This window comes from Amblyraja radiata, chromosome 6, assembly GCF_010909765.2.
Source record: "Amblyraja radiata isolate CabotCenter1 chromosome 6, sAmbRad1.1.pri, whole genome shotgun sequence".
In the NCBI taxonomy this organism is placed as follows: Eukaryota; Metazoa; Chordata; class Chondrichthyes; order Rajiformes; family Rajidae; genus Amblyraja; species Amblyraja radiata.
The window spans coordinates 37379709-37451797 of NC_045961.1; positions in this window are offsets into that span (position 1 = coordinate 37379709).

A 72089-nucleotide genomic window follows, 5' to 3' on the forward strand; every position below is an offset into this window, starting at 1 on the left:
GTAGAGGAGGCCACATCGAGGCAATGCACAAGATTGCAGGAGACGCGGGTGAATCTGTGTCACCTGGAAGAGCTGCTTCAGTTGCTGGATGGAGATGAGGGATGAAGTGTAGGGACAGGTGTTACATCACTACAGTTGCAGAGACAAGGACCCAAGAAGGGGACTATAGGTGGGGCTGTTGAGCAAACCAGGGAGTCACGGAGAGCCAGGTCTTTGCAGTAAAGGGTGAGGATGGCAAGACGTGATTCATAGTGGAATTACATTGTAGTTACATTGCCACTTTTCCTGAGAACATTTCTGATGCCCAAGAATGGAAAGCCTCATTTTGAGTATAGATGGCAGTAGAGAGAGAAACTGAGAGAATGTGAGGGTGTTCTTGCAAGAAACAAGGTGGAAAAGGTGTCTTGATAGCTTGGGAGTCGGTGGGTTTGGAGTAAATGTTATTGGACAATTTGTCTCCTGCAGTGGATCGTTCCATGGAGAGCCAACAAAGATGCAAGCATGGCTACCTATGCCAGCCTCTGCGTTAGCTACATGGATCAGTCTATCTTCCAAGTCTACTGCAGTCACTGGTGGTGTAACATCTGACCCAATACACAGTTTAGTTTAGTTTAGCTTAGTTTATTGTCATATCTGCTGAGCTTTTGCTGCATACTAAGCAGTCAAAAGAAAGGCAATACATGATTACAATCCAGCCATCCACAGTGTACAGATACTGGATAAAGGATATAACATTTAGTGCAAGATAAAGTCCAATTAAAGATAGTCCAATGGTCTCCAGTGAGGTAGATAGTAGCTCAGGACCATTCCCTAGTTGTTAATAGGATGGTTCAGTTGCTTGATAACAGCTGGGAAGAAAATGTCCTTGAATCTGGATGTGTGCATTTTCACACTTCTGTACCTCTTGCCTGATGGGAGAGAGGAGGAGGGGGAATAGTAGAGGAGACGCAGGGGGCCACATGGCCCTGTCCTATTTTCATTTTTACTGATCTTGTGGTGAACCATACTTTGCTCTACATCTGGCATCCAATATTTAATGTTCAAATGAACCATGGAAGTGGACTCTGGACAATGGAAGTGTTTGGACCCTGATTTCTGGCTTGCTCTGCTCTCAGTTTTTTGAAATTGTGAAAGACGTGACACAAGTAAACTAAAGGTAACAAGTGTTAATTTTCATTATTTAAAATGCATGAGACTGGCTGGGAAGAACTTATGGGCCTGGGAAGTGGAAGTACTGATTCAATCTGATTCTCTACCACCTTGTCAGGCTTAATTTTCTGGCCGTAGTCATGAATTTACTGGGAAACGTTGACAGTTTCCCCCATAACGGCTGACATTCCTCTGCATAATTTATTTAACTAGTTTGATTCTTTGTTTTATACTTCCAAGAAGTTCTCAAATGTTTCTGAATTCAAAGCTGTTGACAGCTTTGGCTGACATTCTTATTTGTTGCAGCTTTACAGGTACATTACGCACAATAGCAATGATAAATATACCATAATTTATCACAATAATGATCATGATAGACCATGATAGTGTAAATACAAAAGTAAGTAGAGCAAGCATATTTGTAGTGGTTGGGTGCTGTGGTGGGGTTGTGACTAGGATTGTGCAAAGTAGTTCAAGATAGTTGATGGGAAAAGCTGTTCTTGAAACTGGAAGTCGTGGTTCTTGGGGTCCTGTACCATTGTCTTGATGGTAACAACGATAAGGGAACATGGCCAGGGTCCCTGTAGATCTATTTGAAGGTTAGGGGTCCGTACCTGTGATGGACCAGGCAATGCCCACCACTTTCTGCAGTCTCCTTCATTCTTCAACGTTCAAATAATCGAGCCAGGCCATGCCAAATCTCTTCACACTTCTCAGGCAGTAGAGTTTTGGTGCGATTTCTTTATGATCGTTATGGTCTTGCCACTATGGAGCTCCCGTCACTCTATATATTCCCAACAGAGAAATTGAATAATGTTCAGTTTTTCTCATGTCAATGGCATGGCTTGCTTCTGACTAAGTTCATGGCCAATATTTTCTTGACAGCCAAAGTGACCTTGTTGATCAGACATGAAAAGTTTATCATTTATTTAGCTGTAATCCTTTGGGCTATATTATTTACACATTAAATTTAGAAACTTTCTGTACTAAAGAGGGGAACTTATATGAGGCATAACATTGCAGGTCTCGCTACCTTAAAAGGTATTGTGAACCTTCATCAGAGTTTAGCCATAAAGTTAACCTCAATTACTCAAAGCCAGATTTTGGGGTGTGAGCTTTTCAACCTGCAGTCCAGAATGGCCATGGAAACTGGGGAAGAACAAATATGATATAGACCAGGAATCTCTGAGATGAGGTAAGTAGTCCATTGGCACATCAAAAGGTGCCTGGTTCAATTTGATGCAGCCCTGCAGAACAGCCCAACACACAAATCAGTTTGTTTGCCTTGAAAAGAAAGTGTCTGAGACCTGACTCTGACCATACTCTGCCATTATCTGGCTAGAATAAAATTGGCAAAAGGAAAATTAATTTCAAATATATAATTTCTAATTTGTCCATGTTGCTTGTTGTGCTCAATTCTCCTTTCCTGATCTTGCGTAATCATATGTTTTGTTTCGTTATTTTTCTCATTAAATTCTTAAACTGGGTTGCTCTGTTTTTGAACTCGTATAGTATTTAATTATCCATCCTGTTTTGCAGAGCACTTTGGTTCATGTGATTTATTTGGGGCGACCTCATTGAGCCACATTTTGTGCTGCACCGATGTGGAGTGAAGGGAAGTAATAAAATAATTGTTGCATGAACACCTCTTCGAAGCAAAGGTTAACAAAAGTTCAGCCATCTATTTTTGGTTCAGTTCATCAAATTCATTTTGGCACTTTCTTGAGTTATTCATGAGCTAGAATTCTGATGGAATCTGAACACCTTTTATCAAGAGGAAATACATTTTTCATTGGAATAGCTGGAGTGAATGTGTGAACTTCTGAAACAACTTGACAGGTAAATAGACTGATCCTTGTCACACGGGACCCTGCAAGACCTTGTATTATATCTTGCTCACTCATCTCTCTTAAATATACATAATTAAAATCTGCAGTGACCCTGTGTGCCATTCAGATTTAATAAATAATTCTGAACAAGGTTGGGAAAAAAATATTTATGTTGAAAGCTAAGTTTTCATCTTGCATGTAGGTTGTAAAGTAAGTTTCCAATGCCAAAGAAACTCTGGTCTTTTAGAGGCAGAAAACTTTGAGAACAATCTGGGTGGAGATTTTGCAGAGTACAGTTTGAAGATGACGAAGATATTTGCTCGTACTGCACTTGGTGTCAGGCAAATACAATGGATTATCCAGGTCATGTTTCTGATGTGATAAGATGACCAATAAATACCACTTGTAACATTCCAGTGCTTTGTAAGTAATGAGCTATTCCTTTGAATCTTTCCTATGTGTGGCACACAATATTTCACGACCATGACCTGCATAACCTCGATCTATGAATATTAGCAGTCTGCAAATTTTTGCTTCTGATATATTTTAAATATAACATTTTCTACAGAGATCATAATCTGTAAGTATTAGGGAATCAATTCAAGTTAAGTCGTATTTTAGTTTGGCTATTTATTGCCTTTAATTTAGTTGGAACTTCTCCTCACATCTTCACTACTTAGTCTAGTTCAGAGATGCAGCACGGAAACGGGCCCTTTAACTCACACACTAACACTATCCTACATACACAGAACAATTTACAATTTTACCAAGGCAATTAGCCTACAAACCTGTAGGTCTTTGGAGTGTGGGAGGAAACCACAGCCCCCGGAAAAAACCCCATGCAGGTCATGGGGAGAACGTACAAACTCTGTACAGACAGCATCTGTGGTCTGCACAGACAGAGCTGTAAGGCAGTAACTACTGCTGCGCCCCCGTGTCGTTCTTATCCGTAAGGCGAATCCACATCTGACTACTGAAATATTTGGAGCTGAAGTTGTGTGGCACCACACCTATGGCAGTCACTCGTTAAATGGAGCCATGAGCTTGAAGAGAGAGCTAGGACATCACAGCTGGCACGATTACAGAGTTAGGAGTCCTGCCTTTGCAGGTTTGGTGCAATATATCCTGGATTTATTTTTCTGGTAACATTGATACTAAATTTCCTGGCCCATGGAAGTACAAATTTCCAAGCAATCACAATTATTCTTGGGTATGGATTAAGGGATAAAACTTAGATCTGTAGCACCAGTCACTTGAGTGTATAATAACCATGTGTACAACGGTAGTGGTACAGCTGTAGAGTAGTGGGTACATCTGACCCTGAATTACTCCGCACTTTGTGTCTATCTTCGGTATAAACCAGCATCTGGAATTCCTTTCTACATATGACAGGAAATGAGTAGTTGAGTGTGCATATGTGTGTTGGTGCATATGTGTGTGTGTTGGTGTGTGTGCGTATATTGTGTGTGTATATTGTGTATATGTGTGTGAGTGTAGTATGTGAGTATAGTGTGTGTGTGTGTGTATTGTATTGTGTGTGTATATGTGTGTGTGTGCGTGTGTGTGTATACATGTTTGGAATTTTCTCTGTCAAATGATAATTGGTACATGGTTGTTTGTTAATTTTAGATCTGCGATATAAAGAAGTTGGGTTACTGAGCAGCCATTCTGTCATTGAATAGAGATATAAATTTAAGGGATTAAATAGTTTATTTGTATTCCAACTTTCTGAATAATAATGGCTACAATGATCTATGTGATGGATTTATTACTGATTTAGATGAGGTGGTTGGGGTTAATTTCTCTTGTTGCTGATGAAGCAAAGCAAAACGAGCAAGTAATCAGTGAGGAGGCTGCAATTAAAAAAGTTACTGCTTCAGTAATTAGCTAAAAGGATTTGGGTGGAATTCAATAAGGAGAAGTACAATATTATTCAGTCTGATTGGGTAAAACACGTTAAAACCGTGGATAGACACGAAGTGCTGGAGTAACTCCGTAGGTCAGGCAACATCTCTGGACAAAGCTAGGCACAGGGAAGAGGGAGAAGGGGAGAAGTTTGGGTTAAAGTTGGAGACTCAAGATTGGAGAATTCAGGCTACCCAAGCGGAATATGAGGTGTTGTTTCTCCAGCTTGCGTCTGGCCTGATACTGGCAATGGAGGTTGCCCGGGACAGAAAGCTCAGTATAGGAATGGGAAGTAGGGTTAAAATGTTAGCAATCGGGAGTTTGCGTGTGTCCTCCTCTATTGCCCCTCCTCTCTTCCATTTCTTGCCCCCTCCACCTCCCAACCACAATCAGTGTGAAGAAGGGTCCCAGCTCAAAATGTCACTTATCCATGTTCTTTAATGCTGCCTGACTTGTTGAGGTACTCCAGCACTTTGTATTTTTTTGTAAACCAACATCAGGGAGGTACGGTGATGTGGTGGTAAAGTTGCTACCTTACAGCACAAGAAATCTGCGTTTGATCCTGATTAAGGTGGCTGTATGTACCATGTGTATGTTCTCCCCATGACCATGTGGGTTTTCCTGGGTGGTCCAGTTTCATCCCAGACTCAAAAGATGTACAAGTTTGTACGTTAATTTGGCTTTTGCAAAAATTGTAAATTGTCCCTGGTCTGCAGTGAAGTGCTAGTGTAATGGGGAAAGCTGGTCGGCGTGGACTCGGTGAGCCGAAGAGCCTGTTTCTGTGTTGTATCTCTAAACCAAATCTGCAGTTATTTGCTTCTATTTATGCTTACCTTGAATGGGTGTAAAAACATTGGGTAATTAATTGTATCTGAGTATTTTGATCTGCCATGCCAACCTGTACTTTAAAATAAGAAACATGAAAAGAACCGAAATGGCATCCATCCCTGTTCTTCAGAGATGCTGCCTGACCTGCTGAGTTACTCCAGCACTTTGTGTCCTTTTTTTGATAAGCAACATCTGCAGTTCCTTGTCTCCATAAACTGCAGTCTTGTTGATCGCCGAGGTCGGATTGTGAATATAGATGACTGTTTTATTATGCAGTGAAAAAATTTGCTGTTTTAAACAGTCCATCAATGAAAGACAAAGTAAAACAATGGCAATCTCTTTTAAACCTACCTGCTAATCCCATGTGAAGTTTGCAGATTTATGTCCTCAACCAACAAATGTCTCTTTTTCATTTTATGTCAGTTACTTTTGTGCCCTTGATAAATGAATGTGCCCTGTTTATTCATCCGCTGTGTTACACAATCCTATTCACAGTGTGATGCTCAGATCTCATTATTCATTAATGACCAACAGAAAGCTTGATGTACTTTTTTGATGTGTGCGGTTTCATGATGAGTTTGGACTTGCATAAATATATATATTTTTTAAAAGCTGTATTATCGCCCTGTCGGTGATCCAAGACACATACTACGATGATTAATGTAGCCTTGAAAACTAATACCGGAAATGTAGTAGGACTGTGATGGAGACATGCCCTTTTTGGAAGATTTAGATTCTAGGTATGTTGACAAAACATAGAAACATAGAAAATAGGTGCAGGAGTAGGCCATGTGGCCCTTCGAGCCAGCACCGCCATTCAATATGATCATGGCTGACCATCCAAAATCAGTACCCCGTGTCTGCTCTCTCCCCATATTCCTTTGTTCTGTTAGCCCGAAGAGCTCTATCTAACTCTCTCTTGAAAACATCCAGTAAATTGGCCTACACTGCCTTCTGTGGCAGAGAATTCCACTGATTCACAACTCCCTGGGTGAAAAAGTTTTTCCTCATCTCAGTCCTAAATGGCTTTATTCTTAAACTGTAACCCCTGGTTCTGGACTCTACCAACATAGGGAATATTTTCCTACATGTAGCCTGTCCAATCCCTTAAGAATGTTATATGTTTCCATAAGCTCCCATCTCATTCTTCTAAATTCCAGTGAATACAAGCCCAGTCGATCCATTCTTTCATCAAATGACAGTCCCGCCATCCCAGGAATTAACCTGGTGAAACTACGCTGCACTCCCTCAATAGCAAGAATGTCCTTCCTCAAATTAGGAGACTAAAATTGCACACAATACTCCAGGTGTGGTCTCACCAGGGTCCTGTACAACTACAGTATGACCTCCTGGCTCCTATACTCAAATCCTCTTGCTATGAAGGCCAACATGCCATTTGCTTTCTTCACTGCCTGCTGTATCTGCATGCTTACTTTCAGTAACTGATGTACAAGGACAGTCTCGTTGCACCTCCCCTTTTCCTAATCTGACACCATTCAACTATCCACCCAGAAGTTAACATGATTTCATGACATATGAAGACATTTCAAAGATGAAATTGTTTTGTCTAAATGCATGATAGCTCTTCAAAGTTTATCCATTGGATGTAATGGTCTAAAAATGCTGTAGTATCGTGCAATGCTTTGAGTCCTATGCAACAGAATTCTTCTCGACCCTGATTTCTGCAATGATTCAATAACTAATTCCATTAGTTGTATCCTAGGTTCCCCATATGTAACACACATATATGAGGAGACTGATGAATTGTGATACGAGTCAGTCAGATTATTGCCACGTGCAATTTAAAAAAAAAATTATAATTATACATATAGTTATTAACAGATCAAAACCAGTTATGGGGCTTCTTACCTGCTTCACTTCTGGCAAGTCGGGTGGCAGTGAAGATTCTCTGAGGATGGGATAATCTTTCATCAGTTAATTATCTTCATCGATCACTTTCAACCAAACCCCTAGACCACCTCTGTGACTGGGCATCCATCTTCAAATTGAGGTTGAGGATGACTTGCTTTTTTCCCCATTTCTGTGGGTGCTGAGGTGGTTGATGAGGCCTATGTGGGACCTTCCACACTCTGCTACAAGTGGGTTAGATAGTGCTTAATATTCAGTGCTTCTTTGTGCTCAAATTGGTTCAACGTTTTCACAAATGATCCATCCCCATTTGAAGTGGTTGCGGACCAGGTTTTCCTGGGAGTCACTGAGGTTATTGCATAAATTGAGGAAGGGTTTGAGGCATTTTTGAAGCTTTCCCTCTGATCAGCTGGAAATCTTGGAATGTGGTGTCACTTTTTGGAGATAGGCATCTGAACAATGTGACCTGCCCAACAGAGTTGCCCAATGTAATTAGCGGCGAATATCTGCGCATGCTGACATTGGTTCACTTCTCCTTATACATTTGGAACGTATTGCAAAGTGGATGCTTTTCTTATTCTCTGGTATCTTGAGATACTTGTTATAGGTTGTCCATGACTCTGAAGCACAATACAGGAAAGGGATCAACGTTTAATTTAATTTAGAGATACAGTGTGGAAACAGGCCCTAGTTCTATCCCACACATTAGAGGCAATTTTTACAGAAGCTGATTAACCTACAAACCCGCATGTCTTTGGAGTGTGGGAGGAAACCGGAGCACCCGGAGAAAACCCATGTGGGGAGAACATATGAACTCTGCACAGCCAGCACCCCTAGTCGGTATGGAACCCGGGTCTCCGGTGCTGTAAGGCAGCAACTCTTACCATTGTGTCGCCCCACCAGTAAACTAAACCACAAACTGTGCACACCTCTTTCTCTGCCTCCCCTAAGTCCGGCTTTCTCACCAGAACCTAAACCTCCACCTGATTTACATTGCATTCAGAAAGTATTCAGGTCCCTTCACTTTTTCCACATTTTTGTTCCGTTACAGCCTTCTAAAATTGATTAAATTTTTTTTTTTTATCATCAATCTACACATAATATCCCATAATAAAAAAGTGTAAACGGGTGTTTAGAAATGTTTGCAAAGTAATTAAAAAGAAATAACTGAAATATCACATTTACAGAAGTATTCAGACCCTTTACTCAGTACTTTGTTGAGGCACCTTTGGCAGCGATTACACTCAAGTCTTCTTGGGTATGACGCTACAAGCTTGGCACACCTGTATTTGGATAATTTCCCCCATTCTTCTCTGCAGATCTCTCAAGCTCTGTCAGGTTGGATGGGGAGCGTCGATGCACAGCTATTTTCACGTCCCTCCGGAGATGTTCTATTGGGTTTAAGTCCGGGCTTTGGCTGGGCCACTCAAGGACATTCACAGACTTGTCATGAAGCCACTCCTGCGTTGTCTTGGCTGTATGCTTAGGGTTGTTGTCCTGTTGGAAGGTGAACCTCTGCCCCAGTCTGAGGTCCTGAACGCTCTGGAGCAGGTTTTCATCAAGGATCTCTCTGTACTTTGCTCTGTTCATCTTTCCCTCGATCCTGACTGGTCTCCCAGTTCCTGCCGCTGAAAAACATCCCCACAGCATGACGCTGCCACCACCATGCTTCACCGTCAGTATGGTATTGGCCAGGTGATGAGCGGTGCCTGGTTTCCTCCAGACGTGACGCTTGGCATTCAGGCCAAAGAGTTCAATCTTGGTTTCATCAGACCAGAGAATCTTTTTCTCATGGTCTGAGAGTCCTTTAGGTGCCTTTTGACATACTCCAAGCCGGCAGTTATGTGCCTTTTACTGAAGAGTGGCTTCTGTCTGGCCACTCTACCATAAAGGCCTGATTGGTGGAGTGCTGCAGATATAGATGGTCTTCTGGAAGGTTCTCCCCGTGTGTGGATGGAACGTCGAAGGACGAGAAGCCGAAGCCAATAAGTGGAAGACAAGATAGTGAACTGATACCACGCCGAAAGGATACAAAACCAAATGGACACCACGCCGAAAGGACAAGCCGGACATGACGTCTCCGGCGACGGGACGGGTCAGTCTAATGGATTCAGTGCTGGCACAATTCAAGACCTCGGATTAAATTAAGTATATGCACAAAGTAACCTGGAATTACTTGATATAACTTTGTACTCTGCACAAGACTCCCCCACCTAGTAGTTTACATCATTCTTCAATGGCACAAATGGATCAAACACAAAAACAGGTGCATTATTTATAATTTGGTTTGGTTTAATTTAGAGATAGAACATGACAACAGGCCCTTCGGTCCACGGTGACTCCTACACTAGATATGTCTTTCAAACCAAGGGTAATTTATAGAAGCCAATTAGCCTACAAATCTGCACGGCTCTGGAAAGTGGGAGGAAACCGGTGCACCACGAGAAAACCCACGCGGTCACAGCGAGAATATGCAAACACTTTACAGTAAGTATCCGTAGTCGGGATCGAACCCAGATCTCTGGCGGATAACTCTACAGCTTTGTAATTATACTGCTCCATGTGCCACTTTCCTCTGAATGTATTATTTGAAGCAGAATCCTGTCAAATCATATCTTTATTCAGAAAGTGGAAAGCTCCCTTAAAATTGTTTTCTTAACAAGAAAATAATTTTGAATAAATGCCTACTCAATGATTTGCATGCTCAAAATTAAGCATAGTTGTCATCATTTATAAAAGTGTCCAAAACATTTTTAATGATGGATATGATATTTAGTAATAAAAGGGGATGAATTGTTTTTGCTTTTGCTTGAGACAAATAATTTTTTCTTTCCAGATGATAAATATTGAAATCCACACACATTGGAGCCTTAAGCCTCTGTCCAATTTAGGAGACCTAAACAGCAACCTCTGGTGACCTTGCTCGCCACCCAAGGTTTCCATGAGGTCACCGGAGGTATTGGTCACTCTCCCTATTGGCCGAAAGTGGTTTCCGCGTGGTCGAGGCTTCATCTAGGATGCTATTTTTTCATCATGATTAAAACCGGCCTCGACTAAAAATAGGTTGCGTTTTAAAAATCGATAATTTTTTTTAGTCGCAGGTCTAGTCGAAGCCGGTTTTCTTCATAGTCGAGGAAGGTTTTCAACATGTGCGTGGGAGGTGGTACGAGGTTGCAGGTCACCTCAACCTTGATTTGTTTTTTTTGGGTGCCGGGCAAGGTCACCAGAGGTTGCTGTTTAGGACTCCTAAGTGGGACAGGGGCTTACTCAGCGAGTCAGGCATCATTCAAAACCCCATTTAACAAAATGTATATTGGTAATGGCGGGATGCAATATTGCCCTCACCTTAACCGCACGGTGGCGCAGCGGTGGAGTTGCTGCCTTACAATCTCTAGTTCAGTCTGGATTTTAATCATAATTAGTGAAGTAGGTGTATTCTGCAGAATTTATCAGATCAGCTTTGTGATGGGCGACATCTTTGTAGCAGATTTCACTTTCATCGCAAGTGGAACATACAGATTGGGCTAATTCATTTGTTTCTGAGCAACGTCTGTTGCAACCATGGAAGTAGTGCAGGAGATTTGAGAAAATTCATGGCCCATGAATTAGATTTTTTTAATTATACAAAGACATTTTGAAAATTACAAATTTTCACATTTCCTTTTTTTCACAAATACAATTTTTATAATTTCTTTGTATAATTAAAAACTAATTAATATTATCTAATCTATTATTTAAGATCACACACACACACACACACACACACGCACGTGTATATATAATTATTCAACCCAACATCATACACATATCTATTATTATCTTCTGGAAGTTTTAGTCTCTTAACAACTCCACTTTTACATTTTGTAACATTTTAATTTGTGTAATATTTTTTAAACCTGGAGGATAAACTTGTTTACATTACTTAAATGTCATTCTCTGTAGGGGTGTCTCCAGCTCTCAATTGCAGTGAAGCATGATAATTAGAATCAGTTGGACTGCAATTGAAGAATGCTCTCCACATTCAGTATATAATGGTGAACTTGTATTGTGCACAAATCTTTACTTTCCTGTTAACAATTTTATCTGAAAAGGACAGAACTTTTTTTTTTTCCCCCAATGACAATCAAAAACAAAAGTAGAATAGGATAAATTGCTCATGGAATAGACCTGTTTTTTGCAGATGTCTCTGCAGTCAACTGAATACAGCCAACACAAAATGTAATTTTCTTGTGGAGGTCACAAGATATTCTGGAATCGATGATTCAACCCAACATTTATTTGTTTAAGAGTAGTGGTTCTATTCTTGACATAATTATAACAGATTGTGTAAAAGTGGCAGTCATCATCACTCAAATGTACCAGATTTTGTTCTTGATTTCTGTCTGAATGAAGAAGCTCCAATTTGCAATAACAAAAATATCATCACAAATAGCTACAAAATAGACCAAAAATTAATGCTGAGCATACATCAACAAATTTGTCTTCACTTGTTTTTAAAGTATGTTCTGCTTGTAAGCTAGCAGATCCAAAGAGAATTGCCAGCGTTCAAATACTTAACTGGATGGAAGTTCAGTTTAGGAATCTAGAGCACAAACTGAAAATACAGCCTTCTGTTCAGCCCCAGCACATCTATCAATAATCTTTTCATTGAACCAGCACAGACTTGCATGGATTTAGAGCTCATGGGGTGGAAAAACTGCCCGTTGAATCTAATGCGATCTTAACCCAATGAACGTTCGGCAGGGGTGTTGATATATAGATTATACTAGACTATGTGGGACCCGTTGGGTCCCATGTTCACACAGGAGGGCTGGTCCCCCGACACAATATTCCACCTCTCCACCAATACCAATATTGGTGGCCAGTGGGGGGGCTTTCTGGAGTGCTGGTATGGGTTCTTGGGGTGGTAGCTCAGTCCCTCAAGCCTGATCAGCAGGCAGTTGACTCATGACTATTCCTTGAAATTCCATTTCAAGCAGGGTGCAAGGCCACCAAATTCAAATCTATGTTCCTACCATTTCAAGCAGGGTGCAAGGCCACCAAATTCAAGTGCAGTTTCTTACCACTTGGAGCAGGGTGCAAGGCCACCAAATTCAAATGTAGTTTCCTACCACTTCAAGCAGGGTGCAAGGCCATCGAATTCAAGTGCAGTTTCATACCACTTCAAGCTGGATCCAAGGCCACCAAATTCAAGTGCAGTTTCATACCACTTTCAGCAGGGTGCAAGGCCACCAAATTCAAGTGCAGTTTCATTCCATTTCAAGCAGGGTGCAAGGCCACCAAATTCAAATGCAGCTTCATACCATTTCATGCAGGGTGAAACCACCATAAAACCACACAAAACACCGAACTCAGTTCAGTAGACATTCAATGTGTTCAGTTGATTCACAGCTGAGACAGTCATGACCTCTCCCTCCCTCATCATGCAGAGGCTGAGCCACACCCACACTTCCGGGGTATTATAACCCCTCCCCCTCCCACCGGAAAAGGTGTGGCTTTCATGGTGTGATTGACAGGAGAGAGATTCTCAAAATGTTTTAAACACTAATAACACTTTTATTTTTCATTGATGGGAAGAATTCTCTGCACCTGCTCAGCGGAGGGGGACTGAGTAAGATGGCCAAAAATCACAGCCGTAGCACTGTATATTATCTAAAATCAATATACAGTGCAAACAGGAAGTAAGTGTATTTGCAGTAGTGATTTTAACTTCAAGCCAAAGCACCCAAGCCGCCATTTGCAGTAAGTAGTGCCTTTCAACTTCAAACCAAAGCACCCTAGCCACATTTTGGAGTAAGCAGTGCTTTTCAACTTCAAGCCAAAGCACCCAAGCCACCATTTGCAGTAAGTAATGCCTTTCAACCTCATGCCACCATTTGCAGTAAGTAGTGCCTTTCAACTTCGAGCCGAAGCACCCAAGCCACCATTTGCAGTAAGAAGTGCCTTTCAACTTCGAGCCAAATCACCCAAACCACCATTTGCAGTAAGTAGTGCCTTTCAACTTCAAGCCAAAGCACCCAAGCCACCATTTGCAGTAAGTAGTGCCTTTCAACTTCATGCCAAAGCACCCAAACAACCATTTGCAGGCAGTACCGTTTTACTTCAAACAAACCATATTTTCATTTTCAAACCACATTAAGGGGACTCACAGTTGAGTAGACATTTGTTCAGTGTTATTCAGAGCTCAGAGACGTGACCCTTTGGCTCCATGCATCTTGCAGACTGAGTGAGGCACACCACTTCCTGGTTTTATAGCCCTCCCCCTCCCTCCAGCAGGGGCAGCAGAGAGAATGGTGAATATTTTCAAAACATTAATATCTCTCTGATTTGTCATCGATGGGAAAAATCCTCTGCACCCATAAGGCGGAGGGGGGCTCTGAGCGAGGTGGGGAAAAAATGGCGGCCGTAGCTGGCGGCATTCTGTCGGTAATCGCAGCACAGTGGGCCAAAAGCGGCCAAGATCAGAGTTTTAGTAAAATAGATATGTTTCTATAAGAAGCCTCCTCATCCTTCTAAACTCCAGTGAATACAAGCCTAGTCTTTTCAATATTTCCTCATATGACAGTCTCGCCATCCCAGGGATCAATCTCGTGAACCTACGCTGCACTGCCTCAATCTCAAGGATGTCCTTCAAATTTGGAGGCCAAAACTGGACACAATACTCCAGATGTGGTCTCACCAGAGCCCTATACAACTGCAGAAGAACCTATTTACTCCTATACTGAAATCCTATTGTTATGAAGGCCAACATTCCATTAGCTTTCTTCACTGCCTGCTGTACCTGTAAGCCAACTTTCAGTGACTGGTTTACAAGGTCTCGCTGCACCTCCCCCTTGCCTAACCTAACCCCATTGAGATAATAATCTGCCCCCTTGCTTTTGCCGCCAAAGTGGATAACCTCACATTTATCTATATTATCCTGCATCTGCATCTGCATCTGCCCACTCACTCAACCTGTCCAGGTTACCCTGCAACCTCCGAACATCCTTTTCACAGTTCACACTGCCACCTAGCTTTGTGTCATTTGCAAACTTGCTAGTGTTGTTCCTAATTCCCTCTTCCAAATCATTAATATATATGGTAAACAGTTGCGGCCCCAACACGAGCCTTGCGGCACTCCACTCGCCACTGCCTGCCATTCTGAAAAGGACCCGTTCACTCCTTCTCTTTGCATCCTGTCTGCCAACCAATTTTCCATCCATGTCAACACCTTACCCCCAATACCATGTGCTCTAATTTTAGTCACCAGTCTCCCGTGCGGGACCTTATCAAGCTTTCTGAAAGTCTAGATACACTACATCCACTGGCACCCCTTTATCCATTTTACTTGTCACATCCTCAAAAAATTCCAGAAGATTAGTCAAGCATGATTTCCCTTTCATAAATCCATGTTGACTTGGACTAATCCTTTTACTGCTATCCAAATGCCCCATTATTACCTCTTTAATAATTGACTCCAGCATCTTTCCCACCACCGAAGTAGGGCTAACTGGTCTGTAATTCCCCGTTTTCTCTCTCCTTTCTTGAAAAGTGGGATAACGTTAGCTGTCCTCCAATCCATAAGAACTGATCCTGAATCGATCGAACGTTGGAAAATAATCAACAATGCGTCCACTGTTTCTAGAGCCACCTCCTTGAGGACCATGGGATGCAGACCATCAGGCCCAGGGCTTCGTTCTTTGTCTAGGGGTTCTTGCTGGTATTAGTTCTTAACTACTGAATAATCCCTTAGTCCGGTCTCTTAAAGGGAGGTCCTGCTGCTCATAGTTCCTCTTTCGACCATTTCCAATTCCAACTCCAATTTCAATTCCCATTTTAATTTTCAATTTTAGTTTTAATCCCAATTCTAATTCCAATGCTCATATTCCCAAAGTAATTCCATGTTCCATGTTCCATCCGTCTTGATCTCCTTTGAACAATCCTTCCCATCTTTGTCTGCCTTTTTGAGGATTTTGAGGATGAAATAACAACAATGTCAGTTAATAACCAAACTCCAATTTTTCCTAAATCATCCCAGTGCATGTAGAAGATGTATCTTTCACACTATTCCAAAGCTCAACATTTTTTTTAAAGTCCCTCCAATTCATCACCATAGACTGAATCCAAAATTTATGAATGTATTTCTAAAACCCATAATTTAGACTTAATTCGGGTATTTTACTCCCAACCACAGAGGAATTTTTGTTTATTTGAAGTCCGCCCTTTAAAGTGAGGCTTGTCCCAGAAGTCATTTGGGACGACAGATGGCACAATGGGCTAAGTGTTCGGCTGGCGATCGGAAGGTAGCCGGTTCGAATCCCGCTTGGAGTGCACACTGTCGTTGTGTCCTTGGGCAAGACACTTCACCCACCTTTGCCTGTGTGAATGTGTGTGAATGTGTGTGAGTGATTGGTGGTGGTCGGAGGGGCCGTAGGCGCAGATTGGCAGCCACGCTTCCGTCAGTCTGCCCCAGGGCAGCTGTGGCTACAGAAGTAGCTCACCACCACCGAGTATGACTGAGGAGTGAATGAATAATGCGATGTAAAGCGCCTTGAGTATTAGAAAGGCGCTATATAAATCCCATCCATTATTATTATTATTATAGGTCGTCGATGTTGTTTCTATCAAAGATGATTAAAGTGTCCTTGACTCTCCTTCCTTTTCTTTCTCCAATAGCTAGGTGATATTAAACGTGGGCACTAGGGTAGGTCCTTCTCTTCGTCCTTTCTGATGGTAGTTTCAGTTACTAGGGAGTGGAGATACTGAGGAGCATATTGCTCTGCCTGCTGGCCTTCCCAAATGTCTTAAAAGGGCAGGACAGTATCAGTTCTTCCTGCTGGTCACCAGTTTCTGGGGAGCTACATTACCTTTGCTGTCTTCTTCCCGTTCTTAAGGGTCTGTGCATTATTTTACCTCACTCCCAAGATAGTCTCTCGTTGATATACTGTCCTGCAGGCACAAACTCAGCAATACATTAATTCAATATCTTCTTTCCCCACTCCCATTCCTCCTGCACGGCAAGTTTGTTTCTTCTCTCCCTAGTGCCATTTCCATTCCTTAGTTGCCATCCCTTTTCACGCCAGCTACCATGTTTCCCTGTCGTACTTCCTTTTAGTAAGGGTTTCTTTGAGAGTCGGATTCTATGTATCTTCTATTTGGAAGGGGTGGTGTTCTATTTAATCTATAGTGCTGGTTCTCAGGCCATGTGAGGATGCCTTTAATTTTAATAGATGGTATTGCTGTTAACTGGCAGGTCAGGGCTGCTGAAATGGGTGGATTGTTGGAATGTCCCTTCCCCCTGATTTCCCTGCCATTGTCCTCGTTCCAAGAGTCTTGGAATCCATCGGTTTCTGTGACTCCCGTGGCCTCCTTCTCTGCCCCCTTCCTTCCTGATAATATTCTCTCATGGGACACGACTGACTCTAGTGTCCAAATCCCCCACAACTGAAACACTGATCGGGCCGGATTGCTCTATAACCTCACCAGCCAAATTGAGGAAAGGTCGGTTCTTTGAATGGGAGGTCTATCCAGGCCTTGAGGTCTTCTTCCTCCTTATCCTCAGCTGTTCTTAATTCTTTTATTCGAACCTCTAATTTCTGGGCTGCCGGTGAACCAGGCTGCCTTGATGTCTGACTCTCTGAGGGACATTTATACCTATTGCAGGCTTCTCCCTACAAACACGTTGTCTACAGGGAGTCCTTACTAAATCCCCTACCATGGTGAATTATTCTGGCATAATAATATTATTCATGTCTGGATCAATCCATCCATACTCTCCCCTTATCTCACCCCCTGAAAGGATATTTGTTTTATCCTGGTACTTCAAGAAGGATTCTTTCATCCTGTCGCTACTGGAATCCCTAATTAGTTTCGACACCCATGGTGATGAAGTCTTCTTTCTAGCTCATTAATGTTCCCCTACTGTCTTCCACCTGTGGGGCAATCATAGGAGATAGAAGATCTCTCCCCGATATCTCTATTTCAGATTTAAATTTAGGGGGAGGAGCTGAAAATAACGCTGACTCCTCCCATGTGCCCTGCTCCCAGACTGCACACTGTTTCACCGAATTGGGAACATGAGAGTTCTGTGACGACTGCTGTGGCTCTAGCTCCACACCGAAGAATTCAGCATACCCTGGCATATAATAAATATCTCTCCCTTCAAGATGTGCAGACCCTGTTTCACTCTTACTAAATTTACCCGATTTAGTTTTCGCCGGCACCTCCCCATTAAGAGCCATCTCGGTAGTCTCGCTTCCAAAAGATGACACTCTGTCCTGCTCCTGCTGTTGGCTTCCTAGTTCTCCCTGTCCCTGCTCAGGAATGTCCTGAGAAGGATCAGTTCTAGCGTTTTCTCCTATTCCCAATTTACAAGCCGCCATTCTTAGGGTGGAGAGCAAAACAATTTATTTATTTATTTTTTCCTTTAGTGAAGAATATCCTCAACATCCCAATTAACTTGTTTCCTTCCTCATTATTCCCATATTTCTTAACAATTGTCTCTCTATAGTTTATCCCTAGTAAAGACTTTCAGAATCAGAATCAGAATACTTTATTGTCATTGCATGTGTCACATACAACGAGATTACTGCGTCTCTCCATTTAAAAGAACTTCAAACATTCACATACTCATACTTTTTACACTCCCTCCCTCCCCAAACCCACCCATGGATTCACATTTACATAAATTAACACTGTCTCCCACCCCCCCTCCTTCCCCATAACCCGCTCCCGAGACAAAGTTCAGTTCCAAGATTGCTGATGGGTAAAAGCTGTTCTTGAGTCTGGCAGTGCGTGACTTTAGCGACCTGTACCTTTTTCCTGAGGGCAGCAGTGTGAAAAGGTGGTGACAAGGATGTGTAATGTCTTTCACGATATTACAGGTCCTGCTGCGGCATCTGGAGTGGTAAATGTCCTCCAGAGGGGGCAGGGGGAGTCCAATGATACACTGGGCAGTTTTTATCACTCTCTGGAGAGCTGCTCTGTCAGCTGCTGAACAGTTCCCAAACCAGGCAGTTATGCAATAAGTCAGTACGCTTTCTACCGAACAGCGGTAGAAAGACTCCAGCAGTTTAGCAGACAGATGGGCCTTCCTCAGTGTTCTGAGGAAGTAAAGTCTCTGTTGCGCCTTTTTTACAACTACAGCAGAGTTCACAGACCATTTAAGATTCTCACTGATGTTGATCCCCAGAAATTTAAAACTAGGCACCCTCTCCACCTCCTCGCCCCCTATCTCCAGTGGCCTGAGCTCCGCTCTATGTCGCCTGAAATCAGTGATGATCTCCTTTGTCTTTTTAGTGTTCAGAGAGAGATTGTTGTGAGCACACCACTCAGAAAGTCTGTGCACCTCCTCTCTATAGGCGACCTCGTTCCCATTTGAGATGAGCCCCACCACGGTTGTATCATCCTATTTGCGGGGTGATGGGGCAAGCAGTCATGTGTGTATAGGGCATAGAGGAGCGGACTGAGCACACAGCCCTGCGGTGCTCCTGTGCTGAGGATCAGGGATGTCGAGGTGTAGGGTCCAAGTCTCACCGTCTGTGGGCGTTCACTGAGAAAGTCCAATATCCACCGACACAGTTGACTGCTGAGGCCAAGGTCTAGTATTTTTGTGATCAGCTTGCTGGGTATGATTGTATTAAAAGCTGAGCTGTAATCAACAAAAGGCATCCTGATATATGACCCCTTCTCCTCTAGGTGTTGTAGTGCAGCATGGAGGACAGTGTTTATGGCATCCTCTGTAGATCTATTAGCTCTTTATGCATACTGGTGTGGGTCGAGTGAGCGGGGGAGAGATAATTTAAGGTGACCTAGGACCAGCCTTTCAAAGCACTTGGAGACTACAGATGTAAGAGCAACGGGCCTGTAGTCATTGAGGGAGTTGATGTTTTTCTGCTTGGGCACCGGGATGATAGTGGTGGTTTTCAGGCACGCTGGCACGGAGGAGTGTGCTAGGGAAAGGTTTAAAATGTCTGTGAATACCCCAGCGAGCTGGTGAGCACAGTCCCGGAGCACCCTGCCTGGGATCTCATCTGGGCCAGCAGCCTTACTAGCATTAACAGTTCTCAGGGCCCGCTTTACCTCCTCTAACTGGAGGGTAAGTGGCTGGTCAGCAGGGTCCAGTTGGAGAGAGGTTCTTTTATTCGGACCTCTCTCAAAACGGGCAAAAACGTGGTTGAGCTCCTCTGCCAGCGATGTATTTGCAGCTGTCGGTCGGTCCCTGCTGCCCCTGAGGTTTGTTAGGTGATGTATTCCCTGCCACATGCGTGCTGTATCCCTGGAGGTGAAATGGTCCTCGATCTTCTCCTTGTAGGACATTTTAGCTGATTTAATGCCCCGCTTAAGGTTGTGTCTGGCAGCGCTGTACAGTTCTTTGTTGCCAGATTTGTGGGCCAAGTCCCGCTCCTTCAGAAGATGCTGGACCTCCGTAGTCATCCATGGTTTCCTGTTCGGAAAGACACGGATGCACTTGTTGATGGTGACACATTCCACACAACATCTGATGTAGAAGTACTGCTGCAGCGTACTCTTCTAGGTCCTGGTTATAAAATAGACTCCAGTCTGTGCTCTGAAAGCAGTCCTGCAGTTGTAAGGTTGCATCCTCTGGCCAAGTTTTAATGATCCTGGTAGTGGGTTTCTGCTTTCTACTGATGGGGATGTAGGCTGGGATTAACAACAATGACTGGTGGTCTGACTGTCCAAGGGGGGGGGAGGGGTAAGGCTCTGTAACCTTTAGGAATGTTAGAATAAACACAGTCTAGTGTGTTTTCCCCTCGAGTTGGGCATTTAACATGTTGCACAAACCGTGGCAGTACTTTCTTTAAGTTGGTGTGATTAAAGTCACCAGCCACGATAAAAACCCCATCGGGATGTGAGTTCTGTTGTTTGTTGATCGCATTTAGCAGGTAGCCCAGTGTTACATTAGCTTTAGCCTCTGGAGCTAAGTACACGGCTGTAATAAAAACCACAGAAAACTCTCTTGGGAGATGGTAGGGTCTGCATTTAAATACCATCATTTCTAGGTCTGGTGAGCAATGTCTCTCAGTAACAGTAGCATCCATAGTCCAGTTATTGTTTGTAAAAACAACCCGCCCCCCCCCCCCCCCCCCCGCGCATTGTTTACCTGAGGCTTCGGTTCTGTCGCTGCGGTGAGTAGCCCGGCCAGCTAGCTCGATAGCAGCATCAGGTATTCCAGGACGGAGCCAGGTCTCACTGATTATCAGAACACAACTATCCTGGATAGCTGATTGTGATGATAAACAGAGTCTTAGTTCGTCCATCTTGTTGTTGAGAGACCTGGCGTTGGAGACAAAGAGGCTGGGGAGTGGTGGTCTATGCGGATTCCTCTTTAGCCGAGTTAGCACGCCGGCTCTACGCCCTCGCTTCCGTTTGCGGTCTCTCCGTCTCCTGCGGTGACTGTTGGGGGAGGTTATCCATGGGGACCCCGGTGCTCTGCTGATCTCTGCTGGAATCTCGTGTGCATGTTGGAAAGTACACGAAACCCCCAGTTGTTGCGTCGTTCCAATAAAAGTTAGCGATTCTCGGGTGAAGTGAATCGTGTTTGGTCTACCCTGGCACAATTCCCACCAAACAAACAGACATAAGACAAAAAAACTGTTCAATCTAGGAGAGCTCACAGCCGCAGCGTCCTGGCCCGCAGCCATCGCCATCATGAGCGATGAACTTTATTCCTCCCAACGGCCGAAGTTGTCTTTCAAAATTGCATTTAATTTCCCCGATAATCCTCTCAGTCTATCCGCTTCATTTGGAAGCTCCCTGCAAATTATCCTTATCGGGCTTTTCGATTTGTTTGATTGATCATTCTCAGAGACATTCCCCATTCTCGAAGCAATGGTCACAAATTACAAAATAAAGTTTCCAGACACTAACGCCTCTTTCAATCATTCCTCCTCTCAGACTTCAAAGGCAATGGAATCTCTCCCACACTTTCGGTCTTTCCGATTCACACTTACCCTAGCAATCGCTTCCTTTCAACTGTCTCCCAGTCACTCCTATTCAATTATTCAAACCACTTGCTCCTATTCAGTCTCTCTCCCAACCCTCTTATCAGTTAAATCATAATAACTGCATTCAATTCCAAACTTTCAAACAAAGGATCTCAATCCAAGTCTAACTCCCACTCCCAGTCTCCCACGCAGCAACCTCTCTCTCTCACTCGATTAAGTTTAAGTTTGCACAAACAGACAAACCCAAACCACGCCAAAAAATCTATAATTAAGAATGAAAATATTCCACCGATTATCATTAACCCAAAACACACCCCAATATAGACTATAAGCATGCAGTAAACCCCACATAATTAATCTTCCTCATGGCGCAATCAATCAGCGAGATGACTCCTCCCCCGAATGATCTCGATTAGACCCTTTCCCAAGCCTGCGCATGATCGATCCGCTCCGATTAACGAAGTGCCGAAAATCAATTCGAAAACTGCACCGTGGACCCGATTTCTGCACTCACAATCGAAACAGCTCAACACCTTTGATCGCAAACTTGTGTTTTGAGATCCCGGACGAGCCCAGAATGAGAATTCCTCATTTCTTAGCTTCCCCCCAGTCTAGTTTCAATAAATACACTGAATCAAGCACTTGAAACAACTAAATTTTATTTTAACAAAAGTGCATTACAGTTCAACTACTGTACCTATCCCACCGCGGGTTCGATCCTCGTATTTACCTGTTCAAGCCCTCTAGGCCTCGTTCAGATAGAGACACTCCATAAGTTCACGCAGTCCCAAGCGCTCTCCCAGAAGATCGACGCTGAACCTTGTGGTAGCGGACTTTAATATGTCCCGGGACCTCGAGGTGCCGAACCACATGGGGTGGTCTCTTAATAACCCAATTACAGATATCGATTAACCTCATACATAACAGAAATTCCCCTAACCCAATAATACAACAGCTCAATACATTGTATTCAAACCGGACTTCGTATGGAAGCCAACTTAGAAACATTTACCCTGATCTGCAGGAAACCCAGACAATGCTCAATACCTCATCCAATCAATATTCGGCAAAGTCGAACTCTGCAACATTATTTATAATTATTTACAAGGTGTATGTCTGGTTTGCAGCCATCCAATCCATTTTGCACCTAATTGATGGGGTTTGCAGATGTTCTCATTCTTTGCTTGCAATTTATATCTAAGCTCCAGACACACTGGCACCTCTTCGCAGCTTGTCCCAGCTCTGCAGAGAGCAACTCCAAATGGACCAAATTTCCCAGCAACCTTGAAGCTTTTATCCCATTTTGAAGACCTAGCCTGTCCAATTTAGCTAGGATTAACAGAAGCACCTGTAAAATCATAATCTTGCTTGGTAATGTGGAGCGTGTCATATAGAACTTCTATCTTAGTATAGCCGGATATTTTCAACAGCTTCATTAGTTTATATCTAATTTCACCCTGGGTCCACTTTCTCCTCTCTATTGTCTGCTTTTATGATTATAAAATGTTACCTTCATACGTAGTTTCAACTACATGTAGTTACTTATGACTCTGCCACAGTATGGCTCTAAATTATCATTGCAACCTGACCCTCAGAGGTCAACTGACACCATTTTGCTTTTATTCATAATGCAGCAGATCTGCAGCTATGTTCAATGGAATATTTAATGATGTTTTGTTTGGTAACTTCAGTGTTGGCAGAGGATAAAGCTCTTAATGTGAACAGGGATCTGTGTATCTCTAGGGGGAATATCTGTTACTGGTGTTGACCTCTTTGTGAACTGCGGCAAAATGGAAGGAGGTTGTGACTAGATTGGTTGCCAGACGTTGCTGTATTTCACAGACACCAGTCGAAGGCCAGCAGATGCAATATCATGGCAGTCTAACAGGGTTCGCTGTGCTTAAGATTTAGCAACTGATTTTCAGTTTCTCTCGTGCTATTTATGCTTTATGTCACTGTTTCTGTTGATGCTCTGACTTTGCCATTTTCTAAGACCGCTTTTCCACAAAACAGAATGAGAGACTACATTAGCATCCTCAAACGAGGTATTATAAACGTATTTAGAAACTGCTGATTGAACGTAGCAAAATTATATCTGAATTGACCTGAAAAAGTAAAATGATTTTTATTTTGTAAAACTCTTTATATAGGATCAGTATCATTGCAATTAACCACAATTATGGAGCTTTTAGCTTTTTCATTCAGATTGTTAGTCACTGATGAAGATAATTTTGATGAATTACATTTTAAATAACCTAAAAAATAATACATTTCTAGTCATTTGAAATATTGGAAAAATGGGAAGAGGAGGTAGGCTTGAGAATACAGAAGATGAAAAGGTTGAGAAGTATTCAAAAGTTCGTAAATTCTAGGAGCAGAATTAGGTCATTCGTCCCATCAAGTCTATCCCTATCTTTCCCCCTCAACCGCATTCTCCTGCCTTCTCCCCATAACCTCTGACACTCTTACTAATCAAGATTCTGTCAATCTCCCACTTAAAAATATCCATTAACTCGACCTCCACAGCAGTCATTGACAATGAATTCCACAGATTCACCAAACTCTGAATAAAGAAATTCCTCCTCGTCTCCTTTCTAAAGGTACGTCCTTTTATTCTGAGGCTATGGGCTCTGGTCATAGATTCTCCTACTGTTGGAAATGTCCTGCCCACATTCACTCTATCCAGGCCTTTCACTATTCAGTAAGTTTCTATGAGGTTCCCCCTCATCCTAAACTCCACGGAGTACATGCCCAGTGCAGTCAAACGTGCATCATATGTTAATCCAATCATTTCTGGGATAATTCTCATAAACCTCCACTGGACCCTCTCAATTGCCAGTATTCTTCTAACTGGTCAAGATCTGTGAGGTTGTTCATGATGACAGATCAAGTGTTGTTTATGTAGGAAGAGTAATTATTCTGCAAGTGGGTTTTGGTGCTGTAAGAGAAGAGAATACTTGGGACAGATTCATCGAACATTAAGGCATGCATCACATGTTCATAGAACTATTCGTAAACAAAACAAGTCATAGACTTCAACCATAATCTCAAGATACAGAATACAAGAGCAAAATCAGTAATGAGTTTTTCAAAAAGCTTTCAGTGAACTGTTTCCAATATTAATTTTTCATACAATAGTAAAGTACTAAGGGTACCACCTAGATTCTGCCATGAGTACAGTGGGAGAATATGTATGCTGTGGACGGACACAAAATGCTTGAGTAACTCAGTGGGACAAGCGGCATCTCTGAAGAGAAGGAATGAGTGACGTTTAGGTCGAGACCCTTCTCATCCCTTTTGTTTAACTCCTGTCTTATGTTCCATGCTCTTTTCTTTTCTTCCCACCCTCTAAAGCCACTACTGCCTCTTCCAAGACAGTCCCTTTTGTTTCCTCATTCCCTTTCATGAATATCTGACATGGGTCCTATGCCTAGTGGGCCCCGGTCTATCAATCTGACTACATGTAGACTTGGACGCCTCGAAAAAGAACCTTGCATTTCAATCTGCTGGATATTCCCGAAGCCTCTAAAACTTCCTGACCACTCGGCAGTCTGTCATCAACTTCCCCTTCTGTCCTTCAGCTGCTTTTTAAAATTACTTCTGTTGATGCACTGATTTCACCGTTCTCCACTTTCTCACAAAACAACGAGATATCGCTTAACTGTCCTCAGAATACAGATACCATAAATGCTTAAAAACTGCTGCAAAACAGTAATAAAGTTGAATACTTGAGGAACATTTGGTTAAAATGAGTGATTTGCTTGGATAGCGCACAAAATAAAGCTATTAACTGTAACTCAGTATACATGACAATAAACTTGAACCTAAATTATATCTGAAATAACCATATGAAACCGTAAAATAATTAATTGACAAATCTCTTGTATCTCTCCATATCAAAGTTTGTATTCCAGCAACTTGTTGAATTATAGGCATCATTGGCGTTATCTTAGGTAGACAAAAGTGCTGGAGAAACTCAGCGACTGCAGCAACATTTATGGAGCGAAGGAAATAGGCAACGTTTCGGGTCGAAACCCTTCTTCAGATTGACAGATTGGCGTTATCTTTATTGTTTGAACGACTGATCATGGAAAACTGCCTATAGAAAGTATACTTCCATTCATTGTCTCTTCCTTCCATTCATTCATTCACTCACTGAATTAAAACAAATCTAAGTTTCTTCATTTCCTAAAATCATCCTTCTCAATTTCAGATTTCAGATCAATTGAAATTGCACACATTTGTTTTGAGTTTCTTGTCATTTGGTGAGGTACCGATACGATAGAAATCTTGCTTGTAGCAGCATCACAGGCACAAGCACTCAGACCACACAGAAATGTGCACTGTATGTATGTTGATGTAGTATATTAATAACATAAGAGAACAAGATGAGAAAAATACCACAAAAAACAAATACTAGTGCAAAAATATGCAATTAGGAAACACGTCCATAGCTGGAAAGGAGTGGTCTATGATGTTCCATTACTGAGGAAGGAGTTAAAGTTGTGGTGTGGAACTTGATAGTTGTTTGAAAATAACCGTTCCTCAAAGTAGCAGTGTGGAACTTCACATGCTCTGTGCCTCCTGACTGACGGTAGTAATGAGTCAAGAGAGTTTTGTCAGATTTCAAGCTTAGTACTCTGTAAAACCTATAATAAAAAACTAAATAAAGTTCTATATATTCTTTTTTTAAAACAACCAAAGAGGGCATGGCCTGGATGATGAGAACCCTTGATGATAGATGCCACTTTCTTGAGGCAGAGCCTTGTGTAGATGGTGTTAATAATGGGGAGGGATATTCCCGTGAGAGATCAGACTGAGTCCACCACCCTCTGTGGCCTCTTGCATTGCTGACTCCTGGCATGAATGGAGGGTGGAGAGTCTACTTATGGAGAGAGATCAGGCAGTCCCATACCATGCTCTCTATAATTTGAATGATGCAAAGTAGTCTAATCTATCTTCTCTATCTATATTACTAAAAGTCTGTTCTTGACCGGTTTTGGCCATCCGTGCTGCGATTTCCGAGAGAACGCCGCCACCTACGGTCGTCATTTTTGGCCACCTTGCTCAGAGCCCCCCTCCGCCGCAGGTGTGCCAAGGATTTTTCCCTTCGATTAAAAATGACAGAGATATTAATGTTTTTACAAAATTCCCAATTCTCTCTGCTGCCCCCGCTGGCGGCAGGGGGGAGGGACTATAAAACCAGGAAGTGGTGTGCCTCACTCACTCTTCAAGATGGAGGAAGGCAGAGGGTCACGTTTCTCTGAGCTGTGAATAACACTGAACACATGTCTACTCAAATGTAAGTGCTCTTAGTGGTTCTAAAATGCTTGCAGAAAGTGTCTATTGGTTCTAAATCTTTAAAAAAATGTCTATTGGTTCTAAAGCTTGCAAAAAAAATGTCTATTGGATCTAAAGTTTGCAAAAAGTGTCTCTATTGGTTCTAAAGCTTGCAAAAAAAGTCTATTGGTTCTAAAGCTTGCAACAAGTGTCCCTATTGGTTCTAAGCCTTGCAAAAAAATGTCTATTGGTTCTAAAGCTTGCAAAAAGTGTCTATTGGTTCTAAAGCTTTCAAAAAGTGTCTCTATCGGTTCTAAAGCTTGCAAAAAAAGTGCCTCTATTGGTTATAAAGCTTGCAAAAAAATGTCTATTGGTTTAAAGCTTGCAAAAAAAATGTCTATTGGTTCTAAAGCTTGCAAAAAATGTCTATTGGTTCTAAAGCATGCAAAATGTGTCTCTATTGGTTCTAAAGCTTACAAAAAAATGTCTATTGGTTCTAAAGCTTGCAAAAAGTGTCTCTAATGGTTCTAAAGCTGACAAAAATATGTCTCTATTGGTTCTAAGCTTTCAAAAATATGTCTCTATTGGTTCTAAAGCTGGCAAAAAATGTCTATTGGTTCAAAAGCTGGCAAAAAAAAAGTCTATTGGTTCTAAAATGGCAAAAAAATGTCTATTGGTTCTAAAGCTTGCAAAAAAATGACTATTGGTTCTAAAGCTTGCAAAAAAATGTCTATTGGTTCTAAAATGGTTCATACTAGCGCTCCAGAAAGCCCCCCCTCCCCCACCCCTCCCCTCCCCTCCCCTCCCCCCTGGTTGGCTTGGCTTGGGTGTGTCTTGAAATTGAAAGGCACTACTTACTGCAAATGGTGGCATGAAGTTGAAAGGCACTACTTACTGCAAATGGTGGCTTGGGAGCTTGGGCTTGAAGTTGAAAGGCACTACTTACTGCAAATGGTGGCTTGGGAGCTTTGGCTTGAAGTTGAAAGGCACTATTACTGCAAATGGTGGCTTGGTTGCTTTGGCTTGAAGTTGAAAGGCACTACTTACTGCAAATGGTGGCTTGGGTGTGGCTTGAAGTTGAAAAACACTACTTACTGCAAATGGTGGCTTGGGAGCTTTGAAGTTGAAAGGCACCACTTACTGCAAATGATGGTTTGGGTGTGGCTTGAAGTTGAAAGACACCACTTACTGCAAATAATGGCTTGGGTGTGGCTTGAATTTGAAAGACACCATTTACTGCAAATGGTGGCTTGGGAGCTTTGAAGTTGAAAGGCACCACTTACTGCAAATGATGGCTTGGGTGTGGCTTGGGTGTGGCTTGAAGTTGAAAGACACCACTTACTGCAAATGATGGCTTGGGTGTGGCTTGAAGTTGAAAGACACCACTTACTGCAAATGGTGGCTTGGTTGCTTTGGCTTGAAGTTGAAAGGCACTATTACTGCAAATGGTGGCTTGGGTGTGGCTTGAAGTTGAAAGGCACTACTTACTGCAGATGGTGGCTTGGGTGCAATGGCTTGAAGTTAAAATGCATTACTTACTGCAAATGGGGGTGTGGGTGCATTGGCTTGAAGTTGAAAGGCACTTCTAACTGCAAATTGTGGCTTGAGGTTGAAAGGCACTACTTACTGCAAATGGTGGCTTGGGTGCTTTGGCTTTAAGTTGAAAGGCACTGCAAATGGTGGCATGAAGTTGAAAGGCACTACTTACTGCAAGTGGTGGCTTGGGAGCTTTGGTTTGAAGTTGAAACACTACTTACTGCAAATGATGGCTTGGGTGCTTTGGCTTGAAGTTGAAAGGCACTACTGTAAATACACTTACTTCCTGTTTGCACTGTATATTGATTTTAGATAAAACGCTACCACTTACGGCTGTGATTTTTGGCCATCTTACTCAGTCCCCCTCCGCTGAGCAGGTGCAGAGAATTCTTCCCATCAATGAAAAATAAAAGTGTTATTAGGTTTTTTTTAAATGTTGAGAATCTCTCTCCTGTCAATCACTCCATGAAAGCCACACCTTTTCCGGTGGGGGGGGGAAGGGTTATAAAACCCGGAAATGTGGGTGTGGCTCAGTCTCTGCAAGATGGAGGAGGGAGAGGTCACGACTCGCTGTCTTTAGTGGCTTTGCACCCTACTTCAAATGGTATGAAACTGCACTTGAATTTGGTGGCCTTGCACCCTGCTAGAAGTGGTAAGAAACTGCACTTGAATTTGGTGGCCTTATACCCTGCTTGAAATAGAATTTCAAGGATTATCCGTGAGTCAACTACCAGCCCACCAGCCGTGAGTGAGTGAGTTGCCAGCACAACAGGCTTGATTGACTGAGATGCCAGCCCAAGAATCCATTTGGCGCACAATTTGCTTACTAGCCCTCTGGAAGCCAGTCCCTTCAGCCCACAACACCCATACTAGCGCTCCAGAAAGCCTCCCCCCCCCCCCCAACTGGCCACCAATATTAGAATTGGTGGAGGGATGGAATATTGCGTTGGATGACCAGCCCTCCTGTGTGATGCTGGGACCCAACGGGTCCCACTTAGTCTAGTTTAATCATAAAATTCTGACACGACTCACGGTAGATGCAGAGATGACGTTTCCGCTGGGGGAGTATCTATTGGATCACAATCTCAATATAAGAAGTATGCTGTTTCTTAAAAGAAATTGGATTATATTGGATCACAATCTCAATATAAGAAGTTGTTTGTTTCAGGTCGAAATGAGAAGAAATGTTTTCATCCACTTCGCTCCATAAGAGAAGTGCTGAGATTCCACTAAATATATTCAGAATGGAAATTCATTCAGATTTTTGTATATTCATGGAGCCAAGGGATAGGGAATTCATGGACTATTTTCTTGGCCATTGGCATTGAAGGGAAATGGCACAAGATTGTTTTGAATGGTGGAACTGTTGGGAGTGTTCAAATGACTTACTCTTGCTACAATTTATATTCTCATCTCATTAGTGGATTTAGTGCTTAATAGCAAGAAAGGAAGTATTACAATAGTTTTATATCCTCACATTCTTCTAGCTATTTTTATCTCTTATATTCTATTTTGCTAGCAATTGAGAATGTTCGTTATCTTTTAATTATCAGAGTGATTGTGGTAATGAAGGACTTCTTTCATTACTATCAAATCAGCATGAAGTTAAGAATTAATTTCCTAATTTCTCACCAGCATTTCTAATGAAGCAGCATCTTAGTCAGAAGTGCTATTGAGCTTAGGAAGATCATTTAGCTTTGAACAATGAACTGACACTTTCATTTGTCCCTGGAGCTGAAAGTGCACAAAGAGACACTCCATTGATAGTTGGAGAACATGTATGCTGCCGATGATAACAAAATGCTGGAGTAACTCAGCGGGACAGGCAGCATCTCTGGAGAGAAGGAATGGGTGACGTTTCGGGTCGAGACCCTTCTTCAGACCCAAAATGTCATCCATTTCTCTCCAGGGATGCTGCCTGTCCTGCAAAGTTACTCCAGCTTTTTGTGTCTATCTTCAGTGTAAAAACCAGCAACTGCAGTTATGCAGTGGAATGGCATCTAAGAGATCAGAATACGTGATTGAACTCATGTATTTTAAGTTGCTTATTTCAGTTGGTATTAATGTATGAATGGCAGGGTGATGCCTGCCTGCCTTCATTCCACTGTAGTTTCCCCCCCTCACCTGCCCCCCCATCCGACACCCCATTCTGTTCCTCGCTCTGAAGATCTCTCCTCCATTTACCTTTTTATCCACTGAATAGATTCTACAAATCATTTCAATTATTGAGCAAAACAAAGTACAGGAATAATTCAATAGGTCAGGCAACATCTCCGGAGGACATGGATAGGTGACCATTCGGGTCGGGACCCTATCAAAAGGAGAGTATGACTCAAAGCATCACCTATCCATGTCATCACGATGTTGCCCGACCCACTGAGTTACTCAAGTCACTGAGTTTTGCTCAACATTCCCGCATCTGCCATTCCTTATTTCTTCATTTCACAGTTATTACTCCTTTTCGTAAATCATACTAACCGAGTCAAATGTAATCTTCCTTTACTTTCTGCGCAACTATTACAAGAGGGTGAGCTCTGAAGTTCAATCCATGGACCTTCCATTCCCATTAAATTCTGACTTTTGGGACAAACCTGTCCCCAGGTATACAGCAAACCTCTAATCCTCCAGGTGTCTTTCAGAGTGGCAGCCTCATCAACGGTCTGTCTGTTCTTTTATCTTTTTTGTCATTTTTAGTGTGTTTTTAAAAGTATGTGTTAATGTTCTCTGGTTTGTTTTATGTGGGGTTGGGGGAGGCGGTTGGGGGAAACTTTTTTCAATCTCTTACCTTGCCGGAGATGCGATTGTTTTCCGGATAGTATCTCCGGTCGCTCTGCGACCTAACATCATGGAGCTGGTGGCCGTGCTCAAGACTGACTTTGAGCCCAACCGCGGAGCCGTGGACTTGCCATCGGAGCCTGCGATCCTTTGCCTGGGATCGACATTCCAACTGCGACCTGCAGATTTCACCATCGAGGAGTTCGCAGTCTCAGGTTGAGACTGAAGTCGGGAAGCTCCAAAGTCGCAGGAGGTTCGACTAGCCCCGACCTGGTGTCCAATCGCCTGGTGCGGGGAGCTGAGAAGAAGATTGAACTTTTTTTCGCCTTCCAACACAGTGAGGAATGTGGAGGGGCCAATGTGGTGGATGTTTATGTTAAAATGTATTTTGGGTGTTTTGTTGCTTTTTAATGGTATGACTGAATGGAAAATCAAATTCCTCGTATGTTGCAAAACATACTTGGCTAATAAAGTATGATTATGAGTGCAGTTGGATACATTTTGCATTTTGTTGTCCAACTATGCCAATGGCTAGGAATGTATAAAAATTATCTTCCAAGTAATTGTTTATTTAGTGTCTCAGCCCTGCATTTGCTTTGTTTTTTCAATGTTTATACATTATACACGCCAACAGCTTTGAGAGGTTTTATTTAAATAGAGCATTTCACTTTTATCCTCTATATTGCTGATTATGCTAAACGATAAGTGTTTTGTAATGCCATATTGCAATGCAGTCCATTCAATTTACATAACTTCCAATCAAACGTCAAGTGATTGAAAAAGAAGAATGTGAAAAAGCACATTACCAATTGGGTATCACTGGCTGAATGCTGAAACAGTTATATTTATGATCCTATTTTAACAAACTTAAATTGATAATTATTTACAATGGGAAATAAATCTTTGAATTGAATCTTGATCTTGGTATGCAGAAAGTTTATTTAAATCCACTTTTGTAAGGATTTCAAACACAACATGACACAGGAGCAGAATTAGATCATTCAGCCCATCGAGTCCACTCCACCGTTCAATCGTGAATGATCTATTTTTCCCCTCAGACTCTCATGTCCCGCCTTCCTCTATCACCATTGACCACCCTTACTAATCAAGAATTTATCAATCTCTGCTTTGAAAGTACCCAATGACGGCCTCCACAGCCATCTGTGGCAATGAATTCCACATATTCACCACCCTCTGGTTAAAGAAAATCCCCCTCATCTGCACTTTGAAGGTATGTCCTTTTATTCTGAAGCTGTGCCCCTTGGTTCTATACTATTGCAATATTGGAAACAAGCTCCACATGTATTAATACAATCATCCCTAGGATTATTCCCATAAACCTCCTCTGGACCCTCTCCAAAGCCAGCACATCCTTCCTCGGATCAGTCCCCCACTAAAGCTTTAATGAATGTTGAATTGAAGACTCAAGTGTAGTTGTCCATTTAAAGTACCGGACAGAAGTTCCAAATGGAATTGCACCATACACCCACAATGTAGATAAATGCACAAAAATAATGTCCTGAGGTCAGGGCATTGTGCATCTTGCAGCTCATTTCTTTCCTGAAATGGATACCAGGGCCAATAATGTTAATAAGCAGAGAAACTCAGTAAAGAGGATATGGGTGACAAAGTACTAGAGAAGCTTTGATTAGGGTTTAGAGATGACATTCATAATTTAATGCCTGTGTAAAGATGGAGATGAACAATATACTACAGAGATTAATATAAGGTACTGCATAGGAGGTTCTCATTAGGCCGAGCAGATGGCTGCACTTAATGACGTTGCTTGAAGATCTTTGAGAAACTCAATTATTGAGATTAAGTACTGTATTGGAAAAACCAGAGCATTTGGTTTCCATTCATCAGATAATGGGAACTAATTCTCATGCACGCACTCATAATTTTAGAACTACTGTGCTCAAAATCCAATGTTGAATCCCTCTGCTGACTATTCCACTTTCCCAAAATATTAGAAATTGCTCATTACAATCCAGTTTAAAATAGCAATGATTAAGTCATGAGGTCATACTTTTTTTTTAAATGTAGTACATTTCCTTTTAACCTTTGGAATAGTATGTAAATTTCACATGCACCAGCACATTTTCAGTTGCGATGAACAGAATGAAAACTTTTTTTGCCATGGCATTTTAAAATAAGTCATTAATATTACTGCACATGCCTGAGCAATTGCTCTCGCTGTCTGTTCATATCACATAGCCATTGCCTTCTATTGCTGCGTCGTGATGGAATTAAAATGTTAAAAATATAAATGGTGTTAAAAATGAGACACCTAAGTGAATTAATGTAAAGCACTTATCGCATGTGTGAGCTGGGTAAGAGTAATATTAACAAACTGGCCTATTATAAATTTAAGCCCCGCAATGTGTCAGTTATTTCTGCACTGCCCAGATTAAGAGACGTTAACTGGAACTTATTACAAATCTATTTCTCACTCGGCTCAGCAGGGGCATTTACTTTAAAATGAAAATGCCACATGGTATCTCATGTATATCTCCCCATTCACTGGCTCTTGCAACAAGCCAGGTTTAATCTGACAAAGGAAGTCAGGTGTGACAGTGAGAACAGATCTCACGATGGAAACATTAATCAGCCTTCCATTTCCATATTTTTGACTGCTGCCTGACCCGCAAATATCATTAGCTTTTATTATAACTAAATATGTACTCGTATTTCCTGCTGAAAAAATAATTTATCTCCATCAAGTGATAATGGCGTAGAAATGGCTTCACATTGTGCAATATTCTTATCTGTTACATGAAATAATTATATTAGACAAGTGCATATGCTGTACATGCATAATACCCTCTGGCAGTTTATAGTGGGCCTTTCATGCTTTTGGCACATATGACAAGTATCCTGGGTAAAGCTGCAGCAACTGAGCTGCTACCATACCTTGCAACATAAACCAGATCTGTGCACTCCTTTAGTCTCCTTGGAAGGTGACTACATTGACAATTTGATCAAAATGATAATGAATATATTTGTGATTGGAATACCTGTAGTTCTATCAGTATAAGGTGATTTGATATACTAAATATGAAATTAGTTAGGTTTAGAGATGCAGTCAGGAAACAAGCCCTTCAACGCACGCTGACCAGTGATCCTGCACACTTCTACTATCCTCCACACTTGGGACAATTTACATTTTTTTCCAAAGCCAATTAACCTACAAACTTGTACGACTTTGGAATATTGGGGGAAAGTGGAGCACCCGGGGAAAACCCACATGGTCACGGGGAGAATGTACAAACTCCATACATACAGCACCCATTGTCAGGATCAAACTTGGTCTATGGCGCTGTAAGGCAGCAGCTCTACTGCTGAGCCACCGTGCTGCCCTCATCTTTGTATAATAGCGAATGTTGGAATCGTACTGCATGGAGCCAGGCCTTTCAGCCTAACTCATCCATGCTGTTCCAGATGACCCATCTAATGTAGTTCCATTTGTCTATATTTGGCCCATATCCCGCAACCTTTCCTGTCCCTGTACTTGTCCAAGTGCATTTAAATATTGTCATAGTATCTGCCTCAACCATCTACTCTGGCAGTTTGTTCCATGCACCCACCACACTCTGTGGAAAACGATGCCCCTCAAGTTTGTATTAAATCTTGACCCTCTCACTTTAAATTTGATCATATCACCAGATCACAGAATATCTGTTTCTTCAACAGGATTAGTGTAATGTAGACTTGTCTTTCCGAGAATCTCATTTGTTTCTTGATGCCAATGCATCATCCATATTCTTCCTCTCTCTTCATGGACAATAATAAAATAACTTTCCTCTTGGCATTGTAGCTACTCTACCTAGTTGCCAAAGTGAAATGATGAATTGTTCACTCATTAGTCTCTATGGAAAATAATGTCTATTATGTATGTCAGTCAATCATTGTGTGAGATCTTGTTTTCAATCTTACTTGCAATATTCAATGTGACTCAATTTCAAATGTTCCCCATGAAAAAATGTTCATAATATCTTGAATTTTAGCCCGATAACTAGACTAAGTGGGCAAATCACTACTGCAAATACACTTACTTCCTGTTTGCACTGTATATTGATTTTAGATAATACTAGACTAAGTGGGACCGTTGGGTCCCAGCATCACGCAGGAGGGCTGGTCATCCAACGCAATATTCCACCTCTCCACCAATTCTAATATTGGTGGCCAGTTGGGGGGGGGGGGGGGGGGGGGGGGGAGACACTTTCTGGAGCGCTAGTATGGGTGTTGTGGGCTGAAGGGACTGGTTTCCAGAGGGCTAGTATGCAAATTGTGCGGCAAATTGATTCTTGGGCTGGCATCTCAGTCAATCAAGCCTGTTGTGCTGGCAACTCACTCACGGCTGGTGGTTGACTCACGGCTAATCCTTGAAATTCTATTTCAAGCAGGGTACAAGGCCACCAAATTCAAGTGCAGTTTCTTACCACTTCTAGCAGGGTGCAAGGTCACCAAATTCAAGTGCAGTTTCATACCATTTGAAGTAGGGTTCAAAGCCACTAAAGACAGCGAGTCATGACCTCTCCCTCCTCCATCTTGCAGAGACTGAGCCACACCCACATTTCCGGGTTTTATAACCCCTTCCCCCCCCCCGCCCACCACCGGAAAAGGTGTGGCTTTCATGGAGTGATTGGCAGGAGAGAGATTCTCAACATTTAAAAAAAAACTAATAACACTTTTATTTTTCATTGATGGGAAGAATTCTCTGCACCTGCTCAGAGGAGGGGGACTGAGTAAGATGGCCAAAAATCACAGCCGTAAGTGGTAGCGTTTTATCTAAAATCAATATACAGTGCAAGCAGGAAGTAAGTGCATTTACAGTAGTGCCTTTTAACTTCAAGCCAAAGCACCCAAGCCATCATTTGCAGTAAGTAGTGCCTTTCAACTTCATGCCACAATTTGTAGTAAGTGGTGTCTTTCAACTTCAAGCCACACCCAAGCCATCATTTGCAGGAAGTAGTGCCTTTCAACTTCAAAGCTCCCAAGCCACCATTTGCAGTAAGTTGTGCCTTTCAACTTCAAACCAAAGCTCCCAAGCTCCACTTGCAGTAAGTAGTGCCTTTCAACTTCATGCCACCATTTGCAGTGCCTTTCAACTTAAAGCCAAAGCACCCAAGCCACCATTTGCAGTAAGTGGTGCCTTTCAACTTCAAGCCAATGCACCCACACCCCCATTTGCAGTAAGTAATGCATTTTAACTTCAAGCCATTGCACCCAAGCCACCATCTGCAGTAAGTAGTGCCTTTCAACTTCAAGCCACACACAAGCCACCATTTGCAGTAATAGTGCCTTTCAACTTCAAGCCAAAGCAACCAAGCCACCATTTGCAGTAAGTAGTGCCTTTCAACTTCATGCCACCATTTGCAGTAAGTGGTGTCTTTCAACTTCAAGCCACACCCAAGCCACACCCAAGCCATCATTTGCAGTAAGTGGTGTATTTCAACTTCAAGCCACACTCAAGCCATCATTTGCAGTAAATAGTGCCTTTCAACTTCAATGCTCCCAAGCCACCATTTGCAGTAAGTGGTGTCTTTCAACTTCAAGCCACACCCAAGCCACCATTTGCAGTAATAGTGCCTTTCAACTTCAAGCCAAAGCTCCCAAGCCACCATTTGCAGTAAGTAGTGCCTTTCAACCATGCCACCATTTGCAGTAAGTAGTGCCTTTCAATTTCAAGACACACCCAAGCCACCATTTGCAGTAATAGTGCCTTTCAACTTCAAGCCAAAGCTCCCAAGCCACCATTTGCAGTAAGTTGTGCCTTTCAACTTCAAACCAAAGCTCCCAAGCTCCACTTGCAGTAAGTAGTGCCTTTCAACTTCATGCCACCATTTGCAGTGCCTTTCAACTTAAAGCCAAAGCACCCAAGCCACCATTTGCAGTAAGTGGTGCCTTTCAACTTCAAGCCACAATTTGCAGTTAGCAGTGCCTTTCAACTTCAAGCCAATGCACCCACACCCCCATTTGCAGTAAGTAATGCATTTTAACTTCAAGCCATTGCACCCAAGCCACCATCTGCAGTAAGTAGTGCCTTTCAACTTCAAGCCACACACAAGCCACCATTTGCAGTAATAGTGCCTTTCAACTTCAAGCCAAAGCAACCAAGCCACCATTTGCAGTAAGTAGTGCCTTTCAACTTCATGCCACCATTTGCAGTAAGTGGTGTCTTTCAACTTCAAGCCACACCCAAGCCACACCCAAGCCATCATTTGCAGTAAGTGGTGTATTTCAACTTCAAGCCACACTCAAGCCACCATTTGCAGTAAATAGTGCCTTTCAACTTCAATGCTCCCAAGCCACCATTTGCAGTAAGTGGTGTCTTTCAACTTCAAGCCACACCCAAGCCACCATTTGCAGTAATAGTGCCTTTCAACTTCAAGCCAAAGCTCCCAAGCCACCATTTGCAGTAAGTAGTGCCTTTCAACCATGCCACCATTTGCAGTAAGTAGTGCCTTTCAATTTCAAGACACACCCAAGCCAAGCCAACCAGGGGGGAGGAGGAGGAGGTGGAGGGGTCTTTCTGGAGTGCTAGTATGAACCATTTTAGAACCAATAGACATTTTTTTGCAAGCTTTAGAACCAATAGTCATTTTTTCGCAAGCTTTAGAACCAATAGACATTTTTTTGCAAGCTTTAGAACCAATAGACATTTTTTTGCAAGCTTTAGAACCAATAGACATTTTTTGCAAGCTTTAGAACCAATAGAGACACTTTTTGCAAGTTTTAGAACCAATACTTTTTTGCAAGCTTTTGAACCAATGGACATTTTTTTGCAAGCTTTAGAACCAAGACATTTTTTTTGCAAGCTTTAGAACCAATAGACATTTTTTTTGCAAGCTTTAGAACCAATAGACATTTTTTTGCAAGCTTTAGAACCAATAGAGACACTTTTTGCCAACTTTAGAACCAATAGAGACATATGTTTGAAAGCTTTTAGAACCAATATACATATTTTTGTCAGCTTTAGAACCAATAGAGCCACTTTTTGCAAGCTTTAGAACCAATAGACATTTTTTTTGCAAGCTACAGAACCAATAGAGACATTTTTTGCAAGCTTTAGAACCAATAGACACATTCTGCAAGCATTTTAGAACCACTAAGGGCATTTTCATTTGAGTAGGCATGTGTTCAGTGTTATTCACAGCTCAGAGAAACATGACCCTCTGCCTTCCTCCATCTTGAAGAGTGAGTGAGGCACACCACTTCCTGGTTTTATAGTCCTTCCCCCCTGCCGCCAGCGGGGGCAGCAGAGAGAATGGGGAATTTTGTAAAAACATTAATATCTCTGTCATTTTTAATCGACGGGAAAAATCCTTGGCACACATGCGGCGGAGGGGGGCTCTGAGCAAGGTGGCCCAAAATGACGGCCGTAGGTGGCGGTGTTCTCTCGGAAATCGCAGCACAGATGGCCAAAACCGGTCAAGAACAGACTTTAGTAAGGAGAAGAGAAGGAAGAAGGAAGAAGGAAGAAGCTAGAAGATGGAGTAAGATGAGATGAGGAGGGAGGTAGGAGGGAGGAGGTAGGTGAGGAGTAGAATAGGAAGAGTAGGAGGAGGATGAAGGAAGCCAGAGCCAGGGTTGATCTATATTTTCCAGCATCGAAGGCCAAAAGACAAAGAACCAAAATGGTGTTTGGAACTATGATGGACAGTATTCATCCTATTCCTACAGTCTCTTGTTCTCCTCACTAATCATGATATAGTACTCACTTTGCTTGCTTGAGGGAAAAGTAAAGTAAGATTATTTTTATTGCAAAAGATTTGAAACCAACATTCAATCTGCCTTTGTGTAGGAAGGAATTGCAGATGCTGGTTTACATTGAAGATAGGCACAAAATGGTGGAGTAACTTAGCGGAACAGGCAGCATCTCTGGAGAGAAGGAATGAATGACGTCTCGGGTCGAGACCCTTCTTCAGACCTTGAAGAATGCAGATTTTTCAATGTGCCTTTATTTAGTATTCAACCATGTGAGCTGCAGATTATTCAAAGAAATATGCAAAAGCATATTTTAGCCAACTATTAAAAAAATAATTGCAATTGAACGGGATGAAGCCATCTCATTAAGTTCAGAGTGCCTCTTGAATAAAAGCCCATTTGTGATGACTGATTGCAATGACAAGAAGAAGCCCCATGTTACTCTGATTCAAGTGATTATCAATCATTGTTATTCCTGTGTTTCAGATGGTGAGTTAAGGCAGCTGAATCTTTCGATGATGCAAGTTTAGAATCCAGGAATCACTTAAACCCCAGGCAGAAGATGGTTTCAATCCCACAGCTTTAAAGTTGTACTTCAGCATGGTTTTAACTAACTGCAGGAAACAGTTCTGTTTCTCTCAGCTCTTCTTTAATGCATGTTTAGACAACTCATCCTAAGCACAGAATGCTGCCCTAATGGCTGCATTGCTCAATACGCCACATACACTACTCAGAAGTGGGGAAGATAAAGAAGTGGACAAACAAACAAATATGAGGAAGGAAAAGCAAAAGCCAGAGGGACAGGGACCAAAGGGAGTAACCATTTTCTTTTCAGGATGTGAGATACCAGCTGCTATTTAATTTCACCATGGGAAATGGTCCACCTTCCTGTCTGAAATGTCATTGTACATTTGTATTAACTTCCCATTATAAATTCCTATGTCTGGAGGAGGTCGTTGAGGCAGATACTTTGACACCATTTAAAAGATGCTTGGACAGATGCCTGGATAGGAAATGAATGAGTTGGGCCGAAAGGCCTGTTACAATACTGTATGAATCTATGACTCTAATGCATTCGCTGTAAGACAAAAATAATTTTCATATTTAGTATATCAAACAGGTCACTGATAGAACTACAGGTACTCCAATCACAAATATATTCATTAACGTGTTAATCAAATTGTCAATGTAGTCTCCTTCCAAGGAGATTAAAGAAATGCATACACCTGGTTTATGTTGCCCCTAGGTATGGTAGCAGCTCAATCGCTGCAGCTTTTCACAGGATATATGCATGTCATATGTGTGTGTCATATGCATGAGAGGCCCATTATAAACTAGCAGAAAAAATGGGAAAAAGGCTTATACTCAAATTCTGGAAAAATGCTCCTATACCAACAATAAAAATGTGGATTTCAAACATGTTCGAAACATTACACCTGGAAGAGATGAGATTTCTCCTAGCAGGCAAAGCAGACCACTTCCAAAAGACGTGGTCTGCATTTATGGAACTACTACAAGCATAAGGTGCAATAGTAATTTAAAAAATAAATGGTGCCAGGATCTGGTAACGGGGGGTAAAAAATACGGTTGGTATATCCTTTTTTGCGGAGTTTTGTGTTATAATAGAGCGATTGTTTCTCTTTTTTCTTTCTTTTCTAGGGTCTATTTCCTTTCTTTACTTCCTTCTCTAACTTCTTTTCTAAGGGGCTTTCTTTTCCCAACACTTTCCTGCACCTTCATGACTCTTTTTCACTTTCCTTACTACTTTTATTTCTATAAAAAAATAAAATAAAATAAATTTAAAAAAATAAATAAGCTAGCAGAAGGTATTATGTATCTATGCATATGTACTTATGAATTGAGTGGATGATATTATTCATATGTCCACTAAAATTATTTCATCTAACAGATAAGAACATTGCAATATCTGAAGCAATTTTCAGACCATTACCTGTTTGAAACCAGATGGAGATTAGTTAGTTTTACAGAAGGAAATACGAGTGAATTTGTATATAATAAAAGCTAATGTAATTTGCAGGTCAAGCAATTTAGCTTGGAGGCTGTTTAGTAAATGTGGCATTTATGCCATTGGTGAATTTGTTTCATCCTAAAATTGCATTGTACAATTTAACATCTCAGGCCTGAACAAGGAGAATTGAAATCTGCTGCTGTTTTCCTATTTATGAAAGTTTTTTTTGCTCCATCATCATATGATCACATGAAATATAGGAAATCACACCATGCTTTCAGTTCTAAAATATGCTTTCATTCATGGATGTCCTACAGTTTATATTCATGCTGCCTTCAAGGAAAGCTACCTGTAGAGGTCCAGCAATCAGGTATAGACTTCCCTTTCTCGATGCCTGTTTCATGAAAATCCACACATCCAGCATTAAAGATGCCATCTAGATAGCTGAGCAACCAATCACATTGAAAAATTCTCATCCAGGCGATAAAAAGTACTTTGTTCCAGTTTAAATATTTCACACAATGCGAAATGGACTGGAAAAAAAAAGCTTGAGACTAATCGGAAATCTCCCCAAAATGCCTAAAAATGAATACTCTACATCGATTATATTTTTAAATATCAGAGTACATTACCGTCAAAATATGTAAACATTGTTTTCAACCAGGAGATTTTGTGCATTAGAAGTTCTAGGCAAATGTGTTTCCAATGCAGAAACAAGATGCTGGTTTACAAAAAACCCCACAAAGGGCTGGATTAACTCAGAGGCAACATGAAGAAGGGTCCCAATCCAAAACATCACCTAGCCATGTTTTTCAGAGATGCTGCCTGACCTGCTGAGTTGTTCCAGCTACACTGTTCTTCACATCTTTTTAACACGTTTCAAATTTCCCTCATTTTGGCAGTGGGTTTGCCACTAAAGGAAAGTTTATTCTGTCATTTGTTTAATTTAAAAACATGCCAAATGTCTCTTCCTCCATAAAAATGCATGTCTTTGGGAAACCAAATATCACCAAACTAAGTCAGTCTGAAGATCCAAAATGCCAGCCTGTCTATTCCCTTCAAAGATGCAGCCTGACCTACTGGGTTCTCTCACCGCACCAAGCTAATTTCTGGTTGTCATTTGAACTCCTTGGTCAAGTATTGTGTCTGGCTGATCATGAAGTAACAAATTTAATGGTTATGCTGAGTTCTAATGAGACATTAACAGTAGTTGTTTTCATCTTTGAACTTCTGACCTCACTCTGGTTTGAAAGGTAATGTAACAGCATTGGTATTAATAGCTATTTTTTTACAACATGAAGGTGTGAACTTGAACTGCGATAGTTCCATTCTGAGTGGCTTCTTCTACCACTCTGCTTCAGAGCGAAAGTGGTGCAAGATGCTTAATACGTAGTTAATGAACAGTGATGACTAGAAAGGGTGTACTTGACAGCTTTGAAATTTGCACTACAATGAGTGATAATACAGGAATGTTTTTAATCCTAACGGAGAATTAAATCAGAAGATTTTACATTTTTCTTAAATATATTAAAATATTTTAACATGTTGTTAACGGTGGTCAAATCTCTTCTTGTCCATCTGTAATTGTCCTGTGCAGTGATTGGGTTATGCTGCCTATTGATTCAGTGATGAGGAAATAATATTTTGTTATGTTTATTGTCACGTGTACCGAGGTATAGTGAAAAGCTTATTTGTTTCATGCTATCCAGTCAGCGGAAAGACTATACATGATTACAATCAAACTGTCCACGGTGTACAGATACAGGATAAAAGGAATAATGTTTAGTGCAGGGTAACGTTCAGTTAAGTCCAATTATAGATAGTCCAAGGTTCTCCAATTAGGTAGATAGTAGGTTGGGATACTTGCCAGTTGGTGTTAGGATGTGTGTCAGGAAGAGTTTGCAAATGATGGCCAACACATGTTACTTATCTTGTTTTCCTCAATGTTGGAGAAACTGTATGGGGTGAGATGAAATGGACATTGTTGAAACACACTTGGGATGTTGTTGCAGTGCAATCTATGGGATTATAAAATCATGGTGATCATGGGAAAGATAGATGTTGCCAATTACATTGGCATTGATAAACATACGGTGCCATGCTAAATGGTGTGGAACATCTTACAAGTAGGCAGAGGAGAGATGAATTGAGTGGATGATATTACTCAAAGGCCTAGAGTGCACAAAAAATGCCCTGAGCTCACCTAATCTCCAAACCTGCCAGTTGCTGTATATTCGAAACCACCAGTCTCCGAGCCTTTATCAGAGATTGCCCCCTTTTGTTTAAGTGCATCTCAAGCCATGAGCTGCCTTCATAGTTCCTTCAGCAATAACACTCTTTAAAATAAGCTTTAGAACATAGAAGTATACAGGCACAAGGCCGTTGATCCACAATGTCTGTGTCGAACATGATGTCAAGTTAAACTACGATTCTCTGCCTGCATGTGGTCTATATCCCTCCGTGACCATCTACCCATCTTAAAGCCTCTGCCACTATTGAATTTACCTCCACTAATCCTGGCAATATGTTTCTGCCACCCACCACTCTATGATAATAAAAATGTGTCCCACACATCTTTCAACTTTGCCCCTTTGACCTTAAAGCTCTGCCCTCAAGTCTTTGGCATTTCCACCTGAGGAAAATTGTTGTGACTGTTTACCCTATCTATGTTATGGTTCTGACTGTCTACCTTACCTATGTGTTGGAAGGAACTGCAGATGCTGGTTTAAACCAAAGATAGACACAAGAAGCTGGAGTAACTCAGTGGGTCAGACAGCATCTCTGGAGAAAAGGAATAGATGACGTTTCGGGTCATGACCCAAAACGTCACCTATTCCTTTTCTCCAGAGATGCTGTCTGAACTGCTTAGTAGCCCTACCTTTGTACTGGTTCTGACTGCCTACCCTATCAATGTTATGGTTCTGACTGTCTGCCCTATCTAAATGATGGTTCTGATAGTCCACACCACACCACAAATTATATATATATATAGTTGAAAAATGACACCCTATGATCAAAAATAATACTGAACTACTTGTTGTCTAAGGTGCAGTAGATGGCCAAATTAAAGTTAATCTCGTGGAATGATATATCTGTAAAGGCTGGTGTATGACCGAGGGGTTGACCCTTGTACTCCTGGCCTCCATGCACTGCTGTGCTCATGATGCAGAGGGCTGATCTTGCCAACTGTCCTTGCCCTTGATAGACACAAAATGCTGGAGTAACTCAGCGGGACAGGCAGCATCTCTGGTGAGAAGGGCATTAGGGGTCGAGACCCTTCCTCAGACTGAGAGTCAAGGGAGAGGGAGTCTAGAGACATGTAGGGGTAAGATGTGAAAACAAAAGATCAAAGCAGACCATGGTTAAGGAAATATACAATGGTTCATTGTTAGCTGAGGAGAAGGTGACAAGGAGGCATACAATCAGTAAAATTAACCAGAAGGACAGTGAAACTAGTTGGAGAACTAGGGTGGGGGAGCAATGGATAGAGAGGGAAAACAACGGTTACTTGAAGTTGGAGAAATCAATATTCATACCACTGAGGTGCAAGCTGCCCAACCAAAATATGAGGTGCTGTTCCTCCAATTTGCATTGGGGCTCACTCTAACAGTGGAGGAGGCCCAGGACAGAAAGCTCAGTGTGGGAATGGGAGGGGGAGTTCAAGTGTTTAACAACTGGGAGATTGGGTAGGCCTAGGAAGACTACGTGGTCGTGTTCAACGAGTTGTCCTTGAGTTGGGCACCAAATTTGTGTTGTGATTATACCGTGGACACCATAGAGTGAGAGACATCACTTGAATGCCTGAGAGTCTTTGATGAAGCACAAAGCTACGGATGGAGCATTGTCTTCCATTTAATCTGTGAAACATCTTAATACTACCTTCTTTCGGGACTCCCCCGGATGGCCCTCAACCTGCTTTAGAGCTTTTCATTTCCAACTGCTGGCGGGACATCAACCGCCTCAAATTTTCCACTCCCCTTACTCTAACTTCTCCCCCCCCCCCCCCGAACGTACAGCCCTCAGCTCACTCTGCAGCAACCCCGACTGGATAATCAAACCCGCTGACAAAGGAGATGCTGTGGTAGTTTGCTGCACTGACCTCTACTGGACTGAGGCCAGGCAACACATCTCAGACACCTGCTCCTACTTATCCTTGGACCATGACCCCACAGACGTGCACCAGGCCTTAATACCAAGCATTCATCACTTCATGCTCTCTGCCCTCTAAAGCCTCCAACCTTATCGTTCCCCAGCCCCGCACGGCACTATTTTATCTTCACCCCAAAATCCACAAACAGAACTGCCCTGGCAGACCCATTGTTTCTGCTTGTTCATGTCCCATTGAATTAATTTCCACATACCCCGTCTCCATCCTGTCCTCACTGGTCCAATCCCTCCCTACCTATGCCCAAGACACTTCACAAATTCTTCATCTCCTCAATGACTTCCGTTTTCCAGGCCCCCACTCCCTCATCTTTACTATGGATGTCCACCTCCATCCCCCACCAGGAGAGTCTTAAAGCCCTCTGTTTCTTCCTCGACCGCAGAACCAGCCAATTTCAGTCCACCAATACTCTCCTCCGCCTAGCATAGCTGGTCCTTACCCTCAACAACTTCTCCTTCGACTCCTCCCACTTCCTCCAGATCCAAGGCGTAGCTGTGGGCACTCGTATGGGCCCGAGCTATGCCAGCCTCTTTGTAGAGTACGTCGAACAATCCCTGTTCCAGGCGTACACTGGCCCTATCCACAAACTCAACCTCCGCTACATTGTTGACTGCATTGGTACTACCTCCTGCACTCACTGACTTCATCAACTTCACCACAAATTTCCACCCTGCACTCAAATTCACTTGGACCATCTCCGACATCTCCCTACCATTTCTAGATCTCACCGTCTCCATCACAGGAAACAGACTATTGACTGACATCTACTACAAACCTATTGACTCCCATAGCTATCTTGACTACACTTCTTCCCACCCTGCTTCCTGTAAAGACTCTTCCCTACTTTCAATTCCTCCATCTACGCCACATCTGCACCCAGGATGAGGTGTTCCATACCAGGGCATCAGCAACTTTCCTCATTCTTTAGGAAACAGGGGTTCCCCTCTTCCATTATAGATGAGGATCTTATTAGGGTCTCCTCGATATCCCGCAGCTCCGCTCGTACTCCCCCTCCCCCGATTATTAACAAGGGCAGATTTCCCGTTGTCTTCGCATTCCACCCCATCAGCCGTCGCATACAGCATATAATTCTCCAACATTTTTCGCCATCTCCAACAGGATCCCACTGCTGGCCACATCTTCCCATCTCCACCCCTTTCTGCTTTCCGCAGAGACCATTCTCTCCGAAGCTCCCTGGTCAACTCGTCCCTTCCCACTCAAACCACCCCCTCCTCAGGTACATTCCCCTGCAACCGCAGGAGATGCAACACTTGTCCCTTTACCTACCCCCTCGACTCCATCCAAGGACCCACACAGTCTTTCCAGGTGAGGCAGAGGTTCATTTGCACCTCCTCCAACCTCATCTACTGTATCCGCTGTTCCAGGTGTCAACTTCTCTACATCGGCGAGACCAAGTGCAGGCTCAGCGATCACTTCACTGAACACCTCCACTCAGTCCGTATTAACCTACCTGATCTCCTGGTGGTTCAGTACTTCAACTCCCCCTTTCATTCCCAATCTAACCTTTCTGTCCTGGGCCTCCTCCATTGTCACAGTGAGGCCCAGCGCAAATTGGAGGAACAGCACCTCATATTTTGCATGGGTAGTTTACACCCCAGCGGTACGAACATTGACTTCTCTAACTTCAGATAGTCCTTGCTTTCTCTCTCCATCCCCTTCTCCTTCCCAGTTCTCCCAGTACATTTACAGACTACATCTATCACCACCTCCCATGACATCAGTCTGAAGGGTCTCGACTCGAAGCGTCGCCCATTCCTTCTCTCCAGAGATTCTGCCTCTCCCGCTGAGTTACTCCAGCATTTTGTCTACCTTTAATATTTTCGTGTCTCTATCATTGAAAGGTATCAAAAACAATTAAAATGTAATACATAAAATACAAAAAAATGCATTGAAGCACATGAAAAAGCAATTAAATATATTAAACCAAAATGAAATCATGAAAAATGATTATTTATTTTCCCATAATCCATATTTCTAGAATCCCTACTAAAATGAAAGACTCTCTAAGGTAGACAAAAGTGCTGGAGAAACTCAGCGGGTGCAGCAACATCAATGGAGCGAAGAATATAGGCAACGTTTTGGGCCGAAACCCTTCTTCAGACTGAAAGACTCTCTAATTCCACACTAATTCTGAATTGCAATAGAATGAAAATGTTGATATCCCAACATAATGCAGGGAGTCCCTATATAGATGTATTAATATTAAATTAGGAATGTGGAAACTTAAAGTAGCAAATTATTTACAGAATAATGGGATACACGTTCCTAATTAGTGATTAATACAATTATGTTTCAGTCTAATTAATCCCTATCAGCCTTTCAAGCGTAGCACAAATGAAGAGATGTGCTTTTTCTTTGGCTAAGGAGAAAAGCGATTATTTTTAGTTGTTAGATACAAAATAAATGTGCTTCACTGGAACTGAATGTCCAGAGGCATGTTTAACCAACAGCTGCTCAACTTGCAATCCATTGATAACTCAACCAAGGACAACATTTCCTCCCTCAATTGCCCTACAATCTTTAGGGAGTTGCCCAAAACAGTCCTCATGCAGAAACAATAAAATATGACCTTGCTTGATGCCAAATGGTGCCATGAAATGTAGAAATAAATGCATAACAAGAGCTTAATTGTATAGGTGTCTATTACAATTTGGGAATATATATATATGAGATTAGTATGGGCAAAAAGAGGCAAAATATTGCAATTTTGTGGAAAGCAAAAACAAGATTATACAAGGGATGATGGAATGACAAAAGGTGAAGTGTAAGCCACATGATCTAAAAATTATATATTTTAATGTTTTTAATTAGTTTTCTTCTTTTTTCTGTAAAGTCTGAACTGCAATGAGTGCTACAAACTCCGAGCAATGGGTCTGACTTGTAGCACACCTTTGGTCAGACTATTTGTTCAGTCCAAGCTTCCTGATGTTTTGGGATGAGAGTAATTTAATATACTTTAACTAAGTTAATAAACCTTTTCGATTTCCAGTAGATTTTCATAAACCGGGAACTACTTTCCTCCAAGTGTGTGAATTTATCTGACTTTCATGGTTCATGCCTCATCTCCAGTTAGACACCCATCTGTTTCACTGCCCATAGGAGATATGTCAGCATGATTCAGAAATGTCTTCACTAGCTTTTGATGTCAGTGGGATGACATCTATTCCCAGCCAACTGCTGGTATGAGCAGCAGGGAATAACCCCACCCGCCAAGTTAACATCACCCGGCTAATTATCTACTCTTTACAAATATGGGAAGAGCAATTCATTCAAAGACAATGAATAATGATACCAAGATCAGAGGGCAAGACCAGCAAAGATGTTCTGTAAAATTAAGGAAATTGCTTTTGGAATCCTTTATGTATTCTGAATAGCTGTGACTCCTTCAAATGTTAAAGACCTTGCTTCATTGAATCAAATTTACATTTCAAAAGGAACTTCATTGCATTTAAACTTCTACATCAAAATGCCAATGAGATGATCAGAGGGCAGTAGAGTTGCTGCCTTGCATTGCCAGAGACCCGGGTTCGATCCTGACTATTGGTGCTGTCTATGTGGAGTTTGTATGTTCTCCCTGTGACCTGCGTGGGTTTTCTCTGGATCCTCTGATTTCCCCCCGCACTCCAAAGACGTGCAGGTCTGTAGGCTAATTGGCTCGGAAAATTATAGGTTTTCACTTTGTGGGCTGAAGGGCCTATTTCCGTGCTGTTTCTCGAAACTGGACTAAACCTGGCTATGATGTTTTACGATTAACTTTGTCCAGTGTGTGGACTCAATCACTTATCTCAGATGCATAGTGCGGTTAGTGATCAGTGGATCTATGTGAAGAAATGCTATCACCTATCTCCCCTAAATGTTCCCTTTACTTCCAGCACTTTTCCTGATTTCCTTCAGGAGCAAATTATTTCTTGAATTTGTATTATTCCATTGATTAGTCCTTGCAAGTAAAAATGGTTGTTGAAAATGATTGAGCCCAGGCAAATCTAACCACGCTCCAGAGACTGGGGAACAGTCTCAATGCATTGTCTTGCGGTCTGGAATTGCATCCTCATATTGTTTCCAGTGTCCCAAACCCTCCTGTCTAACAAACTGACATATGGCCTTTATATTATGTCTTGTAATAACATGTTTGCCAGGTATGAAATATTTTGTTGCTCTAATTGCCTTTGTAATCTCCTTGGCAATGAAATAAAGAAGAATGAGCGCAATCAGAGTTTGTGACAATAAACCGCTTTGTTTAAAGTAAAGAAAGTCAGTTCAGTGGATTTCATGAGACCAGAACTCCTTTTTTTGCATCCTACATACAAAAGAGACGGTTTACTGTACAGCACTTTGTTGCCTATAAAAATCCAGGACCAGCATTGTAAACAGCAGCTCACAAATATTGTTTTTCACCACACGCTCCTAGAATCTCTAAGTGAGAATGCAAATTTAATGCTGGTTTCTGCTCTACAGCAAGCAAATGTGTTGTAATTGGTGGATGTTTAGCCTGAACTGGACAGATATTTATAATATGCATTTCACAAGCTACTTCAATCAGGAGGGCAGAAACTTTATTATTGTTTTACAATGAGGTGAATTTAAGGCCAAAGGTGGAAGGGCGGTATTAGAACCACCACATCATTTAATGCACCCGAAGTCTGCCACTTTAATAATGCAGTAGGATTATTCTGTGGTAAGATTTGTTTTATATTTATTGCATTTCAAAGTGCTTTATAAATCTTATAATTAGACCTTTGCTGATGGTGAATTAGCAGATTTTCTGGAATATTGGATATTACTCGCGTCAATAACTCAACATACTCTTAATTCATTCATAAAAAGATACACTTGAGTGCAATAAAAGTCCCAGTGAACTTGGTGTGTTAGATTGGGTGCACTTGAAATGGAGTTCAGAGCGCATACAGAAAACATGGGTCCTTGTGTATTTAAAAGGAATGCAGAAAGTGGGATGCAGTGAAATTTTAAGGAAGCACAGGTAACTTGGAGCCTTGAGCTAACATAGAATAAAGAACAATCCAGCACAGGAACAGGCCCTTCAACCCACAATATCTGTGCCAGACATGATGCCAAGATCAACTGATCTCATCTGCCTTCACATGATTCATATATCTCCATCACTAGCATATCCATGTGCCTGTCTAAAAACCTCTTAAATGCCACTATCATACTTCCACCACCTCCCATGACAGGTTGTTCCAGGCATGGAATGAAATTACATTCAAACTTTTGTTTGAATGACAATAAAGGAAATTCTATTATTCTGTTCTACCAGTGATCCCCAAACACTAGCCCTATCCTGCAGACTAGGGACAATTTACAATTACTAAAGTCACATTAACCTACAAACCTGTATGTCTTTGGAGCGTGGGAGGAAACCAGAGCGCCCAGAGAAAACCCACATGGTAACTGGGAGGACGTACAAACTCCGTACAGACAGGATCGAACTTGGGTATCTGGCACTGTAAGGCAGCAGCTCTACCGCTGCGCCATCGTGCGGCCCTTTATCTTCTCCTTGTTTCCCTCTACTCCAAAAACTTTTTTTTTCTTTCTCACAGAGACTTATTAGCCAGTCTCTGGATTTTCTTCTTTTAATTTTTTTTTTTTTTTTTAATAATTTTATTTATTAGAAGTAAAGTACATTACATTAATACAAGCCAAATATAACATTACATTTCTTGTACCACTTCAGCTTTTTAAAGCTTAAAAAAAGAAAAAAGTAAAGAAAGTGAGAAAGAGTCGTGATTGTGTGAAAAAGTGATCAAGAAAAGACCCATTACACGAAGAGTTAGAGAAAAAAGTTAAGAAATAGGCCATAGAAAAGAAAAAAGAGAAAAAGAAACAAAAGCTCTATTAAGAAGACAGAGCAGAAAGGGATATACCAACTTTGTAATTTTCATCCCCCCTTACCAGATCCTTAGTCTCTGGATTTTCATAGGAAGCCGGAGCACCTAAAGAAAACCCTTATAGTTGCAACAGGAATTACAAACTCCACAGACGGTTCCAGAGGTCAGGATCAAGCCCAAGACTCTGGAGTAATCAGGCAGCAGCACCAACATCAATGACACTGTGCTGTTCAAAACCTAAAATTAGAATCAAGCCTTGAAAGGGTAGAATTAGAAAGCTGGAGTAACTCAGCCGAGCAGGCAGCATCTCTGGAGAGAAGGAATGGATGACGTTTCGGGTCGAGACCATTCTTCAGTCTGATGAAAGGTCTCAACCCAAAATGTCATCCATTTCTTCTCTCCAGCAATACTGTCTGTCCCGCTGAGTTACCCCAGCATGTTGTGTCTATCTTCAGTTTAAACCACCATCTGCAGTTCCTTCCTTCAGAATTAGAAACCTGTTAAACATGCAGTGGGTGATTGAAATGTGGTATCTTCTTCAAAGAGCTCAATGAATTGCTCAGTGTAAAACCGAGATTAGTTGTGATTAAGCTGCATTAAGGACCATAGGGGGAAAAGGATATGCAAGAAACCAGATCAGTTGACCCAGGACCTCAATGAATAGCACGCTTGTATGTCTAAATGCCCTTCTTCTCGTCCTATGCTCCTGATATATTGAACCTTGTTGCTAACTGTGCATGCTATTGTAATTAGCCACATTCACAACAGTCGACATTGTATGATCCACCTATGTTTCCTGATCTGCTTTATAATACTCACAATTGTAATTTTAGTTCAGCACGGCAAACTATGGCAATAACAATGGTTTTAAACACAGCAAACTCATAGTGCTATTCCATTTGCCTGGAACTGGATACTGAGAAGGAAATCTATTAGATATTTGTTGCTTTGCAGAAATGATGATTAAACTCAATTACTTTAACTTCAATGTTTGCCTGACCTTGGTATTGTAGTTGCGAGCATCGCACAGAAGAACTGAACGACTGATCTGTAGATGTTTGAACACTTTTGAACAGCATATTAAGAAGGGAATAAGTCTTGTGGGTAATCATGCATCATTGCTGTGCAGTTCAAAAGGCTGGATTAATGTTCTAAACTTCTGGTTCTTGTAGTCGGGATCTATCACAGAAGGATCAATGGTCTAATCCAAGTAAACTTTAGCCTAAATTGTAACATTTTAGTTGGTTAGACAATCTTGTAACATGGATTTATTGAGCTTTAAGTGAAATTTGGCCAAGAATACTATTGATTTCTTTATCCTTGTACAAACCTGAGCATACTGTGGAATGTTGTAAGCATTGTAATGATTTACCTAAACTACTATACATGTTTGTTGATCAGAAAATGAGAATTCAGCCTGGATTCTTATTTTGAATGTGAAAGATCTTCCTTGTTGGCAGATAGGCCCATCAGACTTTACTTTGGACACTAGACTTGAGAGATACAGCACTCAAACATGCCCTTCAGCCCGCTGAGTCCACTCCGACCAACGATCACGCCATACACTATCCTACGCACTTGGAATAATTTGCAATTTTTTTACCAGAGTAAATAACCTTCAAACATGTACGTCTTTGGAGTGTGGGAGGAAACCAGAGCACCCAGAGAAAACCCATGCGGTCATGGGGAGAACGTACAAACTCCGTACAGACAGCACCCGTAATCAAGATCGAACCTGGGCCTCTGACGCTGTAAGGCAGCAACTTTGCCACTGCGCCATTGGAGGAAGCAATTTAGAGTCAGCTGCAACTTCTTTCACTGCAAGATTTCTGACTACTAATTAACCTTTGACTAGCAAGGGCCACATATCAATTGGTAAGATACTGGAGGGTAATCTTCAGTATCCTTTTTTCCTGGGCAATGTTGTATGACTTGGCATGAGTGAGATAGGGCTGTTATAACAACCACAGTGCTGTAGGATTGGGACAGGAAAATCTTAGCTGTGATATCCACTTCACATCGCTATATGCCAATCCATGTTGGGAAATAATTGTACGCAATTGTCAGTTGTGTCTACATCCTTGAAGACACAAGTGACAGTGAGAAAAATAAACTGAATTTAGAAAGATTTAAAAAAAATGTCAATCCACATAACATCATCTGCTCACGTATTCTCTGTCCATTAGGGCAGTGGAGCTGAATTGTGATGGATGCATTTGGCTCAAAACAAAGACTGCTCCACAAGGAACAATATCAACATCAAATAAATTAAATTGCTTTGACAAATATGTTCCAATTATGCTGGAGCTTTGAGAAGTAATAAATTATGAGAGTTTTGACAGGGGACAGGGAAAAGCTGGCTAGAAAATCAGGAACTAACAAAAGGACGCTGACTAAAATAGCTGTCAAGAGGGAAGTGTATTTCATCCAGTGATTTAGGATCTGGGATGGTCAGGAGGGGAATGGAAACAGATTCAGTGGTAACTTTCCAGAGAATCGGGAAAATAATTAAAAGGGGTTGTGTGGTCAAGATTAATGGTCAGTTATTTCAAAGAGGTCACATGCACATGATGAGTAACTGGACTTCTTAGGTGCTGCATGATTTCTTAACGTCTAATGATCTCTGTGGATCATGGAAGGCCCTGTTTCAGTCCTGGTGCTGCGTTGAACTAGTTGGTTTTAGCCTGAGCAGCATTTGATTACGATAACTATCCAAAGCAGAAGATAAACCTTAGCCAAGATTCATCCTCCACTTGCTATTCACTGATCCATGTTGAAAAGTAATTGCACTTAAAGTTCAGTTCAGAACAGTGCTAGGCTTTACTGTGCTATCATTCATTGCTTAATAGATGGACATTTTGCTGTTCAGACTCGAGCATTTTCAAAATCAGACGAAAGAGTGTGCAATATGTTCCTAGCTGAAACCCCTCCCCCTCCTCCCAGTCCTCAGTTTGAATCTCCCCCAGGTCTCCAGTATTAGACCAGGCATTCCATATCTCAGGGTGTCCAGATTGAGTCCTCTTCCTCAACACCCCACCCCACCCCACCAAGCCCTGCCCGGTCTTCAGTTTGAGCCCCTCTTCCCAGGGTCTTTAATTTGGGCCTAAGCACTGGGGTCTTCAGTTTGACATCCTACTACATGGGATCTATCACAATTTTTCCTTTCATCATACAGATAGTTTGGCACGTGGTGGGGAACAGTCTGCCCATGAATTCATGGACAGTAACTTATTTAGTTTCACAGTTAAATTCAATCCATAATGTGTTGATCAAAATCCAACTAACTATTTAATTATTTTTTTTTACTTAATACAAGCAGGCATTATAAATCAAGTTAGATACAAAATGCTGGAGTAACTCAGCGGGGAAAATGTATAGGTGACGTTTCGGGTCGAGACCCTTCTTCAGACATGGAGTCAGGGGAGAGGGAAACTAGAGGTATGAAAAGGCACAGAACAAATCAGAGCTGGCACTGACAACCAAATCATAAATCATGTTATTGATCATATGTCCTCCTTGAATCAATGAAATGAAATAAATATATATATTCTGATATTCTCCAAAGAAGATACCTTATCCGTTTATCATTTGTAAATCGGCATTGTGCCCTGCTTCAGTGTGTTTGTGATATTATGGCAAATGTGATGAAGGTAGAAGGAGGAGGATGTTTTTTCAGAACTCCCAGTGCTTGATTTATGAAAGGTATCGGAGAAACCAGGGATTTCATGTTAAGGGAATTCCACCAAAAGTGGGGAATTGGCCTGAAGAAGGATCTCGCCCTGAAACATCACATATTCCTTTTCTCCAGAGATACTGCCTTCCCCCACTGAGTTACTCCAGCATTTTGTGTTTATCGCGGGGAATTTGGGAGTTATCAATTGAAACAGAGATAAGTTTTGTCATACGCCATTAGTGTCATTGTTTCCAGGATTAAAGCCAAAGGATAAATGGTGCTGTATTATGGTTATAAATGGTGTTTTTGCTCAAATCACTCCTGCTCTGGTACCTTATCATAAAGAAAAAAATACTCTTAGTTCCTACGTCTGTTTTGAAATGATCTGTAATTATCCACCTTATCACATCACAACCCTAGTAATAAAATTCAGATAAAAAAGGTGACATGCTCTCTCACTTCTTGCATTGTTTCCTAAATTAATCTACGTTATAGTATCTTGGCCGCTGACTGTTATTATGACCCAAGATGATGTGTGATAACCCTGATTCTGTGGTTCTCTTCAGAGAATTTGGGGATTGTTAAATGTCATCTTGATACTTTGTTTGCTCGAATGAATGCTATTCTCATGTCTACATCACCCTACTCTGCTCCCTATTCCACTTGTATGATGGTATCATCAGGGTACACCAAAGAAAGAAGAAATTGGGGGATCAGTGAAGGAAAGTAGCACTGAGGTAAAAACAATCAGGATCTCGCTGAATGGCAGAGCTGGCCCCAGGAACTAAATTTGTGCAGGAAGACACTGCAAATGCTGGTTTGCACTGAAGATAGACACACAATGCTGTATTATCTCAGCAAGTGAGGCAGTATCTGTGGAGCAAAGAATAGGTGACATTTTGGATCAAGAGTCTGGGACTGAGAGGTCGAGACTGAGAGACAGAGAGGGAAACTTGAGATGTGAAAAGGTACCCAGGAGCCCACATGGTCCATTGATGGCTGTGGGGGAGGTGATAATGAAGAGATACGAGCTGGAATGCAGGAGCAATCACAGAGGGGGTGAAGCGAGAGAGGGTGTTGCAGAACAAAATGTGTAGGAAGGAACTGCAGATGCTGGTTGACATTGAAGATAGACCCAAAATGGTGGAGTAACTCAGCAGGACAGGCAGCATCTCTGCAGAGAAGGAATAGGTTACTCATTGCAGGAGAGCCTCCTGCACTCTGGTTCGTATCTCTTCGTTATCACCACTTCCACAGCCAACAATGGGCCGGCTTCTGGGTCATTTGTTCAGTCCCATTCCACACCATTAGTTTCCTTCTCCCCGTATTCTGTCTGAAGAAGGGTCTCGACCCTGTACGTCACCTATTAATTTTCTCCAGAGATGCTGCCATAACCGGTGAGTTATTCCAGCATTTTTATGTCTATAAAAGATCTATTTATTCCTCTTTCTTATGTTGTCATAATATCCAAATTTTGTATCTTTTGAATTATATGGATGTTTAAGTCTTTGAACTGCAGTTGGACTGTGCAGGTGGACTTGGAGAAAGAATGAAACAATCTAGTTTACTTCACAGTGTAGGTAGCATACAGAGCCATAGAGTGATATAGTGTGGAAACAGGCTCTTTGGCCCAACTTGCCCACACCGGCCAGCTACACTAGTCCCACCTGCGCTTGGTCCATATCCCTCCAAACCTGTCCTATCCATGTACCATGTACTTTCTTAAACGTTGGGATAGTCCCAGCCGCAATCACCTCATCTGGCAGCTTGTTCCACACACACACACCCTTTGTGTGAAAAGGCTACCCCTCAGATTTCTATTAAATCTTTTCCCCTGCATCTTGAACCTACAGTATGTCCTCTGGTCCTTGATTCCCCAACTCTGGGTAAGAGACTGTGCATCTACCCGATCTATTCCTCTCATGATTTTATACACCTCTATAAGATCACCCCTCACCCTCCTGCGCTCCAAGGAATAGACCCAGCCTACTCAACCTTTCCCTATAGCTCAGATCCTCTAGTCCTAGCAACATCCTCATAAATCTTCTCTGAACCCTTTCAAGCTTGACAATATCTATCTATCTATATTACTAAAAGTCTGTTCTTGACCGGTTTTGGCCATCTGTGCTGCGATTTCCGAGAAAACGCCGCCACCTACGGCCGTCATTTTTGGCCACCTTGCTCAGAGCCCCCCTCCGCCGCATGTGTGCCGAGGATTTTTCCCGTCGATTAAAAATGACAGAGATATTAATGTTTTTACAAAATTCCCCATTGTCCCTGCTGCCCCCGCTGGCGGCAGGGGGGAGGGACAATAAAACCAAGAAGTGGTGTGCCACACAGTCTCTTCAAGATGGAGGAAGGCAGAGGGTCATGTTTCTCTGAGCTGTGAATAACGCTGAACACATGTCTACTCAAATGTAAGTGCACTTAGTGGTCCTAAAGCTTGCAAAAAAAATGTCTATTGGTTCTAAAGCTTGCAAAAAGTGTCTCTATTGGTTCTAAAGCTTGCAAAAAATGTCTATTGGTTCTAAAGCTTGCAAAAAATGTCTATTGGTTCTAAAGCTTGCAAAAGGTGTCTATTGGTTCTAAAGCTTGCAAACAAAATGTCTATTGGTTCTCAAGCTTGCAAAAAAATGCCTATTGGTTCTAAAGCTTGCAAAAAATGTCTATTGGTTCTAAAGCTTGCAAAAGGTGTCTCTATTGGTTCTAAAGCTTGCAAAAAATAATGTCTATTGGTTCTAAAATGGTTCATACCATCGCTCCAGAAAGCGCCCCCCCCCCCCCCCCTGGGTTGGCTTGGCTTGGGTGTGTCTTGAAATTGAAAGGCACTACTTACTGCAAATGGTGGCATGAAGTTGAAAGGCACTACTTACTGCAAATGGTGGCTTGGTTGCTTTGGCTTGAAGATGAAAGGCACTACTTACTGCAAATGGTGGCTTGGTTGCTTTGGCTTGAAGTTGAAAGGCACTACTTACTGCAAATGGTGGCTTGGGTGTGGCTTGAAGTTGAAAGACACCACTTACTGCAAATGGTGGCATGAAGTTGAAAGGCACTACTTACTGCAAATGGTGGATTGGTTGCTTTGGCTTGAAGTTGAAAGGCACTACTTACTGAAAATGGTGGCTTGGGAGCTTTAGCTTGAAGTTGAAAGGCACTATTACTGCAAATGGTGGCTTGGTTGCTTTGGCTTGAAGTTGAAAGGCACTACTTACTGCAAATGGTGGCTTGGTTGCTTTGGCTTGAAGTTGAAAGGCACTACTTACTGCAAATGGTGGCTTGGGTGCTTTGGCATGAAGTTGAAAGGCACTACTTACTGCAAATGGTGGATTGGTTGCTTTGGCTTGAAGTTGAAAGGCACTACTGCAAATGGTGGCTTGGGAGCTTTGACTTGAAGTTGAAAGGCACTATTACTGCAAATGGTAGCATGAAGTTGAAAGGCACTAACTGCAAATGGTGGCTTGGGAGCTTTGACTTGAAGTTGAAAGGCACTATTACTGCGAATGGTGGCTTGGTTGCTTTGGCTTGAAGTTGAAAGGCACTACTTACTGCAAATGGTGGCTTGGGTGTGGCTTGGGTGTGGCTTGAAGTTGAAAGGCACTACTTACTGCAAATGATGGCTTGGGTGCAATGGCTTGAGTTAAAATGCATTACTTACTGCAAATGGGGGCGTGGGTGCATTGGCTTGAAGTTGAAAGGCACTACTTACTGCAAATTGTGGCTTGAAGTTGAAAGGCACTACTTACTGCAAATGGTGGCTTGGATGCTTTGGCTTTAAGTTGAAAGGCACTACTTACTGCAAATTGTAGCTTGGGTGCTTTGGCATTAAGTTGAAAGGCACTGCAAATGGTGGCATGAAGTTGAAAGTCACTACTTACTGCAAGTGGTGGCTTGGAAGCTTTGGTTTGAAGTTGAAAGGCACTATTACTGCAAATGGTGGCTTGGTTGCTTTGGCTTGAAGTTGAAAGGCACTACTTACTGCAAATGGTGGCTTGGGAGCTTTGACTTGAAGTTGAAAGGCACCTCTTACTGCTAATGGTGGCTTGGGTGTGGTTTGAAGTTGAAAGTCACTACTTACTGCAAATGGTGGCTTGGATGCAATGGCTTGAAGTTAAAAGGCATTACTTACTGCAAATGGTGGCGTGGGTGCATTGGCTTGAAGTTGAAAGGCACCACTTACTGCAAATGGTGGCATGAAGTTGAAAGGCACTACTTACTGCAAATGGCAGCTTGGGTGCTTTGGCTTGAAGTTAAAAGGCACTACTGTAAATGCACTTACCTCCTGTTTGCACTGTATATTGATTTTAGATAAAACGCTACCACTTACGGCTGTGATTTTTGGCCATCTTACTCAGTCCCCCTTCGCTGAGCAGGTGCAGAGAATTCTTCCCATCAATGAAAAATAAAAGTGTTATTAGTTTTTAAAAAAAATGTTGAGAATCTCTCTACTGTCAATCACTCCATGAAAGCTACACCTTTTCCGGTGGGGGAGGGGGGGGAGGGGTTATAAAACCCGGAAATGTGGGTGTGGCTCAGTCTCTGCAAGATGGAGGAGGGAGAGGTCACGACTCGCTGTCTTTAGTGGCTTAGCACCCTACTTCAAATGGTATGAAACTGCACTTGAATTTGGTGACCTTGCACCCTGCTAGAAGTGGTAAGAAACTGCACTTGAATTTGGTGGCCTTATACCCTACTTGAAATAGAATTTCAAGGATTAGCCGTAAGTCAACTACCAGCCCACCAGCCGTGAGTGAGTGAGTTGCCAGCACAACAGGCTTGATTGACTGAGACGCCAGCCCAAGAATCGATTTGGCGCACAATTTGCATACTAGCCCTCTGGAAACCAGTCCCTTCAGCCCACAACACCCATACTAGCGCTCCAGAAAGCCCCCCCCCCCCCAACTGGCCACCAATATTAGAATTGGTGGAGAGGTGGAATATTGCGTTGGATGACCAGCCCTCCTGTGTGATGCTGGGACCCAACGGGTCCCACTTAGTCTAGTCTTTCCTATAACATGGTGCCCAGAGCTGAACAGAATACTCTAAATGCACTCACCAACATCTTATGCAACTGCAACATGATCTCCCAACTCTTGTACTCAATACTCTTGACTGACGAAGGCCAATGTGCCAAAAGCCTTTTTCATTTAGTTCAATCAATGCCAAAATGTTATTCATCCCATAATCTCAGACGCTTGTTTAATATTATATATTCAAAAAGAATACGAGATACGGAACTAGCGGTTATATCATTAGATGCAGAAAAAGCGTTTGATCAGGTGGAATGGATGTATTTATTTAATATAATGGAAAAGTTTCAATTGGGGGATAGATTTTGTAAATGGGTAAGAATTTTATACTCGAATCCTATTGCAAGAATTTTGACTAACCAAATTTTATCAGCCAAATTCAAACTCTCTAGGGGATGCAGACAGGGATGTCCGTTATCACCCTTATTGTTCGCATTGGTGATAGAACCATTGGCGGAAAAAATTAGATCTGAACCTGAAATATATGGCTATAATACTGATACAACAATTAATAAAATTTCTTTATATGCAGATGATGTTTTGATTTATATTACAAAACCGGAAATTAGTATTCCCAACCTGCTAAACATTATAACTAAGTTTGGTGCATTTTCTGGGTATAGGATTAATTGGGATAAAAGCGAGATTATGCCAATAACAGGAATAAATCTAAATACATTACAACAATACCCATTAAAAGTAGTTACAGACAAACTTAAATATTTAGGGATTAACGTAACTAAAACTCATAACTCATTAATAAAATCCAACTATCCTCAACTATTAGATAAACTTAGAAAAAATATTTTATATTGGAAAACACTTCCTATATTCATGATTGGTAGAATAAGTGCCATAAAGATGGTATTTCTACCACAGTTGTTATATTTGTTTCAGGCTATTCCTTTTTTTCTTCCGAAAACTTTTTTTTTTTAAATTGATAATATTGTTAATAGTTTTATTTGGGATTATAAAAATCACAGAATAAATAAAAAACATCTATGCAAAGCTAAGATAAATGGAGGATTAGCACTTCCAAACTTTTTATATTATTTTTGGGCTGTTCAGATTAAGAATATGAATTTCTGGTGGGTAAATATGGATCATGAACCGACATGGTTAAATATAGAAAAGGAAGACTGTCGACCTTTCAATGTAGGTTCGATAATTTTTGCACCAACGGAAGTACAAAAAAAAAATTATAAAGACAACCTAATAATATATAATAATAGACGGATTTGGAAACAAATAGTTAAGACTCTACATTTGGATAATCTCTCATTTAGATTACCAATTATGAATAACCCATTGTTTAAACCTGCTATATTAGATGGGGGTTTAAACAATGGGATGATTTAGGAATTACAAGGATAGAACACCTTTATAGAAAAGGAAAATTTCTTTTATTCCAGGAGTTACAAGATATTTATGGATTGTCTCCACAACATTTGTTTAGGTATTTACAAATTAGAGATTATATTAAATCCAATACACAAGATTATAAAAATAAAGAAGCAGGACTGTTAGACGAACTGTTTAATTTATATCCAAATACAGAAAAATTAATAGCCTATATATATAACATCATTTTGGATAAGGAGAATCCAATAACGGAAATATATCGTCAAGCATGGGAAAATGAAATGGGATTGGCTATAACAAAAGAAAACTGGGAAGAAAGTCTACAACGAATACACCGGTGTTCATTAAACGCCAGACATATATTGATACAATTTAAAGTATTATATAGGTTACATTATTCGAAAACTAAATTAAATAGTATTTTTCCGAATCTTTCCGCTATTTGTGATAAGTGCAAGAAAGCAGAGGCAAATTTAATACATAGTTTCGTTACATGTCCTAAATTGAATTATTACTGGACAGAAATTTTTTAAGTTATTTCTGAAGTCATCAAAGTTAAATTGGACCCTAACCCAAAGCTAATAATATTTGGAATTCCGGATTTACATCTATCACTTACAGTAAATCAAAGAAATTTCTTTGATTACTGTTTGATAATTGGGAAAAAAATCATATTGAAATTTTGGAAGGGAACATTATCCCCCACAACCAAAATGTGGGCGGCAGAATGATGGAGACGTTACATCTGGAAAGAATTAGATTTGTCCTATTGGACAAGTATAATTCTTTTGAACAGATATGGTCTCCATATATACAGTATTTAGAGAAGTAGCTGTTCTTGGCAACACAGCTCGGCGTGCACCCTGCGGGATTTGGTGAGAATAATTCATTTTTATATTGGAATTAACATATATGTCTTTATTGATACTATCACTTGTAGTAGTGTTATTAATAATACATATTGTGGTTTTTCATTTTTTTTTTTTTTTTTTTTTTTTTTCGTTTCTCTTTTCTTTCTTATATATAATCAAATTATTATTTAATCACTCTCTTAATGATTTATAACTGTTCTATTCTTTTTCTATCATTATTTCTAAAAAAAAATAGTAGATAAGTATTATTAGTGTTTTACTTAATGCAAATTGAATTAATTTGATATAAAGTTGTTTGAAGCATTGTAATTGATTACCTTTAATAAAAAAAGATATTAAAAAAAAAAAAGAATACTCTAAATGCACTCACCAACATCTTATGCAACTGCAACATGATCTCCCAACTCTTGTACTCAATACTCTTGACTGACGAAGGCCAATGTGCCAAAAGCCTTTTTCATTTAGTTCAATCAATGCATTTGGTCTTTGCAAGAATACAAATGATTAAAACCCTAATGTGACCTGAATTACGGAAAAAAATAGTTTCTGACTGTACTGTGCTGAGTTCCTACTCAATGCATGTGAGCGTAATCAAACATTGAGCAAGTTGATAGACTGGTATCCACAATGCACAATCAAACAACATTAAAGCTAACACATGAACAGTTTAAATACTTATTGACTGAGAGTGCCTTTTATAAATCTGCATGAATGAGTGCAGTATTGAATTTTCTAGATGTCTTACCTCCTGAAAAGTATGATGTTGTGCTGGATGCAATCTGTGTAATTTCTTTCCCACATGTTTCCAACCACCTGCTATTCTTTACAGCAGGAAACAGTTTTGAGGATCATTATTCTAGAAAAAGAATACTGGGAAAAGCATTCTGTTTATTTTTGCACTCCGCATGGACTCAGCGGGCAAAGCATCTACCTATAAGCTTTACAACTCCTGTTGTTTCCTCTTTATTCTGTAAATATGTTTATCTACTCCATTAAGATTAGTTCATGATTAGAAACCATCATTTTTTTCACAGAAAGTTAAAATCAGTTGTGAATGAAGATATATTTAACTCACGAGAATTTTTGCTCTGGCAGTTAGATTTACTGTGTTGAATGTAGATGCAGTGCATGTATGGACCTCTGATCGTCATGTAAATTCTTCAAAGGTACACTATATTTGTTACTATAGAGCTATTGGCAGTTGTGGGTGAAGTAAATTGAATTTTATTACGTTTCCATTGCTAAGATGCAAGTATATTATTGGCAGAAGGGTGGTCCTTTCAAGAATTACGATGGTCTGAATTATTTGCTCCATCTAACCAAGGTCAAAGTTGAACTCATCATTGACCTCATGCGATTCCTGTGTGATGTCCATCACCACTAATTATTCTGTAGTCCAATACTGTAGCATGGCTCAGCATTCACAACTCAGCATGGCTCAGCATCCACAACTCACTGGGATGCGACATCCTAGAGAATATACTCCCCTAGTTCTGGATTCCCTCAACACAAGAAACATACTCAGAATAGCTACTATGTTATGCACTCGCAAAAATCACGAGGTCAATGAGATCGTCTCTCAGAAGGTACACAAAATTGCTGGAGGAACTCAGCGGGTGCAGCAGCATCTATGGAGCGAATGAAATAGGCGACGTTTCGGGCCGAAACCCTTCTTCAGACTGATGGGGGGTGGGGAAAGAAAGAAGGAAAAAGGGGAGGAGGAGGAGCCCGAGGGCGGGCGGATGGGAGGGTGGGAGGAGACAGCTAGAGGGTGAAGGAAGGGGAGGGGACAGCACAGGCTAACCAAATTGGGGGAATTCAATGTTGATGCCATAAGGGCGCAAGGACCCCAGACGGAATATGAGGTGCTGTTCCTCCAATTTCCGCTGTTGCTCACTCTGGCAATGGAGGAGACCCAGGACAGAGAGGTCGGATTGGGAATGGGAGGGGGAGTTGAAGTGCTGAGCCACCGGGAGGTCAGGTAGGTTAAGGCGGACTGAGCGGAGGTGTTCGGCGAAACGGTCGCCCAACCTACGCTTGGTCTCACCGATGTAAATTAGCTGACATCTAGAGCAGCGGATGCAGTAGATGAGGTTGGAGGAGATACAGGTGAACCTTTGTCGCACCTGGAACGACTGCTTGGGACCTTGAATGGAGTCGAGGGGGGAGGTGAAGGGACAGGTGTTGCATTTCTTGCGGTTGCAACGGAAAGTGCCCGGGGAGGGGGTGGTGCGGGAGGGAAGGGAAGAATTGACGAGGGAGTTGCGGAGGGAGCGGTCTTTGCGGAAGGCAGACATGGGGGGAGATGGGAAGATGTGGCGAGTGGTGGGGTCACGTTGGAGGTGGCGGAAATGGCGGAGGATTATGTGTTGTATTTGCCGGCTGGTGGGGTGAAAGGTGAGGACCAGAGGGACTCTGCCCTTGTTGCGTGTGCGGGGATGGGGAGAGAGAGCAGTGTTGCGGGGTATGGATGAGACCCTGGTGTGAGCCTCATCTCTCATCCTTCTAAACTCTGGAGAATGTTACTTCATTTTGCGTAACTTTTTCTTACATCCTTCTAGGGGAATGTAAACTTACTTCCTAAAAAAAACAAGTGCAATACTCCAGGTGTGAACTCATTTAATCCCTGTAGAGTTGTGGGTGGACTTTTTTCTTCCAACCACCTTCCAGTAAAGGCCAAAATGCATATCTTTGTATGCATCCATTAAATGTGGATAACCTTGCACCCCTCATCTGCCCTCACTCCTTCTCTCTGTATATATCCTTAAATACTCATTGTAAAATGATTTACTTTCCCATTTTTTAATGGCAAACCTACAAACATTGGTATCTTAATTAATTTAGATTTGCAAATAGATGAGTATCCTATACATATATCAACATCATCCACAACAGGCCTTCTCTCTTTCCTCTCAATCTTAAGGAAGCACATGTATCGAATCGGTATAGAATTAGTACAGTGTTTTGATTTGTACAGGTGTCAGAGGTTATGGGAGAAGTCAGGAGAATAGGGTTAGGAGGAAGAGATAGTAGACTTGATGAGCCGAATGGCCTAATTCTACTCCTATCACTTATGAATGCCTTTTACACATCCATCTGCACTGGATATAAGGGTTCCCCTTTCTCTGTCCTGCTGGATACTAACTCAATTTAGTCAGAAAATACATAATCCCTTTGTATAAACACATAATGTCTAAGCACTTTAGATTTTTCAATCTAGCATGTTATCACTTTCTAATAATAGAATGCAATTATTTTCTGACAACTGTGTTTAGGCTAATTGTTTTGTAGATTTTTAAATTTCTCTACTTTTTTGAATAGCTAGCTGTGTTGCATTTTCCCCAGAATTTAGGTGATTTCGAGAGGGCAAAAATGAAACATCCTAGTCTCCACCACCAGGTTTTAGAATCCTAGGCTGGAGGACATCATGTCCAGAGAATTCGGCTCTTAATTGTTTTCAGTTCACTCCTCTTAGTTATGTATTTTGAGTTTAAGTTAATTTCTTGTTACGAGTACCGAGATAGAGTAATAGTGTCTATTAGCGTCCCAACTTGCCCACACCGGCCAACACGTCCCAGCTACACTAGTCCCACCTGCCTGTGTTTGGTCCATATCCATGCAAACCCGTCCTATTCATATACCTGTCTAACTAACTTCTTAAACGTTGGGTTAGTCCCAGCCTCAACTACCTCCTCTGGCAGCTTGTTCCATACACCCACGATCCTTTATGTGAAAAAGGTTACCCATCAGATTACGATGAAATCCGATAAAGAGACTGTGCATCTACCTGATCTATTCATGATTTTGTACACCTCTATAAGTTCACAAATTTCAGACATAGTGAAAAGTTTTTGTTGCGTGCTATCCAGTCAGTTGAAATACAATACAAGATTACATTCACAATGAAGATACATGATAAAGAGAACAATGTGAATAACGTTTAGTGCAAGGTAAAGTCCCATCGTAGACAGTCTGAGGGTCTCCAATGAGAGAGATTGTGATGGCAGATATGAATTTGCCACCGTTTTTTTTCACAAACTTGTTGAAACTTTTATTTTCCTCCTTTAGCTTAATGACTTCTATGCCTGTCACTTTTCATTTTCAATATTGTAATCAGTCTTTGCTAACTTATAAACATTTTCTTGCTTCCAGGACCTGTTATTATTCTTTGCATGTTCAGAAGCCTTCGCTTGCAATCGAACACTATTCTTTATTTTTCTATTCAGCCACAAATTTTCCCGAGCGGTCTAATTTTCAATGGAATGGTTTGTCACAGTGAATCAAGAATTTTTATTTAAATAACCAAGACTTGTTCATACCATCATACCTTTCAAATTAATTTCTTACTATTTGATTTGGCCAACTCGCTCCTTTAAACCGTGTCTTCAATGTCTTCATTTATGCTTAAAATGTTGGTTTCTGGAATTTAATTTGTTATTCCAAAACAGAATGTGAAATGCTCCATGAGATCACAAGATGATAGTTGATGATATAAATATGACTTTAGAGGCACAGCATTAAGTGAGCACCACAACCACTATACACCTACACACTATGGATAATTTATAACTTATCAATTAACCCAAGAACCTGTACGTTTTTGGAGAGTGGGAGGAAACCGGAGCACCTAGAGAAAACCCACGTGGTCACAAGGAGAACATACAAACTCAATACGGACAGCACACTGTAGTCAGGATCAAACCCGGGTCTCTGGTGCTGAATGGAAGCAACTCTACCGCTGCGCCACTGTGCCACCCCGATAAATGATTCAATAATCATGCAGATTGCAGGTTCTGCTTTGATCTGGATTGATGGCAGCTCCTGAGGGTGAGGATGTCGATTGTAGGAACTGGAATAATTTCCCTTTTTAACCATTAAAATCTGTTTTAAATTAGTGAATTTATGTCACTGCATCAAGTGAGTGGATTGAATTATTTCAGGTCATACTTTTCAAACAATTATTCTTTTCTAAATGAAGCACTTTATTTCCAAATTACTAAATAATGTTTTCTGGTCTTGTTCTCTTCAAAATAAAATGTTTTTAGCTTGGTTTTTCATTTTGCACTTAGCTGAAATGATTGCATGTTTCCTCACCATCATTATTGAAACAATAAGGCGGCATTATTCAACACAAAACCATTAGAAAAGTTTAATTTGATGCAAAAGAAAACTATGACTTATTTTTCACTTTTGCAAATCTATTTTCACAGTGTGACTCAGCACAGTTGTGAGTCTATGCTTGGATAAATGCTGATGATGCTGTGATTGCTGTGTATTAAATAAAAATAGATTTGACAATCCAATGCAATTACAAGTAAATCCAAATACCAGTGTAAAAACATCTTGTGGACTTTGAAAAAGTGGCCTGAGTGCCCAGGCAGATCATAAATTCAGATGCCAAAAGATTGCAATTCTGAGATTTCTGTTTGAAAAAGGAGTATCAACACGGAATTAAACGGAAAAGTGCTGCAGACATGATAGGAAATATGATTTCAGCAATTCTGAACTGCAAAATTTGCTGGTGAACTGTTGATTATTATAATTTTAACTGAAAACATTTTATTTCAAAAATTGCCTATAATTTTCCTTTTGATCTATAATTTCAGACCTTGTATTCCTTTTGTAGTCGTGAAACAAAATGCAATGTTTTTAAGATGCTTTGTTCTTGATTGGATTTATTTTTCTGCTCCAATTGTATGAAAATAAAACTGATCTATTAAACTGAATTGCTTTGGCATACAGTTCATAAGAGGTATATGTAAAATGTCAGAATATGTTATTTGTCGCTTTTTAAAAAATGGTTCTTTTATTGTGACATGATGAAAATGGAATTTAAATTACCTTTCAAATACGTCTGAGTCTGACAAGCAAATATACAAACATCTTTTCTCAAATAATACTTTTTCAAGGATTTATGTTGAAGATTGGCATTAGCAGCCAAATTAACAGTTCATAACTTAAAATATGGAGAGGCTACAAATATGTAATAACAACAATAAATGCTGGAAATTGTCAGTGGGTTTGGCTTCAACTACGGAGAGAGAAATACAAAATGCATTTTGAATATATAGATTAAATGTAAAAGTTGAAATAATTCAACACTCCCACTGTGTATGATGAAATGTATTCACTGTATGTGGAAACAAGGAACTGCAGATGCTGGTTAATACACAAAAGGGGGAAAAGTGCTGGAGTAACTCAGCAGGTCCGCCAGCATCTCTGAAGAACCTGTATAGGTGACATTTTGTGTCAAGAACCGGAGGATCTGAGGGAGGGTCTCGACCCGAAATGTCACCTATCCATGTTCTCCAAAGATGCTGCCTAATCTGCTGCGTTACTCCAGCACTTTGTGTCACTTTTAATAGCAGTGTCTACTTAAAAGGAAGTTTATTTACAGTAGTTGAGCTGATAGCACTGCCTCACAGTGTCAGAGCGGAAGGTTTGATCCTGCACTCAGGTGCTGTGAGAGTTTGCACGTTCTCCCTGAGACCTCATGGATTTCCTTGGGGTCCTCTGGTTTTCTACCAGATAGCAATGACCTGCAGGATTGCTGGTTGATTGGCTCTGAAAAATTCCCCTTGTGTGTTAGGAAGTGGATGAGAAAATGGTTTAACATAGAACTAGTGTGAACAGGTGATCAATGGTCAACATTGATTTTGTGGGCTGAAGGGACTATTTCCATGTTGTATCTCTCAAATAAACTAAACTTAAAGAGCAGCAATCTATTCATCTCAAAATAAAACATGCATGTAGTATTTTAATCACAAGGGTAAGTTCTTTTTTTTCTATTATCCTCAATTATATTTCACATTCTGTTTAAGAATGAGAAATTTAATTCTCAAACAAGACTTAAAATGACACTTAGGCTGATCGCCTCTTTGTTGAACTAATGATAGGTAATGTACCTGAACTTATTTCATTCTCATTTGATGTTCCTTCACCCACAGAGTTTTTCCTGCTTTAAGTATGAATGAGTAAACAAATATTACACTGAATTGGAGAGATATTTAATTATTTGATATCCGTGAAACTAGATGTACATAGCTGTGAAGCAACTCGGGAATTTGTTTCCTCAACTGTTGCCCATTAAATTAGTACTCCTGCAAATTGGTTTTAGATTTGTATTTCTTTAGTGTCTCTATAGAAAAATGATTATCCATATTTTTAATGATTGTCCAGATTTTAGCTTATTGAAGCAATATTAGCATTAGAACATCTGGAAATATAAAATTAGTATTGTCATGGTTTCATGCATCGTGGCAACAGGCCCTTCGGCCCAACTTTCCCACACCAACCAACATGCCCCATCTACTCTAGTCCCACTTGCCTGCTTTATGCTTATATCCCTATCCATACACCTGTCTAAGTGTTTCTTAAATATTGCACGAGTACCTGCCTCAACTATCTCGTCCAGCAGCTCGTTCCTTACACCCACCAGCCTTTGTGTAAAAAGGTTATCCCGCAGGTTCCTATTAAACCTTTCCCCCCTCACTTTAAACCTATGTCCTCTGGTTCTCGACTCCCCTATTCTGGGCAAGAGACTCTGCATTTACCCGATCCATTAGTGATTAAGATATCGCTAGATTTTCGGCTGCACTGTCCTGAATTTATCCCATTTGCAAACACTTTTTGTGATTTTTTATTAAATATTTATGCTTTTCAAATAACCTCGGTCTCCTCCATTGTCAGAGTGAGGCTAAACGCAAATTGGAGGAACAGCATCTCATATTTTGTTTGGGCAGCTTACAGCCCAGTGGTATGAATATTGATTTCTCTCACTTCAGGTAGCCCCGGCATTCCCTCTCTCTCTATCCCTCCCCCACCCAAGTCACGCTAGCTTCTCATTTTCACCCTACAAACAGCTTACAATCAAAGATCATAGAGCAGAGCAAGATGGCTCACTCCTGTAAAATCCAATGGACTGACGTGTAGTACACAACGGAGCGTAAAGGCCCTGTCCCACTTAAGAGTCCTTGGCACGCAAATTACACGACCTCGTAGTCGCGTTGAGGCGCACGGGCATCGTGTGGCCTCGTAGTCACGTTGAGGCACACGGGCATCGTGTGGCCACGCAGAGCAGGTCCCACTGAGAAGCGCGTAGTTGTGCGCGATATCGCACGGCGCTCCGAAATTTTGTAGCGAACAAAATCTTCGCGCGCCACTGGCCTGTCGCATAACTGACGGCCAAAGTGGGACAGGCCCAAGACCCTGGCGCGACACAACGTCTAACCTCCAACAGCAGCAGAAGCAGGCAAACGATCGTCGAACTCAGCCTGGGGCTCACAGCCGTTGCGGATCCGGTTTGCCCCCACTTCTACTCCAAGAGCGGGGCCAAGAAAATTGAAGATAGACACAAAATGCAGGAGTAACTCAGCGGGACCGGCAACATCTCTGGAGAGAAGGAATGGATGACGTTTTGGATCAAACCCTTCTTTCAGACTGAAGAAGGGTCTCAACCCGAAACATCACCCGTTGCTTCTCTCCCGAGATGCTGTCGGCTGTGCGGACGCATGCGGACCTTCGTGGGACCGTCGCGCCTCAGCACGACCACGAGGTCGCGTAATTAGCATGCCAAGGACACGTAAGTGGGACAGGGGCTTAACTTCCGCCATTTCAGTAAACCCTACCCGACTCTCGCAATGTAATCAGCGTTGAGGGTGAACAGTTTGTAATTTTAAATGTTTTAAATTTTTTTTAATTTTCTTTTTAAATGCAGAAAACCCTCATCATTTTCCCCCATCACTGTCAGCATTGCCTAGGTCGCTATTTGCTGAAGTAAGTGTGTGTGTGGAAACTTGCGTGATTGTTAATCTGACTGGAAGCCAAATCTGACTGGACACACGCTAATACACATGAAAACGGCACATGCCTTGTACAGGGAAAAAACTGCAGATGCTGGTTTAAACCGAAGACTGTCACAAAAGGCTGGAGTAAATCAGCGTATCAGGCAGCATCTCTGGAGAAAAGGAATAGGTGATATTTCGGGTTGATTGGTCTTCAGACTGACACTCAAGGGAAAGGGAAATGGGAGGTATAGCCATATCTTCCATTCATTTGGCCTTAGTACAGTCTATATCTATTATTCCTCTTTCCCCTGACTCAGTCTGAAGAAGGGTCTCGACCCGAAATGTCACCTATTTCGCTCTATGATCTTTACTTTCATCCGTCTGTCCGCGCGTTCACTTGCTCTTGGTGCCGGCGCTCACACACACACATCCAGCAGATCGCTGCGGGCTGAGACCAGGAGCAGGGCAAAGAATGACACCAAACAGGTCATGCCAGCTATCGAAAAAGTACGGAAATGCTAAGGGGGAAATTAAAAAAAAAAAACATCCGAAGGAAATAGATGTTTAACAAAAAAAGGGGGCTGGCGATCGCTCCGTGTCAGAGGAAAGGGGGGGGGGGGGGGGTAGGGTGGCTTGAGTTCCTCTATCCCTGGCTCAGTCTGAAGCAATGATCATAGAGCGGAGCTATATGATCATTGGTACGCTACACTTGTAGATGAGAACGCCATGACGGAAGCCGGTTACAGAAATGGCGCTGAAGTTTACTCATCACCTACTACGGCTTTTTCGCAGAGTGAACCATCTTGCTCCGCTCTATGATCTTTGCTTACAATGGCCTGTTTCCTTCATCATCGTTACTTTTTTTGCATATCTTTCATTCATTGTTCTTTATCTCTCCAAATCACCATCTATATCTTTCATTTCCCTTATCCCCAACCAGTCTGAAAAAGGGTCTTGGCCTGAAACGTCACCCATTCCTTCTCTCCAGAGATGCTGCCTGTCCCTAGTTACTCCAGCTTTTTGTGTCTATCTTTGATTTAAACCAGCATCTGCAGTTCCTTCTTATACATAATCATGCCGTTTGAAATTGTTATAATTTTTGGTTAAGTATTCACTTGTGGTGTTTACTCTTCCTGTGATATTATTCTTTACATGCCACAATGTGTCTCAAAATGCATTGGAGGCATGTTGTAATATAAATCATTAGAAATATAACACCATAAACCATCTTTACAAGACCAGCCATGACAGTTTAATAGCTGATGTGAAATTTCACTGAAGTCTTAGAAGAAGAATAAATTTAAATAAACTCCTTAACGATGACAGCGTTTGCAGTGGTGACCAGAAGGTTTCCAGAGAATAGTCTCTGTTACATCTGTTAACATTGATCAGTGATCACTGCAAACTAATCACAAGTAAGGTATGCAGGTTTAAAGCTGGAACAAGCCTATGGCTAATTAGTTGGATGTACTAAGCGGAATATAGGTGAATGTGGTCAACAAGAGAAATAGAAGAGTGTAGACAGTCAGTGCAATCAATAC